We start from the raw sequence: 72,089 nt of genomic DNA, 5'->3' as shown, positions 1-72,089 counted from the left end.
GTATAAACCGTACATGTCACCACAAATTTGTTAGCGAAGTATATACATACATGTCACCAGATACAAACCTGAGATTCATTTTCTTGCAGGCATTTACACTAAAACAATGGAATGCAATAAACTCAATGAAAAACTGCACACAAAGACTGACAAACAACCAATGTGCGGAAGACAAACTGTGCAAATATAATAATAAATAAATAATTGAAGACTGAGAACATGCGTTGCAGAGTCTTTGAAACCGAGTGTTCTCTGTTGTAAGGGAAGCACACCCATGGTCTCCATACTTTCCACACAACTGAACTCCTTTGTGTCTTATATTATCAGAGCACATCTCCCTCTTTATCGAGTACAATAACTGTAAACATCTTTTTAATAGAAGGTGCTTAAATCCATCCCCATTCCATTCCTAACTTGAATGACTAGTATGACTGTGTTGACTTTTCTTCCATTTCCCAGTTTACAAAGCCAGATTTCACACATTTTCTGAGCTGCTTTTAATAGCTTGCTACGCATCTTTTAAAGATTTGTACATATGTACAATCCCTTCTGAAAGGCTGTGTTTACATTATGTCTTCTAAACTCATCCACCTTTCCTTGTACTTAAATAGACACACCTCAGAACATTATTCCCACCATGTCTTTGTACATAGGCTTAACAACATCTTTTCCCACAACCACTCCACATCTGCTCTGATGCCTTAGCTTCCATCCCCCTGTAACACCAGTTAAATCTCCCAGTTCGGCACCAGCAAACTTTCTTGTAAGGATATTAGTCCCCTGGAGTTCAGGTACAAATGATCCCCCAGTCCTCGGGGTCGCGTTGCCGATGGCCGTTGGCAACAGTAGAGGATGGTGCTCGGAGCAGCTGTGCCGGAGGGGATGGTCGGAGGCTCAGAGGATCGACGGACTCGGAGTCCGCTGCGGTCGGAGCGCTTTCACTCTGTGCTCTGTCTGTGAGGCTGAGTCGGGCGGCGCCGTGGAAGTCCATAGCGGGGGTATTCCCTTCTGCTGCCTGCGTGGGATGGCGAGTCTGTCGGGACCCTGAGGACTTGTGGAAACTGTGTGGTGGTTTTTTTTTGAACCTATAGTCTTTTAACATCTTTGGACTATTTTTACCGTGCCCTTGGTCTGTTTTTTTTTATCAATTATGCTATTGTTTGCACTGTTGTAATTATATGTTGTAACTATGTGATTTTGTGCAGGTCTTGTAGCTTTAGTTTTTGGTCTTGTTTTGTCTGGTGGATTTGGAGCTCCTTTCCGGGGAACGCGCTAAGACGGTAGCGCGATATTAATACGCAGCAGCCTCTCTGGACTCTGGATTGGGGATTGCCAAACGTTATGTGGATTTTCTGGTGTAGTCTGTTTTGTCGTGTGCTTTTGTGATATCATTCTGGAGGAACGTTGTCTCATTTTTTAACTGCATTGCATTTGTGGTTTCTAAATGACAATAAACTGAATCTGAATCTGAATCTGTGCAAGTTCCTTGGAAGAGAGCCCAATGCTGAAGACCTCCCTCCTGCACCATCTTAACCACTTGTTAAACTGTATTATCTTCCTATTTCTGGCCGGTTTGCAGAGTTGCCAGAGCTGATGTCCTATATCCAAGCCCAGAGCATTTAAATACAACAAGAAAAGCAAAGTGGCTGCATCTACTGAACAATATCCTCTCAACATAATCATGGTAGGAGGACTCACCAGTTCAGGCAGCATCACTGAGGAGAGAAAGTGGGTCAAGTACCTACCCTTCATCAGAACTAGAAAAGTAAGAAGTGTTTTGAAGTTCAGGGTGAGGAATGTGGGGAGAAAAGTGGGAAGGTCTGAACTAATCTTCACACTCCTCTCTTACTCCAGTGATGCCCAACATAAGCTCGAAGAACAGCACCTTATAGTCGAAGGTGAATACTGAGTTTAACCATTTAACCTTTGATCACAGATGTGGTTGCATCTTTGTCTCAGCGTGTTACATTTCAATGTGTCTCTCTACCATTCTCTTTTATCTGCCAACCTTTAAAGCAATTGTTACTCTGCCAAATTTGGCCTGCACCCATCACAGATGTTCACACCACTCTCTCCACCTTCCCACATCCTGTGAATTAAAATACATCAGTCTTCACCATTTTCCCATTCTAATGATGAAGATCCCTAGACCCAGAACATTGACTCAAAAGATTTCTTTAACCATGAATGCTGTCTGAATTGCTCAATATTTCCACCTTCTATTTCTCCCCAGATCCTGACCCCAGAGTCATCATTGTCCTTTTAATATTGCATTCTGCTTTTTTTCAAATTAAGTCCGCTCTAAATCTACTGCACTACCTTCATTAATATTTGGTTAAAACTAGTGTATGATGGGATACCTGACAATTCTGGAACCAGCTAGATTTAAGACTGCTGATGAAGGTCAGGAATAACCTTGAATGATCAGTGCAGTGCCAGGAATTCAAATACACGAGATATTAAGTCCTAGGAACCAAAGAGAATGTGTCCGGAGTGAATCCTGAGGCCTTGCAAAGTTGTTTGTCTTAGAACATAGAATAGTACAGTAAAGTACAGGCCCTTTAGCCCACAATGTTGTGCTGACCCTTAAACCCTGCCTCCCATATAACCCCCCACCTTAAATTCCTCCATATACCTGTCTAGTAGTCTCTTAAATTTCACTAGTGTATCTGCCTCCACCACTGACTCAGGCAGTGCATTTCACGCACCAACCACTCTCTCAGTGAAAAACCTTCCTCTAATATCCCCCTTGAACTTCCCACCCCTTACCTTAAAGCCATGTCCTCTTGTATTGAGCAGTGGTGCCCTGGGGAAGAGGCACTGGCTGTCCACTCTGTCTATTCCTCTTAATATCTTGTACACCTCTATCATGTGTTGGCACGTGGCCAAGTGATTAAGGCGTTCGTCTAGTTATCTGAAGTTAGTTAGCTAGTTCGAGCCTTGGCTGAGGCTGCGTGTGTGTCTTGAGCAAGGCACTTAGCCACACATTGCTCTGCAATGACACCGGTGCCAAGCTGTATGGGTCCTAATGCCCTTCCCTTGGGCAACATTGGTGGCGTGGAGAGGGGAGACTTGCAGCTTGGGCAACTGATGGTCTTCCATTAAAAAAGAACCTTGTGCCCTGGAAACTTTTCAAGGTGCAAATGCATGGTCTATTGAGACTAATGGAGGCCTACATACTACCTCTATCACGTTCTCCTCTCATCCTCCTTCTCCATAACTCCCTTATTCTCTGATCATAATGCATACTGTATAAATATATTTAACCTAAAAATCAGAGCTCTGGTGGTGGTGGAGACTGCTGCAAACTCTCCATAATATCATGTTAATGAACTTGAAGTCACTCCGGTGTTCTTAGTGTTTCCATGACAGAATCTGGCGACGAGGATGGGATCTCCATTGAACGAGATCCTAAGAAAGGCTAACTCAGAGGGCCAAGCTAAATAGGGGACTACCCTAGCTGAAAGGGGGGTGGGGTAGAGTCCGGATTACTAGGGGACTACCCTAGCTGAAAGGGGGGTGGGGTAGAGTCCGGATTACAAGGGGACTGCCCTAGCTGAAAAGGGGGTGGGGTAGAGTCCGGATTACTAGGGGACTGCCCTAGCTGAAAGGGGGGTGGGGTAGAGTCTGGATTACTAGGGGACTGCCCTAGCTGAAAGGGGGGTGGGGTAGAGTCTGGATTACTAGGGGACTGCCCTACCTGAAAGGGGGGTGGGGTAGAGTCCGGATTACTAGGGGACTACCCTAGTTGAAAGGGGGGTGGGGTAGAGTCTGGATTACTAGGGGACTGTCCTACCTGAAAGGGGGGTGGGGTAGAGTCCGGATTAATAAGGGACTGCCCTACCTGAAAGGGGGGTGGGGTAGAGTCCGGATTAATAAGGGACTGCCCTACCTGAAAGGGGGGTGGGGTAGAGTCCGGATTAATAAGGGACTGCCCTAGCTGAAAGGGGGGTGGGGTAGAGTCCGGATTAATAAGGGACTGCCCTATCTGAAAGGGGGGTGGGGTAGAGTCCGGATTACTAGGGGACTGCCCTAGCTGAAAGGGGGGTGGGGTAGAGTCTGGATTACTAGGGGACTGCCCTACCTGAAAGGGGGGTGGGGTAGAGTCCGGATTAATAAGGGACTGCCCTAGCTGAAAGGGGGGTGGGGTAGAGTCCGGATTAATAAGGGACTGCCCTATCTGAAAGGGGGGTGGGGTAGAGTCCGGATTAATAAGGGACTGCCCTATCTGAAAGGGGGGTGGGGTAGAGTCCGGATTACTAGGGGACTGCCCTAGCTGAAAGGGGGGTGGGGTAGAGTCCGGATTAATAAGGGACTGCCCTACCTGAAAGGGGGGTGGGGTAGAGTCTGGATTACTAGGGGACTGCCCTAGCTGAAAGGGGGGTGGGGTAGAGTCCGGATTACTAGGGGACTGCCCTAGCTAAAAGAGAGTAGTTGCCAAAGACCTTCCTGGGAGAAGGGAAGACAGTCAGCCGGTGACTCAGAGTAAGCCAAGGCGCCTGCACAGCTGAGGCTGGAAGAAGACCTTAGAAGAAAACAAGCTAGGGCTACTAAAAGAAAAATACAGAGAGAAAAAGGTAGGAGGAGATTTCGAGGTTCATAGATGGAGATTCAGTAAGCGTTCATTGTGTACATAGTGTGTATAAAGAAACTTTGTGCTGTCTTAACTGAAATTAAAATCCTAAACAGGAAAAAATGACAAGTGACGGTAGTCGATCGGCTGGCGTTGATCCTGCCAATAAACCGAAGAGGTCCGGAGGTAAGATGAAGGCTTTGAACTCTCAACTGCAGTTAGGAGAAAAGAATTCCAAAAAAGATGAAAAAGTAAAACGGCACCGCCAGCAAATGGGAGACCCCTAGTCCTGCCTGGATCCCCGGCAGATATGGTCATCAGAGAAACTGGAGATGATCGTTATGCGGTAACATTTAGTAGTGATTTGTATGGGTGGTCACATGGAGATTGGCCGTATGGAGGAAGTTTTAATTTGAGACTAATCCAAAACTGGGAGGACGCCACCCGAAACGGGGACGACGACCCAAATTGGGATGTAGATTACATATTAAGATGTTTTAAAATGGAAGAAGGTGCCAAAAAGACACCAACCTCGAAAGAAAAAGGAGAGTAAGCAGCCTGCAACAGAAAAGGCTGAGGCTGAAAAGAAACCTGCCATGGGAATTTATCCCCGGATCCCCATACCGGTCAGTGCCCCATTGGCACCCAATAATGAAATAGACAATTTAATGATGACGGCTGCCTTGGTATGACCAGCACTCCCTCCATACAACCCCCCTATTTCAGAAGTTCAAGTACCTGATAACCCCAGGGGAGCAGACATCACTGTAACGAGAGAAGGGGCTCAGGGAAGAGGACTTGAAGCTGAGAGAGCTGAAGGAAGTGTTAGCAGTACTAATGATAACTAAAAAAATGTCTGAGAAGGCAGAGACAAAAAAGACTGGAAAAGATGAACTGTTAGAGGCATTGCAGGTTCCGCTTATGATAGGCGTTAAACCATGGACACCCGCAGAGGCAAGAGCTATGGTAGTGGAGGCCGGGATCTGTTAAAGAAACCCAATCCGTTCCATAATTGGCTTGTGCAAGTGTGTAGTATCTATCCGCTCTTGCCCGGGGATGTGCAAATGCTATTAAAATGTGCACATGGGACCACATAGACCCCCTGCAGGAGGGATTTGCCATACCACCCAGCGAAATCGGAGATTGGAGAAAATAATGAGGATCTAGCAGATAATGGAAATGAGTCTCTGGACCATTGGCTGAAAAACAGGGGAAAGGAAGCTATGAGAGGTGTGTGGAAACAACGAAATACGGGAAGTAACCCGCTGCCTGCAGACTCCGTCCCAAACTTTATAGCTCGTTACAGTAGTAAGTGGGAAGAGAATGGTGGAATAGCCCCGGCTGAGAATGGGCCGCTAGCTGTTCAGACTTTACTGAACTGTACGTTGAATTGAACTGTGTTTATTACTTACATCCTTCATATACATTAGTATAAATCTTAATGTCACGTCTCCGTCTAAACGTGCAATGAGCAATCATAGTAATTTGTAATAAATACTATGTACAACAAGACATAATATAACATAGAAGTACAATTGTATCATCGTGAATTAATCAAACTGTCCCGGAGCCTATTGGTCCTGGCTTTAATCCTACAGAACAGAAACATTAATGAATGGGCTAGAAAAGAAAAGTTTAGAACCCATATTATACTGTCGGCAGCTGGATAGCAATCCCTATTCTTGGCAAGCAGAGACTGTATGACACCTTGATAGGACAAGCCAACCTCTACATACAAAATCTGTAATGTTTGATTAATGGCAGCTGAGAAAAGAAGCAGCTCCATTGCACGGCCTATCACATTCTGCAGAATGACCCGCTCTATGATCAAGCTGTACACCCTTATTTGAATGATAAAAAAAATGCTGAAGGCAACACCGTATGTGTATTTTGATCCTGATGGATTGCGGTTCCTGATAAGACAGTGGAAGATCAGGAAGAAAAATACCAACTGGAGGACTCCTCAATGTCCCATTTGACAGTGGCCGTAAAACCACCAGCAAAACATAAAGATAGCGGGACGATGTAAAACGATTGATGAAAGACACTGAGGCTGTTTGTACTATAACTCTGCCTGTATTGGGACAAGAAGTGTGAATAGAATTGTTTAATGAAAAGGAGGGGAGGATTATATTAAAGTCAGATTTCTAAGAAACAACCTTTGAAAAGCAACAGCTACTGGCAGAAGACCTTCTACTTCTCCCTGGAGCCTTAGCACGGGTACCAGTGAACCTACGGGCCCAACATAAAAATCAGGTGGGTAACAGCTCTGGAGCATAGTTACTCCAAAAAAAAGAATGTGCCACCGCCCTGTATTAAACAGTGCCATATAGCTACTGAAGCTGAAGGTATTGCTCCAGTAATTGACTCATCATTGCAGCAAGGGATGCTGGTGAAGACACAAAGACTATGTAATATCCCTATATTACTTATCCCAAAAGCGGGCAGAAGAAATGAGTGGCGTTTTGTGCAGGACCTAAGAGCCATTAACATGATAGTCATCCCTATTGCCCCGCTGGTACCTGACACCAACATTATATCTACGGGAGCTAGTACCTTTACTGTAGTCAGCATTTTTCTCCATACCTTTGCACAAGGATAGCCAGTATTTACTTGCCTTTACTTATAAGAATCAGCAATATAAGTGGACATGTCTGCCCCAGGGGTATACTGACAGCCCTGCAGTTTATGCCGCAGCAGTTAAAAATGATTTGGCCGAATGTCAGCTGTCCAAATATTCCACTTTAATTCAGTATGCAGACGACATCCTGATTGCTTCTGTTACTGGGCCACATTGTCTAACGATTCTTTAGCACTCCTTGAACATTTGGCGAGAAGAGAAAATAGAGTTTTGCCAGGATACTGTCCAGTACCTTGGATTCCAGCTCAGTAAAGTTTGGCGAAGTTTGGGAAGGGATCGAATAAAAGCAATAAAACAGGTCGCAGTCCCCAAAATGAAAAAGGACATCCTTTCTTTCCTGGGTATGGTGGGGTATTGCCAACAATGGATTCCCAAATATCAGGAGAGGGATGCAGTGTAGGTTTCCCCCCCGCAATCTGAAGGTAGAGCGTTCCTATGTAACTGTTTGTAAACCGAAATGCCGTAAAGCGAAGAAGCAATTACCATTAATTTATATGGGGAAAAATTTTGAGCGTTCCCAGACCCAAAATAAACCTACCAAATCAAAGCAAATAACACATAAAACCTAAAGTAACACTAACATATAGTTAAAAGCAGGAATGATATGATAAATTTACACCCTATATAAAGTAGAAATATTGTAGGTGCGGTGTAGTTTCACTTATCAGCCTCGGGAAGGCAGCGAGCCAAAATCGACTTGGAAAAAACGGTCATTGTATTCTTTCTTGGGCTAAACACACCCATAAAAGCGAAAATCTTTGAACGTTCGAAAAGTGGGGGCCACCTGTATTACGTTCTGCTACATTGCAAACTGAGCCCCCCCCATCCAATTGTAGAATGGACACCTGAAAGGGCGAAAGCTTTCCATGATCTAAAGCAGGTTTTAGTCATGGCAGCTATGCTAGGATTACCTAACTATAGCAAGCCCTTTCAACTATATGTGAATGGATTGCGAGGGTTTGCTACGGGCATCCTATGCAAGAGTACGGAGGAGGAAAGAGACCAGTAGCTTATTATTCTGCGGCATTACCAGCCATTGTTAAGGGAATGCCCGCCATAGCCGCCACCACTGTAATGGTGGAAAAGTCTATTCCTGTTGTATTGGATCATCCGTGTAATGTGATAGTACCCCATGCCGTAATGCTACTGTTGAATTCCGCTGCTATTCAGCATTTTACCAATGCCATAAGGACAGGCTATGAGATGATTCTTCTCTCTCGATCCAACTATTCGTACGAGAGATCTCCGGTTATTAATCCAGCTACTTTATTCCATTACCATCTGCACAGCAGGATGAGAATGACCATGACTGTCTGCTCACAGTGGAAGCCACTACCATTCCCCGGCCAGATCTGAGAAATGAACCTATTGATAACCCTGATTTTCCTAGAGGGTTCTTCGCACCACCCAGAGGAACAAGTCAAGTCAAGTCAAGTCACTTTTTATTGTCATTTGGACCATAACTGCAGGTAAAGTACATAGTAAAAACAAGACAACATTTTTCAGGACCATGGTGTTACATGACACAGTACAAAAACTAGACTGAACTACGTAAAAAAAAAACAACGGAGAAAACTACACTAGACTACAGACCTACCCAGGACTGCATAAAGTGCACAAAACAGTGCAGGCATTACAATAAATAATAAACAGGACAATAGGGCAAGACGTCAGTCCAGGCTTCGGGTATTGAGGAGTCTGATAGCTTGGGGTAAGAAACTGTTACATAGTCTGGTCGTGAGAGACTGAATGCTTCAGTGCCTTTTCTCAGATGGCAGGAGAGAGAAGAGTTTGTATGAGGGGTGTGTGGGGTCCTTCATAATGCTGTTTGCTTTGCAGATGCAGCGTGTAGAGTAAATGTCCGTGATGGTGGGAAGAGAGATCCTGATGATCTTCTCAGCTGACCTCACAATCCGCTGCAGGGTCTTGTGATCCGAGATGGTGCAATTTCCGAACCAGGCAGTGATGCAGCTGGTCCGGATGCTCTCAATACAAACCCTGTAGAATGTGATGAGGATGGGGAGTGGGAGATGAACTTTCCCCAGACTTCGCAGCAAGTAGAGACGCTGCTGGGCTTTCTTTGCTATGTTGAGGGACCAGGTGAGATTCTCCGTCAGGTGAACACCAAGAAATTCGATCTTTTGCTGGTAGGGTATGTTATAGTAACTCCCCACGAGGTAATAGAAGCTTATTCCTTGCCAATAGGAACACCAGCACAGGCAGCAGAACTTTATGCAGTGACCCGTGCTTGCATTTTGGCGGAAGTAAATACTGTCAATATTTATACTGGCTCACGTTATGTGTTTGGGGTAGCACATGACCTTGGACAATTGTGCAAAAAAATAGATTTACCTGCTCATCGTGAAAAGTGATTAAACATGCCTCCCTAGTGCTTAACCTTTTAGAAGCCATACAGCTGCCACAGGAGTTAGCAATAATTAACTGCAAGGCACACACCTCAGCCAAGGATGAGGTCTCCAAGGGAAATCAGTTTGCAGACAAAGTGGCAAGACAGGTGGCTCTTCAGCAACAGCCTGTGCTACAAGCCCCTCAGGCTGAATCGGAAGGGAAGGAGCTCCCTGTGTCAATTGATGTCCAGCATTTGCAGGAAGCCCAAAATCTTGCCTCACAGCAAGAGAAATATACCTGGAGCAAATCTGGATGCTACCAGGATACCAGGTTACGGCATCACCCAAACAACATAGTAGTGTGCCCGTAGTTTAATTTTGCCCCTGGCTCGCCTGGCACATGGCTAGGCTCACATGGGCAAAGGAGGGATGCAGCGATTCAACGATGGTATGCCCCAGGGATTACATCACTATCGAGAAGGTAGCATGAACTTGCTTAGCTTGCCAGCAAAACAACAGAGGAAAAAGGGGGTTTAGGTATATATTAGTAATAGCAGACATGTTTTCCAGAAGGGTGGAGGCCTATCCAACTAGGAGGGATGATACAATAACTGTGGTGAACGTATTGATGAAAGAAATTATACCTAAGTTTGGAATTCCCAGAAGGATAAATAGCGACCGGGGAATCCATTTTACAAAGTTAGTGCAGGGACTGAAGGAAGCCTTGGGGTTCCAGTGGAAATTCCATATCCCCTATCAGCCCCAGTCCTCAGGTATGGTGGAAAGAGTAAATGGAGAAATAAAAGCAGCGTTGACAAAAGTTTGTCAGCGAAACGGCCTCAGATTGCCAGAAGCATTACCCTTAGTAATGTACACTTGCAAAACCAGAATAGAAATCCAGGACTTACCCCTCATGAAATTTTGATGGGGCGACCTATGACGACAGGAACTAAACCTCTCACGACCCCAGGAAAGGTAGCACTAATATGGAATGATGAGAAGACTCTGAAATATGCACAGCATTGTGTCAGGAGGCAGGAAATTGTATGAGAGGGTCCAGCAAGTGCAGGTACCTTTAACCGAAGGTAACATGCATCCATATAAGCCGGAGATAGAATAAATGTGAGATCAATGAATAAAGATTCTTTCTCTCCCAGGTGGAAAGGCCCCTACCTAGTGCTACTGATGACCTGTACAACTGTTAAGGTGAAGGAGAAACCTGATTGAACACACACCACCAGGTACAAGTTGCACTACGATGGAGGAGAAATAAACGCTGAAAAAGTGACATCTTCCCCGAGAAAGGAATGACGCTGAGAACTAAGAACCAAGTGTTATTAAAAGACTGAAGAGAAAAATATAATCTAACCTGTAGCTCATGTTACATGTATTTAGTGACTGTAATTATTAACAAAATATATACTCCATAAAGGACTGACATGAGAGAAGTAGTGTTAATAACCATATTGGGGGTACGATTGACTCAGTGTAACAGCGTCGGAGGATAAATACGGAGAAGTGGAGAAAAAGTTTTGAGCCTGTGAAGGAACGACACGGTCACCCACACTTACACAATACATGGTGGCAATTAGCTAATTATATGGCCTACCGCACAAATTTAAACAACTGTTATGTTTGCATGGCAGTTCCCCATTCAGCGCACAGTCCGGTAAATCTTAAACCCTTGTCAGTGGGAAAAGAGCCCTTGTTATGTATATCGGTAGGATTACAGGTACTATTTCAGGCAGCGAGTCTGCTTGAAATTGTCTCAACTCTGTAAAGTAGCTGGACTTGAATAATCTTAAGTTATGGGGAAATGCTGCCATTGATTTTACAGCATGTGCTCCCCCTATTGTTTCCAAGCTCAGGCCTTAGATAACACCACCGCTAGGAGAAATCTATGTTAAAACCCGCGTCGCTCCGGCTGCAGTCTGTTTGTGTTCAGGACCAGGGTCTAAGAAAAACTGGTTAGGATTTTCCTTGTGTGATTCGTCCTTCATGCCCCTAATGCAGTGGTCCAACCAACCCAACAATGTGACCAGCAGAGAGTATTGGACAGGTAAAAATTGGCCAACGTTACTGTTCACTGCTTCTATAATGCATGGACGGCAATGGGAATATACGGGATGCTGGATTTGTGGGTCTAGGGCATATCCGTTGCTCCCTAGGCAATAGGCTGGGTGTTGCTATTTGGGAAAGTTGTCTACCCCTGTTACAGATATAGTCTCACCACTCCATGTTTCTCCTGCAGACCACCTACACTCATGAACTAGACAAGATCTTCAGATTTCTGCGGGGAATAAATTTTTAACTGGATTACTCCCCTGTTAGGGTAAAGTAAATAATGCCCATATACTAGATAATATAAATGTAGAACTAGAACAGTTGACCAATGAGACAATGGAGGGATTCACCATTAACAAGGAAATGCAAAATCTTCCTCTGGTGACCTTACAGAACAGAATGGCCCTAGACTATGTATTAGCCATGGAAGGAGGGGTCTGTGCACTAATAGAGAAAGAATGTTGCACCTACGTACCCGATGCTTCAGAAAATATGACCCATGTGTTAGAACATATGGCCCAGCTGCGAGATGAAATACATAGACTTAAGTATCAAGTCCCTCCAGAAGGCTGGGATTTATTTAGATTGGTTAAATCAGTGTTATTCAGTAGCTAGATATACATGGAGTGGTAGTAAATTGGATTAGACATTGGCTCAATGGAAGAAGCCAGAGAGTGGTAGTGGAGGATTGCTTCTCTGAGTGGAGGCCTGTGACTAGTGGTGTGCCACAGGGATCAGTGCTGGGTCCATTGTTATTTGTCATCTATATCAATGATCTGGATGATAATGTGGTAAACTGGATCAGCAAATTTGCTGATGATACAAAGATTGGAGGTGTAGTGGACAGTGAGGAAGGTTTTCAAAGCTTGCAGAGGGATTTGGACCAGTTGGAGGAATGGGCTGAAAAATAGCAGATGGAGTTTAATGCAGACAAGTGTGAGGTATTGCATTTCGGAAGGTCAAACCAAGGTAGAACATACAAGGTAAATGGTAGGGCACTGAGGAGTGCAGTAGAACAGAGAGATCTGAGAGTACAGATACATAATTCCCTAAAAGTGGCATCACAAGTAGATAGGGTCGTAAAGAGAGCTTTTGGTACATTGGCCTTTATAAATCAAAGTATTGAGTATAAGAGTTGGAATGTAATGGTGAGGTTGTATAAGACACTGGTGAGACCGAATTTGGATTATTGTGTGGAGTTTTGGTCACCTTATTACAGGAAGGATATTAATAAGGTTGAAAGAGTGCAGAGAAGGTTTACAAGAATGTTGCCGGGACTTGAGAAACTGAGTTACAGAGAAAGGTTGAAAAGTTTAGGACTTTATTCCCTGGAGCGTATGAGAATGAGGGGCGATTTGATAGAGGTATATAAAATTATGATGGGTATAGATAGAGTGAATGCAAGCAGGCTTTTTCCACTGAGGCCAAGGGAGAAAAAAAACAGAGGTCATGGGTTAAGGGTGAAGGGGGAAAAGTTTAAAGGGAATATTAGGGGGGGCTTCTTCACGCAGGGAGTAGTGGGAGGTCAGAATGAGCTGCCAGATGAAGTGGTGAATGCAGACTCACTTTTGACATTTAAGAAAAACGTGGACAGGATGATGATCTGGATGTGTGGTATATGCTGCCTTTTACTAACTCCTCGTTGTTTGAAGAAGAGATTCCTGGCTCTTCTCCCACTGAGTCAGCCTGAGTTTAAATAAATGTTTCTTTGTTAATAAAAAAAAACAGTCTCAATTCTATATTCATTGTTGCCGGATCATAACACAGTATTCTTTGAACTCCAACTTCATTCGGGGCCTGTAAAACTGGTCTCTGAGCAATCCATGGGTCTTGTCCACCCCCAAATGTCCAGAATCACCATGAAGTGACTTCAACGCAATCCTCTGCTAGTTCTCGGGCAAATCCAGCTGGCAATGCCAAGGTTGGTCTGGGGGTCTGGGGGTGACGTGACCCGGTATAAGATCTGGTTCTTCAACTCCAGCCGAGGCCATTTTCTCAGTAATGGAGGCACAGAAGTGCATTTCATCTTCTCCACCTGAGCCATGTCTCTCTTTCCAACTGCGGACCAAATAGTGCCAATGCCCGGATTATCTTGCTGAGCAGCTGCCACTTCCCCAGGACTCAATTTGGGCAACTGCTTGGTCTTCAGAGCAGTCAGGTTACAGTAAACTTGGGGTATGGCATCATCAGAAGCCCCCAAATGATCCACTGCTCGATCCTGCCTCTCCTTTTCCTCTGCCTTCACAGTGATGGCAAACTGACACATGGCCTTCAACCCAGGGGCAGGAACAGTTTCCCACTCCTTGTCCCTGTCCAGTCCCTCATTCACCCGTCGGGACAAAGCAACCACATCAATGTTCCGGCTCCCTGGCCGGTACTTCAGGCTGAAATCATAGGCAGACAATGCCGCCAACCACCCGCGGCATCCAGTTTCACCGAGGACAGGATATAAGTAAGTGGGTTGTTGTCTGTCCTCACCTCAAACTTGGCCCCATAAAGATAGCCACTCAGCTTATCCACCACCGCCCATTTCAATGCCAGGAATTCCAACTTGTGCGTGGGATAGTTTCTCTCGGAGGGTGACAGACTCTGGCTTAGAAATGCCATGGGCATTTATGTACTGATCCTGATACAGGACACCCCCTAAACCCTCCTGGCTGGCATCTGTGTGCAGTACATTGGGCAATCGGGGGTCTGCAAAAGCCAGCACCGGCGCCTGGGTCAGCAGTTCCTTCAGCAACTGAAAGGCCTCCTCACATTTTACATCCCACCTCTGTCCAAAAGGCTCCAATGGGTTAAGATATTCTCCACTCTTCTGTCCTTTTCTCCCGCTCCCTTTCTTCCTCAAGGGAGGGTAACCACACAGAAGCTGATTCAATGGGTATTTGGTGTAACCCTTCATGAATCTCCGATAATAACCACAGAACCCGAGGGACGAGTGCAAAGCACTCACAGTCTGGGGCCTTGGCCAAGTGGTAACCGCCTCAATCTTAGCCAGGTCTGTAGCTACTCCATTCCATGAGATTATGTGTCTGACATAGCTGACAGTCATTTTGAAGAACTGGCACTTGTCCAGGGAAAGTGTTAACCCTTCAGCTTTCAGGTGGCTGAGCATTTTCAGTAGCCTCGCTTATTGTTCTTCCAAGGTGGATCCAAATACTCTGAGGTCATCCAAATACGCCAACACCTCAAGCAAGTTCATATCTCCCATCATCTTCTCCATGACCCACTGAAAGGTTGCAGGGGCTCCCGATATGCCCTGAGGCATCCTTTCGAACTGGAAGAATCCCAGGGGATATATAAAGGCCGTCTTCTCTTTGTCGGCCTCACTCATCGGAATCTGGTAATATCCACTCCTCAAATCCAGCGCACTGAACCACTTTGCACCACTCAGACAAGTCTTTGACCCTTGGTACCATTGACTGGTCAGGGACGGTGCACCTGTTCAGAGTCCTATGGTCCACACACATGCATACCTTCCCATTCTTCTTCTGGGCCACTACTATTGGGGGCGCATAGGGGCTTCAGGACTCAGTGATGATCCCAGCTTCCATCAACTTAAACAAGTGCTGCCGCTCGTCTTCCACGTCTGCAGGGGCCAGTCGCCGTGAGCTCTCTCTAAACGGGGTGTCCTCAGTCACCCAGATAGTGTGACAAGTGCTCTTGGAACAACCCACATCAAACTTGCGTGCATTAATTACCAGCAACCCCACGGAGGCACACCAGCGCTCCACCCCAGCAGCATCCATACCAGCACAGATTTAAACAGGGCGATTACACAGCATCCAATGGAATCAATCCCGGACGAGCCCCCACAATTGTAACCCTCAGGCTCGGCCAGTGTATGTCTAGGGGAAAACAGCCTTTGGCCCAGCCAAACTGAGAAATCACATTTGTGTGGAGGCTGTGTAATGTACCACCCTGTTAAAAACCCACAACACAAAATATCACACGGTACACCATATGCAATTAAATGATTGAACTATATGAATCTTAATTTGAATATAGGGTTAGTAATGAAAATAAAAAAGGGCCCTATTCAATGAAAAGTCAAAAGTGCACATTGGAGCTCACTCAGTTGTCATTCCTCCATTATCGATCTCCTCTGAGCATTGCCGACCTTCAGACCCTCAAATCCCTGTCCACTCCGTCTGGTGGTCTACCAGCTCTCTCCACACATGTCTTCCCTCTTCATCTCTCCTCGACCAAAGACTGCAAAAAATCTTCTTCCAGATTCACAAGACAGAGCAACAATCTCTGGTTGGCTAACATGCATACTACAGTCCTGTTATCTCCAGCCATAATCCAAACATTTGCTGCTACAGAGAAACCGTTACCTCAGCAGTGAACATTACAGAAAAGCCATTACATTAACCTTAGTAGTGAAACATTACAAAGAAGCCATTACATTAGCAGTGAATCCTTACAGCATGTTACACTAATTTCCAGACCATCTTTATTACTTCTGATCACCACCTTGCATTGTACAGTTATAGTCACTACCTCTGTAATGCTTTCCCACTGACACTCCAAGCATTTGCTGGGCAACAATCATCGAGGTTAGGTCCTGTACTGCCCTTTTTCTGGCAGAGGTGTCAACAAACTTGCTTAAAAAACTTTCCTGAAAAATAATATCATCTCTCAGCCTTTTACACGACGGCAATCTCAGCTAATATTCTCAGATTGCCTTAGCGTATAATGACCAGAGTATTAGAAGGGCACACGAATGATAGAAAAAAAGAGGGCCATGTGTGAGGGAAGGATTAGATTAATCTTAGAGTAGGTTAAAAGGTTGGTACAACATTGTGGGCTGAAGGGCCTGTACTGTGCTGTAATGTTCTATGTAATATTAGGGAAGTTGAAATTCCTTTCTACTGTATCTCTATTACTCCTTGCTATGTTTTGTAACTGCAAAATTGCAATCTAATTGCAAGAAAAAGACGTGACTCCAGGAGAACAGGTAATAGTTTGTTTTTACTTTAAGCGAGGCATGTGTAGCGTGATGACCTATGGCATTCACGATCAAGGTTCAAAGTATATTTATTATCAAAGTATGTGTACATTATACAACCTTGAGATTCATCTCCTTACAGGCAGCCACAAAGCAAAAAAACACAAAAGAACCCATTAAAAAAAGATCATCAAGTACCCAATGTACAGAGAGAGAGAGAGAAAATAAATCATGCAGACAATAAAAGTAAGCAAATACATTCCTTACATTCCATCGAGTCAAAGCCTGGAACAGCCAGAGCAGGACTCGGCCTCAGTTCAGCACAGAGCCCATAAATGTTTTGAAGCAGTGAGCACAACAGGCCTGACTCCCGCCTGTTGTTCCAACGTCTGCCTGTTCACTGCATCTGGCCCGACACTTAAATTGTTCAGACATCAGGTCGTTCCTCAGGCCTGTTGCATTGATACACTCTGGGCCCGGACCCTGCCACCGTGTTATGGCCTGTAACTGACCTTTCCAAATCTGTCTGGCACTTAGATTGATCAAACCTCACTCTCGGTTCAGGTGGACGGGCCTTGAATCAGCCACTCCTCTGCCCCATTCACCCGACTTTACCTCAAATATGCTTCAAACTCGCCTTGACCAGTTCGACCCTCGACTCAGCTTTGCCTTCTCTAGCATCTCCATTGTCTGCTGTGATAGGTTATCATAAATTTTACAAGTAAAAATGTTATTAATAAAGTACTTACTTGTATTCTTTGTTTTACTTGCTGCCAGTAAGCACACTGGACTTCACCAGCGCCATCTTAAACCATACACGCAACCATAGAAACAGGAAAGGGACAATAAATCTACCGGGTGCTTTATTTTTTGACCCCCCCAATAGAAACAGAGATATCGAGGAGTAGATAGGGAGGAAGATTCTGGAATGGTGCAATAATAATAGGGTTGTTGTAATGGGAGATTTTAACTTTCCTCATATTGATTGGCATCTCCTTCGCACAAGAGGTTTAGATGGGGTGGAGTTTGTTAGGTGTGTTCAGGAAGGTTTCCTGACACAATAGGTAGATAAGCCAACTAGAGGAGAGGCTGTACTTAATTTGGTATTGGTAAATGAACCTGGTCAGGTGTCAGATCTCTTGGTGGGAGAGTATTTTGGAGGTAGTGACCACAACTCTATCTCCTTCACCATAGCGCTGGAGAGGGATAGGAGCAGACAATTTGGGAAAACATTTAATTGGGGTAGGGGGAAATATTAGGCAGGAATTTGGGAGCATAAATTAGGAGCAGATGTTCTCAGGGAAATGCACAACAGAAATGTGGCAAATGTTCAGGGAACATTTCCATGGAGTTCTGCATAGGTCTGTTCCATTGAAGCAGGTAGGGTAAAAGAACCATGGTGTACAAAAGATTAGAAAATCTAATTAAGAAAAGCTTCTGAAAGGTTCAAGAAACTAGGTACAGCTAGAGCTCTAGAAAATTACAAGGATGCTAGAAAGGAGCTTAAGGATGGAATTAGGAGAGCCAGAAGGGGCCATGGGAAGGCCTTGGTGAGCAGGACTGAGGAAAAACCCAAGACATTCCACAAGTATGTAAAGAGCAAGAAGATAAGACGTGAGAGAATAGAATCAATCAGGTGTAATAGTGGAAACACAAGCATGCAGTCAGAGGAGGTAGCGGAGGTACTTAATGAATACTTAGCTTCAGTATTCACCACAAAAAGGACCTTGGCAATTGTGGGGATGACTTACAGTGGACTGAAACACTTGAGCATATAGACATTAAGACAGAAGATGAGGACATATAGACATTAGACAGAGCATATAGACATTAAGACAGAGGATTAAGACAGGCATGCTTTTGAAAAGCATTAAGTTAGGTAAGTTGCTGAGACCAGACAAGATATACCCCAGGTTACTGTGGGAAGTGAAGGAGGAGATTGCTGAGCCTCTTGCAATGATCTTTGCATCATCAATGGGGGTGGGAGAGGTTCCGAAGGATCAGAAGATTGCAAATGTTGTGACCTTGTTCAAGAAAGGGAGTAGAGATAACCCAAGAAATTATAGACTAGTAAGTCTGATTTTAGTGGCAGGCAAGATGTTGGAGAAGATCCCGAGAGGCAGGATTTATGAGCATTTGGAGAGACATAATCTGATTAGCAATAGTCAGCATGGCTTTGTCAAGGGCAGGTCGTGCCTTACGAGTCTGATTCAGTTTTTTGAGGATGTGACTAAGCATATTGATGAAGGTAGAGCAGTGGATGTTGTGTATATGGATTTCAGTAAAGCATTTGATAACGTTCCCCATGCAAGGCTCCTTCAGAAAGTAAGGAGACATGGGATCCAAAGAGAACTACTTTGTGAATCCAGAACTGGCTTACCCACAGAAGGCAAAGGGTGGTTGTAGACGAGTCATATTCTGCAGGGATCTGTTCTGGGAACCCTCCTCTTTGTGATTTTAATAAATGATCTGGATGAAGAAGTAGATGGGTGGGTGAGTAAGTTTGCTGATGACACAAATGTTAGGGGTATTGTGGATATCCTGGAGGGTTGTCAGAGGTTACAGTGGGACATCGATAGGATGCAGAACTGGGTTGAGAAGTGGCAGATGGAGTTCAACCTAGATAAGTGTGAAGTGGTTCATTTTGGAAGGTCCAATTTGAAGACAGAATATAATATTAATGGTAAGACTAATTGCAGTGTGGAAGATCTGCGAGATCTTGGAGTCCATGTCCATAAGACACTCAAAGCAGCTACAGGTTGACAGTGTTATTAAGAAGGCGTATGGTGTGTCGGCATTCATCAACCATTGGACTGAGTTCAAGAGCCATGAGGTAATGCTACAGCTATATAAGACCTTGGTCAGACCCCACTTGGAGTACTGTGTTCATTTCTGGTCACCTCTCTACAGGAAGGATGTGGATACTAAAGAGAGAGTGCAGAGGAGATTTACAAGGGTGTTACCTGGGTTGGAGGGCATGCCTTATGAGAATAGGTTGAGTGTACTTGGCCTTTTCTCCTCGGAGCGATGGGAGGATGAGAGGTGACCTGATAGAGGTGTATAACATGATGAGAGGCATTGATCATGTTTTCTTTTCCCAGAGGCTTTTTTCCCAGGGCTGAAATGACTAACACAAAGGAGCATAGTTCTAAGGTGCTTGGAAATGGGTACAGAGGAGATGTCAGGGGTAGGTTTTTCACACAGAGTGGTGGGTGCATGGACTGGGTGGTGGAAGTGGGGTCTTTTAAGAGCTTCTTAGATAGGTGCATGGAGCTTAGAAAAATAAGGGGGTATGTGCTAGGGAAACTCTAGGGAGTTTCTAGAGTAGGTTACATGGTCAGCTCAACATTGTGTGCCAAATATTACTGAAACATTCCTTCCTGCTTAGCTATAAACTCTCTCTCTCTAAATATATATATATATATATAAAGCTCTTCGCCTACCTTTGGCCACGAACTTATCAATCACCCTGATGAGTTATTAACTTTAAACTTTCTGCATAATCACTCAGAGAGTTGAACTGCATGTGCATGTAACGAGAGCTGTATAACTCATCTCCTTATACCCTAGGCCATGAACTTATCAATCACCCCTGCTGTGGACACTTTCTGGAGGTCCAAGATCCGTATGCTCCACAACTGCTGGACGAAGTGTGTAAATGTAGGAGGGGACTATGTCGAAAAATAAATGTGCTAGGCTTTATAAAATTGACACCTTCTACCTTAGGCCACGAACTTATCAATCACCCCTTGTATTTCATTTTCTTTACACTTGTGTTGTGGAAATGACATTAAACAAACTGGAAACTTCTAATTCTTTGTCTATTAGAATGGCTGTTAAATCTTTGGCTAACAATTCTGACACCAATGCTTTATGCAATGCAGTGAGGGGAGGGGTGGGTAATTTGAGATGTTGTGGGTTCGCTTTCCCATTTAAATCCTTGCTCCCATATTCTCTCATCGTATTACCTTACCAAATACACCTTCTCCATTTTGAGCAGGCACAGGCAGAAGATTTCCATGGGGATATTATGGACGACCAGGAATCTTTAAGAATATTTAGTTCTCTCTGGAAATCTCAGACAATCAGGCTACGTCTGTGGGGAGAGAACTGGGGTCAATGCTTCTGGTCAGAAACCTTTTGCCAGGGTAGTTCTGTCAGAATAAGATGAAGGGTCTCTAATCTGAAACATTAATTCTGTTTCTCTTCCCACAGAAGAGGCCTCACCTGAGTATTCCCAACATTTTCTGCTTTGTTGCTTTAGCTTTCCAGCAGTTTTTGAGTTTCATGTTTTCTCAGTCTTCTTGGAAATCTCTTCCTGTAAAGGAATTCAGAGTAGAATATTCTAGGGATTCTGGTGTCAGAGATGAAGACAGTGTGGCTAGTTTACTGGAGCTTGCTAAATGTGACTAAACCCTTTAAACTTGGGAAGTAGGCCTGGGAGAAGAATCCAATACTGGTTTGCTAATCCTGCTTTCAGGATTCTGTGGAGCATTGGCATTATCTGTCATGTGCTTTACTTTGAGGTGCCCACTGTTGATTGTGCTTTGCAGCACATAGGCTGTGCGGTTGCTTGGTTTGAGCTCTTGATCTCCAGACTACCTTTCCCTCAGCTCCAGCTCTGTAGTTGCAAGAGAAGTTTGACATAGATGTTAATCTTCACTGAGGTGGCTCTCAAGACATTGAAGTCTTAATGGGGAATCATTTTTGTTGTGAGATGGTGTTGTACAGTTGGAACTAGCTGGTAGAGGATCTTTGTCTTGCGGATGTGTAGTTTGAAGCCCATCTTTTTATACCATTCAGGAACGGATTCAGCAAAAATTTGGCTTTGGTCTCCAAATGTGAGCATTTACAAACACCATCAGAGTACTGTAAATCGGAGACTGAGGCTGCATTGATCTTGAAGAAAAGATGATGAAGGTTGAACAGGTTGTCCACGAGACTAATTCAATTTAGCTGTCAGCTTGTTGGAAGGATTGTGCACTGTTGTATTGAGGAAAGCTGAGAAAAGTGTTGGGGTAACGGCACTGAGATTGGGTCTATGGGAGGCCCAGTGGTTAGGATCATGGCTTGCTTGTCACTGAGAAGCAGAAATAGAATGGGAATGGATTTTGAAGACATTCAGAAATGGGAAGGATCTTTAGATGAAACATTCGTCAAGGGAAGGTGCAGAGACTGTACATCACCTGATGGTCAGTTGTGTTCTACCACTGCAATAAAAAATGCACTTGACAACTTCAGGGTATCGCAAAGCATCTTACGCTCAGTGAAGTCACTTTGGAAGTGTAGTCTTTGGAGGTGTTGCATCAGCAGTTTACACACATTCATTAATAAGATAGGTGAACAGATAGTCTGCTTTTAGTGATGCTGTTTGAGAGATAAATATTTACCAAGGTGCTGGGGAGAACCTGCTTTTGGAGTCATAGAGACACACAGGACGAAATAGGTCCCTTGGCCCAGCAAGTCCAAACAGACCACCAACCACCTATCGGCACTAATCTTAAACTAATCCCTTTCTATGTATCCTGGATTTCCAACAATTTTCCACACAGTGAGTTTGACCAATCACCTCTGCCTTAGGAGTGGCTTGCAGGGAACAGTTCACCTGCCAACCTGCATGTAGAAGGAAACTGAAACACCCAGAGACACAGAGAATTTACACAAATCCCCCAGGCAGCATCCAAGATCATGACTGAACCCAGATTTCTGGAGCAGTGAGGCAGTAGTTATCCGAGCTGCCCACTCTGCCCCGGTGTTTTCCTTCTTACTGGCGCTATAGGATCTTGTACTATTTACTGAGACTTGAAGAAAGAAAGAACCAGAAGCACGAGGAGGCTATGTGTCAGCTCTGCTACTCAACATGATCTTTGCTAATCTTTTGCCTCAATGCCAATTTCCTGAAAGGAATCCATATCCATAAATCTACGGACGACTTTCCTGAATGCATTTGCAACTCAACCTTCACCGCCTTCTTGTGTAGAGAATTATAAAGATTCACTACCCCTGGGTGAAGAGACTTGTTTTCAACTCAGTCTCAATAGCTGATGTTTTATTTTGAGACTGTTACTCCAGGATCCAGACAGCCCAACCAAAGGATGCACCATCCCTGCATTTCGTCTGTCAAGTGTTGTAAGAATTTAGTATGCTTCAGTAAGAGAAGATGTTTAATGTCCCATTCTAGAGAAAGCAGCTGACAGGACTGCTCCCTCAGTGGTACACATTATGGAAATACCTAATCAGCCGATCATGTGGGAGGAACTCAATGCATAAAAGAATGCACACATGGTCAAGAGGTTCAGACCTCTTCATTGGGGAGATAATATGATCTAAGTGAGTTTGTCTGTGGTGCCAGGCGAGGTGATTTGGCTATCTCAGAAGCAGCAGCTCTCCTGAGATTTTCACACATAACAGTCTCTAGGGTTTACAGAAAATGCAGTGAAAAATAAAAAAAATCCAGTGACCAGTAGTTCTATAGGTGAAAATGCCTTGTTATGACAGAGGTCAGAGGAGAATGGCCAGACGGGTTCAAGATGACAGGAAGGTGACAGTAACTCATATAAACATGTGTTACAACAGTGGTGTGGGGAAGAGTATCTCTGAATGCACAACATATCCATATGTGCAATTTGTTGTTTATTGCATGTGCGGGGGTTGATGTTCTGGTTGCTGTTTACACAATTTGTTTTTTGTGTGGGGGGGTGTTGATGTTCTGGTTGCTGTTTACACAATATGTTTTTTGTGTGTGGGGGGGTTGATGTTCTGGTTGCTGTTTACACAATTTGTTTTTTGTGTGGGGGGGTGTTGATGTTCTTGTTACTGTTTACACAATTTGTTTTTTGTGTGGGGGGGGTTGATGTTCTGTTTGCTGTTTACACAATTTGTTTTTGTGTGTGGGGGGGGTTGATGTTCTGGTTGCTGTTTGTGTGATTTGTTTTTTGTGTGTGGGGGTTGATGGTCTGGTTGCTGTTTACAGAATTTGTTTTTGTGTGTGTTGGGGTTGATGTTCTGGTTGCTGTTTACACAAATTGTTTTTTGTGTGTGTTGGGGTTGATGTTCTGGTTGCTGTTTACACAATTTATTTTTTGTGTGTGGGGGGGTTGATGTTCTGGTTGCTGTTTGCACAATTTGTTTTTTGTGTGTTGGGGGGTTGATGTTCTGGTTGCTGTTTACACAATTTATTTTTTGTGTGTGGGGGGGTTGATGTTCTGTTTCCTGTTTGCACAATTTGTTTTTTGTGTGTTGGGGGGTTGATGTTCTGTTTCCTGTTTGCACAATTTGTTTTTTGTGTGTGTGGGGGGGTTGATGTTCTGGTTACTGTTTACACAATTTGTTTTTTGTGTGTGGGGGGTTGATGGTCTGGTTGCTGTTTACAGAATTTGTTTTTGTGTGTTGGGGGGTTGATGTTCTGGTTGCTGTTTACACAATTTGTTTTTTGTGTGTGGGAGGGGTTGATGTTCTGGTTGCTGTTCACACAATTTATTTTTTGTGTGTGGGGGGTTGATGTTCTGGTTGCTGTTTACAAAATTTGTTTTTTGTGTGTGTGGGGGGTTGATGTTCTGGTTGCTGTTTGTGTGACTTGTTTTTTGTGTGTTGGGGGGGTTGATGTTCTGTTTCCTGTTTGCACAATTTGTTTTTTGTGTGTTGGGGGGTTGATGTTCTGTTTCCTGTTTGCACAATTTGTTTTTTGTGTGTGGGGGGTTGATGTTCTGGTTGCTGTTTGTGTGATCTGTTTTTTGTGTGTTGGGGGGTTGATGTTCTGGTTGCTGTTTACACAATTTGTTTTTGTGTGTTGGGGGTTGATGTTCTGGTTGTTGTTTACACAATTTATTTTTGTGTGTGTGGGGGGGGTGATGTTCTGTTTCCTGTTTGCACAATTTGTTTTTTGTGTGTGGGGGGTTGATGTTCTGGTTGCTGTTTGTGTGATCTGTTTTTTGTGTGTGGGGGGTTGATGTTCTGGTTGCTGTTTGTGTGATCTGTTTTTTGTGTGTTGGGGGGTTGATGTTCTGGTTGCTGTTTACACAATTTGTTTTTGTGTGTTGGGGGTTGATGTTCTGGTTGTTGTTTACACAATTTGTTTTTTGTGTGTGGGGGGGTTGATGTTCTGGTTGCTGTTTACACAATATGTTTTTTGTGTGTGGGGGGGTTGATGTTCTGGTTGCTGTTTACACAATTTGTTTTTTGTGTGGGGGGGTGTTGATGTTCTTGTTACTGTTTACACAATTTGTTTTTTGTGTGGGGGGGTTGATGTTCTGTTTGCTGTTTACACAATTTGTTTTTGTGTGTGGGGGGGGTTGATGTTCTGGTTGCTGTTTGTGTGATTTGTTTTTTGTGTGTGGGGGTTGATGGTCTGGTTGCTGTTTACAGAATTTGTTTTTGTGTGTGTTGGGGTTGATGTTCTGGTTGCTGTTTACACAAATTGTTTTTTGTGTGTGTTGGGGTTGATGTTCTGGTTGCTGTTTACACAATTTATTTTTTGTGTGTGGGGGGGTTGATGTTCTGGTTGCTGTTTGCACAATTTGTTTTTTGTGTGTTGGGGGGTTGATGTTCTGGTTGCTGTTTACACAATTTATTTTTTGTGTGTGGGGGGGTTGATGTTCTGTTTCCTGTTTGCACAATTTGTTTTTTGTGTGTTGGGGGGTTGATGTTCTGTTTCCTGTTTGCACAATTTGTTTTTTGTGTGTGTGGGGGGGTTGATGTTCTGGTTACTGTTTACACAATTTGTTTTTTGTGTGTGGGGGGTTGATGGTCTGGTTGCTGTTTACAGAATTTGTTTTTGTGTGTTGGGGGGTTGATGTTCTGGTTGCTGTTTACACAATTTGTTTTTTGTGTGTGGGAGGGGTTGATGTTCTGGTTGCTGTTCACACAATTTATTTTTTGTGTGTGGGGGGTTGATGTTCTGGTTGCTGTTTACAAAATTTGTTTTTTGTGTGTGTGGGGGGTTGATGTTCTGGTTGCTGTTTGTGTGACTTGTTTTTTGTGTGTTGGGGGGGGGTTGATGTTCTGTTTCCTGTTTGCACAATTTGTTTTTTGTGTGTTGGGGGGTTGATGTTCTGGTTGCTTTTTACACAATTTGTTTTTTGTGTGTGGGGGGTTGATGTTCTGGTTGCTGTTTACACAATTTGTTTTTTGTGTGTGGGGGGTTGATGTTCTGGTTGCTGTTTACACAATTTGTTTTTGCGTGTTGGGGGGTTGATGTTCTGGTTGCTGTTTACACAATTTGTTTTTGTGTGTTGGGGGTTGATGTTCTGGTTGTTGTTTACACAATTTGTTTTTTGTGTGTGGGGGGTTGATGTTCTGGTTGCTGTTTGTGTGATTTGTTTTTTGTATGTGGGGGGTTAATGTTCTGGTTGCTGTTTACACAATTTGTTTTTTGTGTGGGGGGTTGATGTTCTGGTTGCTGTTTGTGTGATTTGTTTTTTTGTGTGGGGGGTTGATGTTCTGGTTGCTGTTTACACAATTTGTTTTTGTGTGTTGGGGTGTTGATGTTCTGGTTGCTGTTTGTGAGATTTGTTTTTTGTGTGTTGGTGGGTTGATGTTCTGGTTGCTGTTTACACAATTTGTTTTTGTGTGTTGGGGGGTTGATGTTCTGGTTGCTGTTTGCGTGATTTGTTTTTTGTGTGTGGGGGGGTTGCTGTTCTGGTTGCTGTTTGTGTGATTTGTTATTTGTGTCTTGGGGGGTTGATGTTCTGGTTGCTGTTTACACAATTTGTTTTTGTGTGTTGGGGGGTTGATGTTCTGGTTGCTGTTTGTGTGATTTGTTTTTTGTGTGTTGGGGGTTGATGTTCTGGTTGCTGTTTACACAATTTGTTTTTGTGTTGGGAGTTGATGTTCTGGTTGCTGTTTACACAATTTGTTTTTTGTGTGTGCGGGGGTTGATGTTCTGGTTGCTGTTTACACAATTTATTTTTGTGTGTGGGGGGTTGATGTTCTGGTTGCTGTTCTCACAATTTGTTTTTTGTGTTGGAGGGTTGATGTTCTGGTTCCTGTTTGTGTGATTTGTTTTTTGTGTGTTGGGGGTTGATGTTCTGCTTGCTGTTTACACAATTTGTTTTTTGTGTGTGGGGGTTGATGTTCTGGTTGCTGTTTACACAATTTGTTTTTTGTGTGTGGGGGGGTTGATGTTCTGGTTGCTGTTTACACAATTTGTTTTTGTGTGTGGGAGGGGTTGATGTTCTGGTTGCTGTTCACACAATTTGTTTTTTGTGTGTGGGGGGGTTGTTGATCTGGTTGCTGTTTACACAATTTGTTTTTTGTGTGTGGGGGGGTTGTTGATCTGGTTGCTGTTTACACAATTTGTTTTTTGTGTGTGTGGGGGGTTGATGTTCTTGTTGCTGTTTACACAATTTGTTTTCTTGTGTGTGGGGGGGTTGTTGATCTGGTTGCTGTTTACACAATTTGTTTTTTGTGTGTGGGGGGGTTGTTGATCTGGTTGCTGTTTACACAATTTGTTTTTTGTGTGTGTGGGGGGTTGATGTTCTTGTTGCTGTTTACACAATTTGTTTTCTTGTGTGTGGGGGGGTTGATGTTCTGGTTGCTGTTTACACAATTTGTCTTTTGTGTTGGGGGTTGATGTTCTGGTTGCTGTTTACGCAATTTGTTTTTTGTGTGTTGGGGGGTTGATGTTCTGGTTGCTGTTTACACAATTTGTTTTTTGTGAGTGGGGGGTTGATGTTCTGGTTGCTGTTTACACAATTTGTTTTCTTGTGTGTGGGGGGGTTGATGTTCTGGTTGCTGTTCACACAATTTGTTTTTGTGTGTGGGGGGGTTGATGTTCTGGTTGCTGTTTACACAATTTGTTTTTGTGTGTGGGTTTTGATGTTCTGGTTTGCTGTTTACACAATTTGTTTTTTGTGTGGGGGGTGTTGATATTCTGGTTGCTGTTTGTGTGATTTGTTTTTTGTGTGGGGGGTTGATGTTCTGGTTGCTTTTTACACAATTTTTTTTGTGTGGGGGGGTTGATGTTCTGGTTGCTGTTCACACAATTTGTTTTTTGTGTGGGGGGGTTGATGTTCTGGTTGCTGTTTACACAATTTGTTTTTTGTGTGTGCGGGGGTTGATGTTCTGGTTGCTGTTTACACAATTTGTTTTTGTGTGTGGGGGGTTGATGTTCTGGTTGCTGTTCTCACAATTTGTTTTTTGTGTTGGAGGGTTGATGTTCTGGTTCCTGTTTGTGTGATTTGTTTTTTGTGTGTTGGGGGTTGATGTTCTGCTTGCTGTTTACACAATTTGTTTTTTGTGTGTGGGGGTTGATGTTCTGGTTGCTGTTTACACAATTTGTTTTTTGTGTGTGGGGGGTTGATGTTCTGGTTGCTGTTTACACAATTTGTTTTTTGTGTGTGGGGGGGTTGATGATCTGGTTGCTGTTTACACAATTTGTTTTTTGTGTGTGTGGGGGGTTGATGTTCTTGTTGCTGTTTACACAATTTGTTTTCTTGTGTGTGGGGGGGTTGATGTTCTGGTTGCTGTTTACACAATTTGTCTTTTGTGTTGGGAGTTGATGTTCTGGTTGCTGTTTACGCAATTTGTTTTTTGTGTGTTGGGGGGTTGATGTTCTGGTTGCTGTTTACACAATTTGTTTTTTGTGAGTGGGGGGTTGATGTTCTGGTTGCTGTTTACACAATTTGTTTTCTTGTGTGTGGGGGGGTTGATGTTCTGGTTGCTGTTCACACAATTTGTTTTTGTGTGTGGGGGGGTTGATGTTCTGGTTGCTGTTTACACAATTTGTTTTTGTGTGTGGGGTTTGATGTTCTGGTTTGCTGTTTACACAATTTGTTTTTTGTGTGGGGGGTGTTGATATTCTGGTTGCTGTTTGTGTGATTTGTTTTTTGTGTGGGGGGTTGATGTTCTGGTTGCTTTTTACACAATTTTTTTGTGTGGGGGGGTTGATGTTCTGGTTGCTGTTCACACAATTTGTTTTTTGTGTGGGTGGGTTGATGTTCTGGTTGCTGTTTACACAATTTGTTTTTTGTGTGGGGGGTGTTGATATTCTGGTTGCTGTTTGTGTGATTTGTTTTTTGTGTGTGGGGGGTTAATGTTCTGGTTGCTGTTTACACAATTTGTTTTTGTGTGTTGGGGGGTTGATGTTCTGGTTGCTGTTTGTGTGATTTGTTTTTTGTGTGTGGGGTGTTGATGTTCTGGTTGCTGTTTGTGTGATTTGTTTTTTGTGTGTGGGGGGTTAATGTTCTGGTTGCTGTTTACACAATTTGTTTTTGTGTGTTGGGGGGTTGATGTTCTGGTTGCTGTTTGTGTGATTTGTTTTTTGTGTGTGGGGTGTTGATATTCTGGTTGCTGTTTGTGTGATTTGTTTTTTGTGTGTGGGGTGTTGATGTTCTGGTTGCTGTTTGTGTGATTTGTTTTTTGTGTGTTGGTGGGTTGATGTTCTGGTTGCCGTTTACACAATTTGTTTTTGTGTGTTGGGGGGTTGATGTTCTGGTTGCTGTTCACACAATTTGTTTTTGTGTGTGGGGGGGTTGATGTTCTGGTTGCTGTTTATAGAATTTGTTTTTGTGTGTGGGGGGTTGATGTTCTGGTTTGCTGTTTACACAATTTGTTTTTTGTGTGGGGAGTGTTGATATTCTGGTTGCTGTTTGTGTGATTTGTTTTTTGTGTGGGGGGTTGATGTTCTGGTTGCTTTTTACACAATTTGTTTTTTGTGTGGGGGGGTTGATGTTCTGGTTGCTGTTCACACAATTTGTTTTTTGTGTGGGGGGGTTGATGTTCTGGTTGCTGTTTACACAATTTATTTTTTTGTGTGTGGGGGGGGTTGATGTTCTGGTTGCTGTTTACACAATTTGTTTTTGTGTGTGGGGGTGTTGATGTTCTTGTTACCGTTTACACAATTTGTTTTTTGTGTGTGGGGGGTTGTTGATATTCTGGTTGCTGTTTGTGTGATTTGTTTTTTGTGTGGGGAGTTGATGTTCTGGTTGCTTTTTACACAATTTGTTTTTTGTGTGGGGGGGTTGATGTTCTGGTTGCTGTTCACACAATTTGTTTTTTGTGTGGGGGGTTGATGTTCTGGTTGCTGTTTACACAATTTATTTTTTGTGTGTCGGGGGGTTGATGTTCTGGTTGCTGTTTACACAATTTGTTTTTTGTGTGTGGGGGGGGTTGATGATCTGGTTGCTGTTTGTGTGATTTGTTTTTTGTGTGTGTGGGGGTTGATGTTCTGTTTGCTGTTTACACAATTTGTTTTTTGTGTGTGGGGGGTTGATGCTCTGGTTGCTGTTTACACAATTTGTTTTATTGCTTGTGGGGGGTTGATGTTCTGGTTGCTGATTGTGTGATCTGTATTATTGCGTGTGGGGGGTTGATGTTCTGTTTGCTGATTGTGTGATCTGTATTATTGCGTGTGGGGGGGTTGATGTTCTTGTTGCCGTTTGCACAATTTGTTTTTTGCGTGTGGGGGGGTTGATGTTCTTGTTGCCGTTTGCACAATTTATTTTTTGTTTGTGGGGGGTTGATGTTCTGTTTGCTGATTGTGTGATCTGTATTATTGCGTGTGGGGGGGTTGATGTTCTTGTTGCCGTTTGCACAATTTGTTTTTTGCGTGTGGGGGGGTTGATGTTCTGTTTGCTGATTGTGTGATCTGTATTATTGCGTGTGGGGGGGTTGATGTTCTTGTTGCCGTTTGCACAATTTGTTTTTTGCGTGTGGGGGGGTTGATGTTCTTGTTGCCGTTTGCACAATTTGTTTTTTGTTTGTGGGGGGTTGATGTTCTTGTTGCCGTTTGCACAATTTGTTTTTTCTGTGCGTGGGGGGGGGTGATAGTTTTTTTTTGAACGGATTCCATGATTTGCTTTGTTTTGTGGCTGCGTGTGGGAAGACAAATCTCAGGGTTGTATACCACATACATACTTTGATAATAAATGCACTTTGTACTTTCTCAGTCCCGTAAATACTCCACTGCGAATAAACACTCTCAGATTGCTGAACAAGGGAAAACACTTTATTTTTGATGACCAGGAATGCAGAGTTTACAGACATTAATGAATCAGTGTTGCACAAAGCCAAATTCAAGTTGCACAACTGAAGTGTGTAGCATGCCTGGGCAAATGCAATTGCTGGGACTTGCCAAGCAAGTATTGAGTCCCGACAGGAGTCAATTCCTCGCTTCTTTGGTTGCTTCAGTAATTCTCTTTAAGATATTCTTCAGCCTGTCAACGATAGCTGAAAGCAAGAGGAGAAATTGTGTGTGACAAGATGAGAAACAATCAGGAGTTACTCTGCGCACTCCCTGGGAGCAGACAGAGCTTTATCAACGATCTGTTCACACAACAGAATGACCATCGGCTGCTCACTGAGCCGCAACAGCCCCCTTGGCTTTGCAGCGTGCATTCACCAAAATGGGTCTGATGAGCTTTGGATCACTTCATCTGGAGCTCATGTTGTATGCAATGTAACATGTACGTACCGTTGGAATATTTCATCAAGACCCTGAGTGTCCCATTGTTGGCTGCATATCTAGAGCAGTGGTTCCCAATCATTTTTATGTCATGAGCACCTACCATTAAGTGAAGTTGGGAACCCCTGTTCTAGAGATTTCATTACCTGCCCTATTTTCAATTGGATTGCATTGTGTTCCAATCCTGTTTAGAATGTGAACACATTCCTTTCATCAAATTGATGATTCTCAACAGTGACTTAAACAGCCTTTTGCCCCTCTCTGCAATATTTTTATGATTGGTGAATAAAAGTGTTCAAAGGAACAATGGATCACATCCTTCTCCCAGGCAGCTGTCAACTGATTAAGATTTAATTATTGGTGGTTCTAGTGTAACCACGGAGAGCTGGCAAACTGGGGGTCTCTGACTCATGGTGCTCCTTGCACTGGCCTGCTGTCAGTAGTGCATCAGATGTAGAAGGAAGACATTCAGAGCTGTACCTCTCTGCTTGTGTCCTCTGTCACGGCTCATTGTGGGGCTTGGGGCACCATGCAACAGGGAATTAGAAACCAGTTAGCCTGACATCAGTGGTGTGGAAGATGCTGGAGTCAATTATAAAAGATGAAATTACGACACATTTGGATAGCAGTAGCAGGATCAGTCCAAGTCAGCATGGATTTACAAAGGGGAAATCATGCTTGACTAATCTTTGGGAATTTTTTGAGGATGTAACTATGAAAATGGACAAGGAAGAGCCAGTGGATGTAGTGTACCTGGACTTTCAGAAAACCTTTGATAAGGTCCCACATAGGAGATTAGTGGGCAAAATTAGAGCACGTGGTATTGGAGGTAGGGTACTGACATGGATAGAAAATTGGTTGGCAGACAGGAAACAAAGAGTAGGGATTAACGGGTCCCTTTCAGAATGACAGGCAGTGACTAGTGGGGTATCGCAAGGCTCGGTGCTGGGACCGCAGCTATTTACAATATTCATTAATGATTTAGATGAAGGGATTAAAAGCAACATTAGCAAATTTGCAGATGGCACAAAGCTGGGTGGCAGTGTGAAATGTGAGGAGGATGTTATGAGAATGCAGAGCGACTTGGACAGGGTGGGTGAGTGGGCAGATGCATGGCAGATGCAGTTTAATGTGATAAATGTGAGGTTATTCACTTTAGTGGCAAGAACAGGAAGGCAGATTACTATCTGAATAGTGTCAAGTTAGGAAAAGGGGGAGTACAACGAAATCTAGGCATTCTTGTTCATCAGTCACTGAAAGTAAGCATGCAGGTACAGCAGGCAGTGAAGAAAGCTAATGGCATGTTGGGCTTCATAACAAGGGGAATTGAGTATAGGAGCAAAGAGGTCCTTCTGCAGTTGTACAGGGCCCTGGTGAGACCACTTGTGGAGTATTGTGTTCAGTCTCCAAATCTGAGGAAGGACATTCTTGCTATTGAGAGAGCGCAGTGTAGGCTCACAAGGTTAATGCCCGGGATGGCGGGACTGTCATATGTTGAAAGATTGGAGTGACTGGGCTTGTATACACTGGAGTTTAGAAGGATGAGAGGGGATTTGATTGAAACATATAAGATTATTAAGGGATTGGACACGCTAGAGGCAGGAAAATGTTCCTGATGTTGGGGGAGTCCAGAACCAGAGGCCACAGTTTAAGAATAAGGGGTAGGTCATTTAAAACAGAGATGCGGAAAAACTTTTTCACCCAGAGAGTGGTGGATATGTGGAATGCTCTGCTCCAGAAGGCAGTGGAGGCCAACTCTCTGGATGTTTTCAGGATAGAGTTAGATAGAGCTCTTAAAGATAGCGGAGTCAAGGGATATGGGGAGAAGGCAGGAACAGGGTACTGATTGTGGATGATCAGCCATGATCACATTGAATGGCGGTGCTGGCTCGAAGGGCTGAATGGCCTACTCCTGCACCTCTTGTCTATTGTTAATTTCTGTATGTGTTTTTCGCCCAGGCAAACTGAGATCTCTCTGTAGCTTCCGTGATGCTGCTATTTAGGATCCTCCAGTGCAACACCATTGCCTACCTCCAGCTTTTGGACGCTCAAAGGGGTCAAAGGCACGGCATTCGTCTATCAGCTCACAAAGGTCTTTGGGACAGTCACTTGGCAGAGGCTCACGGACTCGTTCCTCACAGATTTTTTTATGGATTTCTTCATTGCTGCAACCTGCTCAAGAAAGGAGAAGTTTAAGGCAACTTTTCTGGCTCATGATTCTAAATGCTGTATGACCAGTCTCCTTGCTTCCACCATAAATGTCACTAGTGATAAATGCCACCCAGACTCTGATCAACCTCACACTACAGAGTCAAATTCCAACAGCTTCCTCCACAAATCCTGTGAGAACATCAGAGCAAATGACAAGGCCCAGCTTTCTAATGGAACTAAGACAGGCACACTGCCTTGTATAGGCAAGGGAAGAGAAATGGGAGATGCACAGATGAAGTAGAGCTGAGCTGAATCCTAAGGGTATTGGGAGATGTAAATTGACTAGTCAATTTGGGCAGAGAAGTGGCAAATGTGGTTCAACGCCAGGAAATATAAGATTATGTGCTTGGAGAGGTATAACAAAGTATGGGAATATACAAGATATACTGTAAGGCAATATTCAGAAACAAAAGGATATTGAATTGTATGTCCACAGATCCCTAAATAAAACAGTAGGATGGAGAAAAGGAAGAAGAATAATTTTCTTTATTAGCCAAGGTACAGAATATGCAGAATATGCAGGGAGAATATGCTAAACGATATGGCCACAGCTTGGATATTGTTACCAGTGCTGATCAAACACTACAGAAAAGATGTGATTGTCTGGAGAAGATGAGCACAGGAAACGTATAAGGATATTGGACATTTCTAGCTGTGAGGAGAGATTTAATAAACAGGGGCTGTTTTCTTTCAGAGGAAGAGACCGAGTAGAGAATTGAGTTTTGTACATTCAAAAGCATGACGGGATTACAGCAACAGGAAAAATTTATTTCCTTTAATTGATCGAAGGAACAGAGGGGTGGTATAGAAGTAATTTTTCATAACGAGATATGGAATTCACTGGTAGAAGGGTGCTGGAGGAGAAACCCTCTTCACATTTAAACAGAAGAGCTGTGACTTCGAGGGTTACAGAACAAGTGCTGGAATTGTGTTTACTCTGGGAAACTTTTCCTCAGCTGGCACAGATACAATGGGAAGAATGGTCTTCAGTGTAATAAATTTTCAAGGATTATGTTAGCAGGAGCTGGAAGGTACAAATAACCAAACCCATGGTGTAATGGAACTGATCGAGAGATTGGATTTTAAGAGCTGCAAACAGGAGTTTAAATGATGCTAGTGGATACATATACAAATCATCAAGCTTAAACATCAAACTGAAATCATCAATCAAGGCAGTTCATAAATATATTCTTCTTTGTAAGTCTACACTTTGGGAAACAAACCTATACGCTTTTAGTTGAATGTTATCTCGGAGGCAATGAGTGAAATCGGGCTGTTTTAATGTCAGATTTTATTCTGCAGGTTTTTCATCCACGGGCAAGGGGCAGGCAGCAGGAGTCTAGGGGGCAGGCGGCAGGGGGCTGGGGCTCGAGGGCAGGGGCCTAGGGGTATGGGCGGGCTGGGGGGCAGAGGGCTGGGGCTAGTGGGCAAGGGGCTAGGGGAATTGTTTGCAAGGCAGCAAGTCCAAGGATGTGGCAGAATGGGATGAGTGCAGGGAATAGGGTCCATTTAGTGGTAGTGGTAATGATGGGGGGTGAGATTGAGTGTGGGAGGAGAAAGTGATGAGCCTGCTGAGACAGCTGGTTAGGCTGAAACTAAGATAGGTGAAATACATAAAATTTTACTTGTTACCTTTGAACGGTGCTTTACGGCTGGCAATCTCCCAAAGAACAATCCCAAAACTGAAAGGAAAAAGGAATAAATACCAAATACTCAGTAACCTTGAGCAGTAAGTGTTCTGTGAATAACTATAACATTAATACGATGCACATTTTCTCCTTTGTACCAATACATCACCCAAATAGACATAAATATTTGTCCTATGAAATTCCATAAGCATGAACATGCATTCATTAACATATAGAACTTTTACCAGACATCGGAAGCTTGGCGAGGAGGGGACTTCAATCAGATCCACTATTCAAGGATAAAAGGCGGGAGCCAGCCACGGTAGAGTTATAGAGTAACCAATTGGGGTTGGGGATTGATTAGTAACAGCAAATTAAAGGATGGCATGGGCAAGCAGCCATTGTTGAGGCAGCCATTGTCTGAGTGGACATAGTCAGGGTGGTGATCTTAAGACTTCGAGGCTTCACTCACAGAAAGCCAAGGAAAGAAAAGCTCAAGTTATTTTCCTTCTCTTCTTCGTATCTGCTCGGCTAGGACTTAGAGATGGCAGGCAGGATAGTGAAATGCTCCAGTTGTGGGAGGTGGGAAGGCAGGGAAACCTCCAATATCCTTGACAACAGGAAAAAGAAGGAGCCATTTGACATAACCTGTCTGGAAACTGATCACTGCATTTATGAATCAGAATTAGAATCAGGTTTCATGTCATCGGCATATACGTTCATTAACGTTAGGGCAGCAGTACAATGAAATACATGATGAATAAATATTGAAAACAAAAAAACTGAGTTGCATTCAGTATATATACGTCTATAAAAAAGTTGTTTTAAAATAAGTAGTGCAAAATAACAGAAATTAAAAAAAAGTAGTGAGGTAGTTGTTCCCGGGTTCAATGTCCATTTAGGAATTGGATGGCAGAGGGGAAGAAGCTGTTCCTGAATCGCTGAGTGTGTGCCTTCAGGCTCCTGTAGCTCCTACCTGATGGTAATAGTGAGAAGGCGGAATGTCCTGGGTGGTTGGGGTCCTTGGTGATGATTTACGCAGATATTGATCAGTTCCTCAATGTGTACATGTACAGTAAAATTCCAATAACAGGAATCCCATGGTTTGGACATTTTGATGTTTGGCATCAGGCTCTCAAGTGCTGATTCTAATACTGCTCTTAACATACCAGGATCCTAGTTCCTGTTCTCCCTTTAAACTTACCAGCGGCCTGGTCCTGTCATGCCCTTAAACTCAAATTCTGAGGACACACACAAAATGCTGGTGGAACACAGCAGGGCAGGCAGCATCTATAAGGAGAAGCATTGTCGACGTTTTGGGCCGAGACTCTTCGTCAGGTCAAATTCTGAGGCCCGTCTCCCACACTCTCCTGAAACTCCCTGGCTGCTTTTCTCTGCTCTTTCTTGAAACTCAGTAGATTCCTTTCCTACACTCTATCTAAACTTAAAGGGTAGTCTGCATAAGTTATTATTCTACTGCAAAACATCACAAAATGTGCATTAAAATCAATGAATTGAAACAACATCCAACAATTTGGAAATCTTTCAGTTTAGCATTATCAAAGGCTTGACTATGACAGATTAATGGACTTACACTGCATGGAGACATATTTGTTAGGAAAGAATTCAAGACAGGTCCTGGGGCCAACCTAATGAAGGTGCAGACCTTGGATTGTAAATCAGTGAATAGCGAGGACTGGATATAAGACTGTGATTGAGAGTATAGCAATTACTGTCAATGAGATTCCAGCTTAACGCAGAATAGCTTTACACTCCTGAGTTTCCATTCTGAACTAATTCAATAACAGCCAGATAGTTTATTATATGTTGATCCCTGATAATCTGTTTTAAAGTACACGATTCATATAGCAGGATGAATCTTTGTTAACTTCTGATATGACCTTTAAAAACTCTAAATACAGTATTTCGCTCTCTGTTACACACCAATCTAATACTGTTGCAATATGATTTCAATTAAAGGTCAATCTCCCTTGGTCCATAGCATTAAAAAAAAGTTGGGAATACTCACAGACTTGGCTCAGATACTGTCTGTATCTAGTGAGATTTGTCCATTACCTTCTCCTGCTTAAACTCTTACCTGTACACCTCACAGGGCTTGTCATACTTGTAGTTGATGTCACTCATTTGCTGTGGTGAGATGTATGGTAACAACTGGGATTTCTCGCTGGAGGTGTCAATTTGTCGGATGGAGGTCTCTGTCTTGGCCAAGTCCATGCCCCCCAGCTGAACAAATGAAGAGACAAAGAATACCACAATATTTATTTGTGCTCCTGAATGATCCAAATATGAAGACTGGAGTTAATTTTAATGGTGGATGCTCATGATTATATCAGTTAACCTTCACTCGGAGGCCATGGTCAACCAGGAATCTGGTGCTGTCAATAGAACAGTGAAGTTTGAACTTCTCAGTTGATTGGTGCAACCTGCAATGAAGCACAGCACAGCTGTTGACAATAGCTAAAAAAACAGCATATCACAAAGAAGATGGAGAGTCTTTATGTTCTTTTACTTCACAAGGTATGTAGATTAGCTGAGAAAGCCGAGGTCTGAAAGTGACAAGGCAATTTTTCTATTAATCCTGACAAAAACACGTAATCAAACAATGTCACATCCACTTATAGCCACTGAAAACAGCAGCCATTCTCTTCTGATGAGAAAATCTGCAGGAAATCCAAGCAACATCCACAAAATGCTAGAGGAACTTGCCTTGAAACTGGAGGAACAGTAGAGGACCTGTCGGTCCATGGCTCCTCTACTGCCACGATGAGGCCACGCTCAGGTTGGAAGAGCAACCCCTTATATACCATCTGGGTAGCCTCCAAACTGATGACATGAACATCGATTTCTCAAACTTCCGGTAATTGGCCCACCCCTGAACATCTCCATTCCCATTTCCCTCTCTCACCTCATCTCCTTAGCTGCCTATCACCTCCCTCTGGTGCTCCTCCCCCTTCCCTTTCTTCCACCCTCTCCTATCAGATTCCCCCTTCTCTAGCTCTTTACTTCTTCCTCCCTCTTGCCACTTTCTTGCTGTAACTTCTCATCTTTTTTTCCAGCTCTGATGAATCATTCTCTTCTGCCTACAATATAATCAGAATTTCCTTGTTTATTCCACGTTCCTTGTGAAATAAAAAAACATAAAGGCTTCCATCTTATTCATGATTGACTGCGGGCACATTCCTGCTGACTTTAAAACTTCCAAAAAGGAATGCACCTCTATGGGATTCAAAAAGGGTAAAAAAAAAGATAAAGACAGAAGATTAGCTTTATTTGTCATGTGTACATTGAAACATCAAAATATACATTGAAATGCATCGTTTGCATCAAATCAAATCAGTGAGGATTGTATTGGGCAAGATTCTGGGGCCAACATAGCATGCCCACAACTCACTGATCCTACCTGTGCATATTTGGAACGTGGGAGGAAATGGGAACACTGGAAGGAACCCACGCGATCACGGGGATAAAATAGAAACTCCTTACAGACAGCAGCGCCAATGAAACCCTCATCTTACAGCTGCCGTGCTGTAAAGTGTTGTGCTAACTATTACACATGTGGGTTGCCGATACATAAAAATCATGATATGGACTATTTTCTAGGAATGTAACATGGGGGGGGGGGGGGGGGGTTACACTGTACAGGCAAGTTGTACAACACTGAGTGCAGGTGAGCAGCTACAAAGTGGATGATTTGAATGCAAGGCCAAGCTCCAGGAGGAGGCAAGAGCTGTTTCTCAGCCAGGTCTCAGAACAAAGGAAGTTCTATTCCACATTTTCCAACGCTCCTGTAAACTCCTTTGTTCACTATCAGTGAGTGTTGTTTAAACTCCATCTTAAGTAACACCCTTTCCTGTGCTGATTATGATTTTAAATGTTTTTCTAGCAGCAATGATTTAGGAATTAATAGGATTATGTAAGACGTTCAATCCCTTGACCCTTTTCATCATTCCTATTGATTTACCTCAGTTTGTTGACCTGGGTTCTCTCTACTTCCCTTCATGAAATTATACAATAAAAGAAACTCTTGGACTTGGTCTTAAAATTGCATTGACCTGTATTCACAGCTTTGTGGGTTCAATATTCAAGATTTCAACTAATCTTTGGGTGAGAATGAGTTTTGTTGAGTCTTTGTTTTGTTCTGTTTTGTTCATCTTTTTGTACAGGAGAAGGGTTATGGGGTCGATGAGCCTGATCTGTTTTTGTGGGGATTTTAGGGTTCATGTGCCTGATCTGTTTTGTTCTTTTTTTTTGTGTGGGAGGAGGGATTTGGGTGTTGATGATCGTGCTGCCTTTCTTTTCTTTTTTGGTTTTGTGGCTACCCGTTTAATTGAAGAATTTCAGAGTTGTATACTTTGCTAGTAAATGAACCTTTGAGAACATGCTTTCCAATGTAATTACTAGAAGGTCCAGGTCTAATTCTTATTTTAGATTCCAAAAGCAGAATAAGTAGTTTTCTTAATAAAATTTCCATCCCATTTGAAACATATTGATGGCATCATAACCTACCTTCAAACCATCATAACCTTTCTCCTGCACAAAAAAATGAACAAAACAGAACATCTTCAAACATCTTTCCTTTTAGTTGGTGCTCTTCTGAGAAGCTCCTGAAATATTTTAATAATTTTAGTAGATCCATGGCTATAAGTACAGGAGTACAGGAGAGTTTGTAGATGCTAGAAATCCAGAGTAACACCAAAAATGCCAGAGGAATTCAGCAAATCAGGCAGCATTTATTAGGAGGAATGATATCTTACACTTTCAGATTCCTTCTTCTTCAGCCTCTTCCATCTGTCACCTCCCAGCTTCTCACTTCATCCCCCTCCCCACCAACCTTCCCCCTCACCTGCCTTCACCTATCACCTCCCAGCTTCTCACCTCATCCCCCCTCCCCACCCACCTTCCCCCTCACCTGCCTTCACTTATCACCTCCCAGCTTCTCACCTCATCCCCCCTCCCCACCCACCTTCCCTCTCACCTAGCTTCACCTATCACCTGCTCCTTCCCCTCTCCCATCTTCTTATTCTGGCTTCTTTCCCCTTTCCAGTCCTGATTCCAGTCCTGAAATGTTGACTGCTTATTCCTCCCCATAGATGCTGCCTGACCTGCTGAGTTCCTCCAGCACTTTTTTTTTTGTGTCCATGGTTATGAGTTCCTTATGTAGGCTCGGTGCCATCACTTTGGAGTGGGTAATATTTACATTCTGTGTTTGGCAAACCCAGGGATGAACAACTCTACTAAACTGCAGCATAATCTCTCCATTCTCCCAGTCATAAGAAAGGCTACCTGTACAAGCCACTGGCAGCATCCAGTGCCATGTGAACACGACTCTGCCAGCTGAGATGCCATTTGCCTTCCAGAACGCTGCGCAAGCACCCCAGCTCGCAGTACTCCATCACAATCAGGAACTCGGGGCTGTCACCTGATGGGAAATATGGCAATCAGTCTGAGACTTGCTGACTGGACAGAAACTAAACAGCACACATAACCTGCCTGCCATTTAATTGATGAAATGGAGGAAGAGGAGGACAATATGTAATGTCAAATGTGTGCTGTTATTATGAATCCTGTTGTGCTTGTCCCACCTATAAGTATTTCTTACTCAGTAAAATCTAATTTTTTTTAAAAGCCTAGTTTATTTTGATCCAACTTGGGGTGAGTGTGCTGCCCTGGCCTGAGCCTTGCAAAAACTCACAAGGTTGCTCTGTTAAGTCTCGTGTAGACGCTGCTTTAGAGTGTTGATTAGGAACCAAAATCTGAAGACTTTGCCCAGAGCAGCCTTAATTTTACCCTTAGTTCCTCAAATGGAATATATTAGAACCTGCGTCATCCATGTTTGATGTATCTGCTGCTGATCTTCTCTATTTTTATCCTCTCCATTTCATCTACCTGCTGGGATTACAGAGCTAAGTATTGCTTAGCTCCCGAGTGTGGCATTCTGTGATCTACTTTTTCATTCCAAATTGGCCCCTCTTTTTAATGCTCTTTAGAATTTCAATGTCTATAAAAGACAAACTGTGCAAATACAATAATAATTATAAACAAATAATACTGGGAACATGAATTCTGCAGTCTTTGAAAGTGAGTTCATAGGTCATGGAACGAGTTCAGAGTTGAGGTGAGTGAAGTTATCCACTCTGTTGCAGGAAGGAGCCTGATAACTGTCCCTGAACCTGGCAATGTCAGACCTAAGGCTCCTGTATTTCCTTTCACAGGATGATTTGCTGGTGAAATGATATCTCACAGGCTATTCATCCTTGCACTTGTTTCTGTAAGAAAAAAGAATGCTCAATGAAAATCTTTAATGGATACTTGTGACACTTTCCTGGGATCTAGTATGCAGCTAATTAGGTTACCTTTTGAGCAACACTCATTATTTCCCCTTTCTGGTACGTACTAGAGTTTTAGGGTGCAACCTACAACAGTCATGGTTGAACAAGGTGCTACTTTAATACTTTTCTTACACTCAGAGGGACTCTCTGCTGTCAGCAGGAAACCTGAGGGATGGGTCTTGCCAACATGAACCACCCATGGCCGCTCACACAATTGCACTCTCCAAGTAAGGTGGCGGAGGCCAGATACAATAGGAGCAAGAGGTCCTGTCAAGATGAGATTCTGCTGCCGTCTGTTCAGGGGTGCACGGTAGTACAAACTGAACAGATGGAGTGACTTCATCATCATCTGCTACATACTGCACGGTCCTACAATACCAACAAGAGCAGCTAGAGGAGCGGAGCAGGGAGAGCCATGAGAAGCAGCAGAGGCAAGAGGTGTAGGGCAGAGGTGGCGTTTATCAGGGATATTCCTCAGCATCCACAGGTTCATTTCTCAGCAGAGCAGAAGAGGGAGACATGACAAAACGACACAAAAGGAACACTATCGAGAAGCTTCTTATGAAGATTTCTACAAATATAGTCCCAGTAATAATCTCCTTTACAACTCAATGGCCAGTAACAACAGTACAGCAATAACTCAGCAGGGGGAGTCCAGCTGAGACTTAACAGCACCCAAAACCTGCCTGCCATTTAATTAGGGTGGAGGAAGAGGACGATATGCAATGTCACATGACTAGCTATATTGAAACTGGTGTGGAGGACAAGATTCCAAAAGCTACTATAGAAATACAGTAATTACAAATGACTACAGTTCATCTTGATCACTCTTCATCATATAACCATATAACAATTACAGCATGGAAACAGGCCATCTCGGCCCTTCTAATCTGTGCTGAATGCCTACTCTCACCTAGTCCCACTGGCCCGCACTCAGCCCATAACCCTCCATTCCTTTCCTGTCCATATACCTATCCAATTTTACTTTAAATGACAATACCAAACCTGCCTCTACCACTTCTACTGGAAGCTCGTTTCACACGGCTACCACTCTCTGAGTAAAGAAATTCCCCCTCGTGTTACCCCTAAACTTTTGCCTCCTAATTCTCAACTCATATCCTCGTTTGAATCTCCCCTACTCTCAACGGAAAAAGCTTATCCACGTCAACTCTATCTATCCCCCTCATAATTTTAAATACCTCTATCAAGTCCCCCCTCAACCTGCTACGCTCCAAAGAATAAAGACCTAACTTGTTCAACCTTTCCCTGTAACTTAGGTGCTGAAACCCAGGTAACATTCTAGTAAATCTTCTCTGTACTCTCTCTATTTTGTTGACATCTTTCCTATAATTCGCTGACCAGAACTGTACACAATACTCCAAATTTGGCCTTACCAATGCCTTGTACAATTTTAACATTACATCCCAACTCCTATACTCAATGCTCTGATTTATAAAGGCCAACATACCAAAAGCTTCCTTCACATGAGATTCCACCTTCAGGGAACTATGCACCATTATTCCTAGATCACTCTGTTCTACTGCATTCTTCAATGCCCTACCATTTACCATCTATGTCCTATTTGGATTATTCCTACCAAAATGTAGCACCTCACACTTATCAGCATTAAACTCCATCTGCCATCTTTCAGCCCACTCTTCTAACTGGCCTAAATCTCTCTGCAAGCTTTGAAAACCTACTTCATTATCCACAACGTCACCTATCTTTGTATCATCTGCATACTTACTAATCCAATTTACCACCCCATCATCCAGATCATTAATGTATATGACAAACAACATTGGACCCAGTACAGATCCCTGAGGCACACCACTAGTCACCAGCCTCCAACCTGACAAACAGTTATCCACCACTACTCTCTGGCATCTCCCATCCAGCCACTGTTGAATCCATTTTACTACTTCAATATTAATACCTAACGATTGAACCTGCCATGCGGAACCTTGTCAAAGGCCTTACTGAAGTGCATATAGACAACATCCACTGCTTTACCCTCGTCAACTTTCCTCGTAACCTCTTCAAAAAATTCAATATGATTTGTCAAACATGACCTTCCACGTACAAATCCATGCTGACTGTTCCTAATCAGACCCTGTCTATCCAGATAATTATATGTACTATCTCTAAGAATACTTTCCATTAATTTACCCACCACTGACGTCAAACTGACAGGCCTATAATTGCTAGATTTACTCTTAGATCCCTTTTTAAACAATGGAACCGCATCAGCAATATGCCAATACTCCGGCACCATCCCCGTTTCTAATGACATTTGAAATATTTCTGTCAGAGCCCCTGCTATTTCTACACTAACTTCCCTCAAGGTCCTAGGGAATATCCTGTCAGGACCCGGAGATTTATCCACTTTTATATTCCTTTAAAGCGCCAGTACTTCCTCCTCTTTAATTGTCATAGTTTCCATAACTTCCCTACTTGTTTCCCTTACCTTACACAATTGAATATTCTTCTCCTTCATGAATACCGAAGAAAAGAAATTGTTCAAAATCTCCCCAATCTCTTTCGGTTCCACACATAGCTGTCCACTCTGATTCTCTAAGGGACCAATTTTATCCCTCACTATCCTTTTGCTATTAATATAACTGTAGAAACCCTTCAGATTTATTTTCACCTTACTTGCCAAAGCAACCTTGTATCTTCTTTTAGCTTTTCTAATTTTTTTGTTAAGATTCTTCTTACATTCTTTATATTCCTTGAGCACCTCATTTACTCCATGCTGCCTATATTTATTGTAGATCTCTCTCTGTTTCCTAACCAAGTTTCCAATATCCCTTGAAAACCATGGCTCTCTCAAACTTTTAACCTATCCTTTCAACCTAACAGGAACATAAAGATTCTATACTCTCAAAATTTCACCTTTAAATGACCTCCATTTCTCTATTACATCCATCCCATAAAACAAATTGTCCCAATTCACTCCATCTAAATCCTTTCGCATCTCCTCAAAGTTAGCCTTTCTCCAATCAAAAATCTCAACCCTGGGTCCAGTCCTATCCTTCTCTCCATAATTATATTGAAACTAATGGCATTGTGATCACTGGACCCAAAGTGCTCCCCAACACATACCTCCGTCAGCTGACCTATCTCATTCCCTAACAGAAGATCCAACACTGCCCCTTCTCTAGTTGGTTCCTCTATGTATTGCTGCAAAAAATTATCCTGTACACATTTTACAAACTCCAAACCATCCATCCCTTTTACAGTATGGGCTTCCCAGTCTATGTGTGGAAAATTAAAATCTCCCACAATCACAACCCTGTGCTTACTACAAATATCTGCTATCTCCTTGCAAATTTGCTCCTCCAATTCTCGCTCCCTGTTAGGTGGTCTATAATACACCCCTATAAGTGTTACTACACCTTTCCCATTCCTCAATTCCACCCAAATAGTCTCCCTAGACGAGCCCTCTAATCTATCCTGCCAAAGCACTGCTGTAATATTTTCTCTGACAAGCAACGCAACACCTCTCCCTCTTGTCCCTCTGATTCTATCACACCTGAAGCAACGAAATCCAGAAATATTTAGTTGCCAATCACACTCCTCCTGCAACTATGTTTCACTAATAGCTACATCATATTTCCAGGTATCAATTCATGCTCTAAGATCATCCACCTTTCTTACAATGCTCCTAGCATTAAAATAAATGCATTTAAGAAATTCTCCACCTCTTCCTCTCTGTTTATCTCTAACAGTACAAAGAACTTTACTGTCTTCTTTTTCTTCCTTCTCCCATACATCTGTTCCTACACTCTGGTTTCCCTCCCCCCTCGTATCTAGTTTAAATCCACTGGAGCCTCTCTAGCAAACCTACCTGCAAGAATATTTGTCCCCGTCCAGTTCAGATGTAAACCATCCCACCGGAACAGGTCCCACCTTCCCTGGAAAACTGCCCAATTATCTATAAATCTGAAGCTCTCCCTCCTGCACCATGTCTTCAGCCACATGTTGATCTGCACTATCTTACTATTTCTAAACCCAACTGCACGTGGCACTGGTAGCAATCCTGAGATTGCTATCCTGGAGGTCCTGCCCTTTAACTTGGCACCTAACTCCCTAAACTCACCTTTCAGGACCTCCTCACTGTTCCTACCCACGTCATTGGTCCCTAAATGGACCACGACATCCGGCTGCTCACCCTCCCTCTTGAGAATACTGAGAAATCTATCCGAGATATCGCGGACCCTGGCACCAGGGAGGCAACAGACCATCCGGGATTCTCAATCTCTTCCACAGAACCTCCTATCTGTCCCTCTAACTATCGAATCCCCTATCACTACAGCTCTCCTCTTTTCCCTCCTTCCCTTCTGAGCTGAGGGTCCAGTCTCGGTGCCAGAGACGCAACCACTGCAACTTGTCCCTGGTAGGTCGTCCCCACCAACAGTATCCAAAACGGTATACTTATTGTTGATGGGAACGGCCACAGGGGTGCTCTGCTCTTCCTGTCTATTCCCCTTCCCTCTCCTGACAGTCACCCAGCTACCTGTCTCCTGACTCCTAGGGGTGTCTATCTCCCTGAAACTCCTGTCTATTTCTGCCTCTGCCTCTCGAATGATCCGAAGTTCATCCAGTTCCAGCTCCAGTTCCCTAACACGGTTTGTCAGGACTGCAGCTGGATGCACCTTTTACAGGTGTAGTCATCAGGGACAATTGTGCTCGCCCTGATTTCCCACATACTGCAAACGGAGCACTAGACTGCCCTAACTGCTGTCTCCATTACCTACTTCTAAGCTAATTAGATTAATTTAAAGGAGTTTACCCGGTCTTACCTCACTTGGAGGTAATACATAATCATAATACAACAGTGGGGTTATAAGAGTTGCCGACTAACTGCGCTAATGAATCTCTGTCCCTTTAATCTCTCCTCCTGGTGCACTGATACTGACACATGAGTGAGTTTAATCTCCTATCTAGCCCACGGTTCTGGATGTTAACGCTGCAAGGATTAAGGTAGCAGCATATTAGAATGCCTGAATATCCGTATCAGCCAATGGGGTAATTCTAAACTTCATTTTCACAGTCAAATGAGATAGGTGGGCTGGAAAGCAAGTAATAAATGAAAGAGATTTCAGTTGGAAACAACACCCAAAAAAAAATCAAAACAGCTTTCATTTAAATTTTCCAAATTGCAACAATTATAAGATTATATTTCAAAACTACTTAGTTGGCAGTAAAGTGCTTTGGGAGGTTCTGAATTGCGAAAGGTGCTTTGTAAAGGCAAATCCTTCTTTACTGAGAACTCATTACAAATCCATGCCTGGGACTAGCTTACCCCTTTGATCAATACAGATTCCATAAATTCGCACCATATTTGGGGATTCAAAGTGCTTCATGGTCTCAGCCTCTTTGTGAAAAATATTGCGTATTTTCCTGTAGGAGAAGGAAGAAAGCACCAAGCCATCAATCCTTGCATTCCTGAGTGTGAAACATTAAATTTAACTCAATTCTGTTTTGTTATCCATACTCACTCCACATTGGATGATCCAACATTAACGAAACGTTTAATGGCTACTGGAAATTTGTGCAACATTCCTTTGTAATATCTGGAATTACTAGTGATCAGAAAAGGCGTGCTCTCTATTTCAATGTTATCTGGGTTTAATTCCAGAATTCCCTGCACGGGGTGAACAGAAGTTTTTGTTTGGTCTACAAGAGGAGAGAGAGAGAGACATCAGCATCAGACCTGGATAACCAGTGGAAAACATGTTCTTCATATTTTTGCTAATTTAGTCAATATTCCCAGGACAAATAGGTTAGATGCAGAGTGCTGCTCCCTCAACTCAATAGTCTATCAATATATCCAAAAGCTGGAAAGATGAGAGCACAAGTCCAGGCAAATGCAACTATTCTGATGCACTACTTTGACACAACTTGTCAACCTTCACCATCAAAATCCAGGAGTTCTTTACACCACAACATTAAAGGTTCAAAGGTTCATTTTGTGATTCAAGTATGTGTGCAGAATATAATGCTGAGATCTGTCTTCTCCAGATAGCCCAAAAATAGAGAAACCATAGAAGTAGTTGAAAGGCATCAATTACCCCCCCCCCGCAAGAAAAGAAAAAACTCAGATACCCCCAAACCCCCTCCAAACCCTCCCTCGTACAAAAACTGACAGATCACCCACAGGGAGAAACAACAGCAAGAACATCAAACTCCAAACCCCCAGCCCACCAATCGGCAACAAGAAGGAATGGGGGAGAACATGAAAAGAACATAGAACTGAACGAGGCCAATATGAACCACAGTCCAACCAATAACTCTCAAAATTTCCATAACATCTCAAAGAGCATCAGGACCCAGCAGCCTCTCTGAGGGCAGCAACTTGAACCAGTGGCTCCTCCGAGGACAGAAACTTGAACCAGCATCCCCTTGGAGGGAAACGACATGAACCAGTGGCCTCTCTGAGAACCATTTGCACTTCTCCACATTTGCCTTGATGTTTCAACTTTCCTTGACATTTTAAACAGCGAAAAAAGCAGTCAATTATGGCTCCTTGGTCTCATCTTTGAGTTCCTCTTTGTGGTAGCTCGTGCTTGCATTTCTCTCTTGGAGTTTTCTTGGGGACAGCTGAGTGCTGGCTCACTAGATCGAACTGCAAGTCACAGGCTCCAGCAGTTTCAAAAACAAAATGAGTAGAAGATGTAGAAAAACTGAAATTATTAACTATCTGGAAGATGTCACCCAAGGACTTTAGAAATGCATTAAACAGAAACACAATTAATGTTCTTACTTGGTATCATTTTGTTTTATCTAGGTTGACTTGAAAGGGTAAAACCGCTAATTTTAAGCTGCATGTATCCTCTGTAATTCTAAAACAGAGGACATAAAGAGAGAAGAAGGAAATTAGGAGGGCAAAAAGGAGCAATGAAATGACCTTAGCAAGTAGGGTTAAAGAGAAAAATATATTAGAGAGATTAGCTAAGGAGAGAGTAGGTCCCTTTAAAACCAAAGTAGTAATCTTTGTATGGAGCCAGAGGGTATGAACAAAGATGTAATGAGAATTTCTTATCGGGATAGACCAAGGAGAAGTACGTGGAGGATGGAGGCTTGTGAGGGGTGGAATGATACTCTGGAACACATATGCATCAGGAAGGAGGAAGTGTTATAAACATCACAACATTTGGGTGTATAAATCCCCATAACTTTTGGAATTAGATCAAAATGTTAAGAGAAGCAAAAGAGAAGATTGCTGGGGCTCTGCTGGAGATTTTTACATCTTCAGTAGACGTAGGCGAGGTACCAGAAGGCTGGAGGTTAGTTAATGTTGTTACTTTATTTAGAGAGGCATTAGGATAAGGAACTGCAGGACAATAGACCTTACATCAGCAGCAGGGAGAATGTCAGAGAAGATTTTGATTACTTTCACTTGGAAAGACATGGAAAGGTTAGAAGGATTCAGCTTAGTTTTGTATAGGAGCAGTTACGTCTCAAAAATCTGGTTATGTTTTTTGAGAAGGTGACTAAGAAAATTGATTAAGGTGGCACAGTAGATGCTGTTTGCATTGAATTCATTAAGACTTTTGACAAGGTCTCACATGTTAAGCTGGTCCAGAAGGTTAAAATGTAAGGGACTCCAGATGTGTTGGCTAACTGGATCCAAAACTGTCTTGTTGATACAAGACAGAGGGTACTGGTTGATGGGTGTTGAAGCATCTAACAAGTGATTTCCCGATTGGACCTTTGTTGTTTGTAATATGGCCTGGATGAGACTATAATTGATCCAACTGGTAAGTTTGCAAGTGGCACAAAAATTGGTGCGGTTGTAGATAACAAAGAAGGTTGGATATGGATACAGCAAGACACAGATCTGCTGGAAATTTTGGGCACGATGGTGGCCGATGGAATTTAGTCCAGATAAGTATGAGGTAATGCACTTTGAGATGTCAATTTTTGGTAGGACATGTAGACTAAATGGCAGGGACTTTAGGAAAATTTATGTATAGAGGGGCCTTAGGGTGCAAGTCTAACAACAGTGTCTTTGATAGTGTATAAAGATCAGTCCATTCTGACGATCTGCTGCATACTTGCGTTGATTGAATGAAAGACTTGTTGTATTTGTAACTCCAGAGTCTGGGTAGTGACTAATGCACAGCAGAGAACCTTCACCAAAAAAGATTGTCGTAGTTAAGAAAACAACTTGTATGCTCAAGGACAACTGGCTATAGATAAATTACGTGACTGGCTGTGGGCTCAGATGTTACCGTGTGACATATTACCTGCCTTGTGAGACTGAGAACCTAAATAAAAGAATGTGCTGAACGCATTGTTGTTTTCCCATTGTATACTCACAGGCCTCCATTATATGTTGGATATCTTTCAGATTCATTTTAACTTCTCCCAGGTCAGCTTGCAAAGTCTCCACAGCCTTCTGCATTCTCTCCTCCACTGAAAGCAATACTGTAATGCCAGGTTAGGAGCTGTTAGCAGAGTTAGGCTCTCTTACCACAAATAGTCAGAACACACAAAACTGGCATAGAAGTTATTACAGAATAGGAGGAATATTTAGAGTAATGCATCTTCCTGAGTCTTGGAAACAAATGACATTTTTTGTTTTGTTGTGCATGTTAAATATTTGAATAATTTTATGTCAATTAACCTGCAAGATTTTTAGAAATATTTGAATATTTCTCAACAGGGAGATTCTAGAAAGTTACTTAGAAATAAGGCTTTGACTTATGTTCACTGGAAAGCAAGAGGCTGTAATTAATGTGAATCTAAAGCCAGATGAAAAGCAATCTAAATGCTAGATGGTAAACTGTAGCTGCCGAAACGCAGTTCATTCACCATTTCCTTAAGGTCGCTCAGAAAATACTTCAAAGGTGGCCCACAAACAGAAAAGCTGGAAGAACTCAGCCAGTCACACAGAATCTGTGGAATGAGAAATCGTTTACTGTTTCAGGTCAATGACTGATGCAGGAAAAGTCCTTCCAGTAGGAGATTCAAACGAGAGGACATGATTTGAGAGTTAGGGGGCAAAAGTTTAAGGGAAACACGAGGGGGTATTTCTTTACTCAGAGAGTGATAGCTGTGTGGAATGAGCTTCCTGTAGAAGTAGTAGAGGCCAGATCAGTTGTGTCATTTAAGGTAAAATTGGATAGGTATATGGATAGGAAAGGAGTGGAGGGTTATGGGCTGAGTGCGGGTAGGTGGGACTAGGTGAGATTAAGAGTTCGGCACGGACTAGGAGGGCCGGAATGGCCTGTTTCCGTGCTGTGATTGTTATATGGTTATATATATAATTTAGAATCTGAAACCGTACACAAGGAACTCCCCAAGAGTGGACATGCAGAATTAGCAGAAAATTGTGAGAAGAGGAAGTAAGTAAATGGGAATTTAGATAACTTCAATGAAACCTATACACTATATTTTTGATAGGATAGAAACATAGAAAACCTACCCACATTGCTGTGCCAAACATATACTTACTTTAGAAATTACGTTCTAAGCTCCATGTACATATCCAGGAGTCTCTTAAAAGACCCTATCATATCCACCTCCACCTCCGTCACCAGCATCCCATTCCACACACTCACCACCTTCTGCACAAAAAACCTGCCCCTGACATCTCCTCTGTACCCATTTCCAGGCACCTTCGAACTATGCCCTCTCGTGCTAGCCATTTCAGCCCTGGGAAAAAGCCTCTGACTATCAAAGCCTCTCATCATCTTATACACCTCTATCAGGTCACCTCTTATCCTCTGTTGCTCAAAGGAGAAAAGGCCAAGTTCGCTTGACCTATTCTCGTAAGGCATGCTCCACAATTGAGGCAACATCCTTGTAAGTCTCCTCTGCACCCTTTCTATAGTTTCCCCATCCTTCCTGTAGTGAGGTGACCAGAATTGAGCACAGTACTCCAAGTGGGGTCTGACCAGGGTCCTATAGAGCTGCAACATTACCTCTCAGCTCTTAAACTCAACCCCACAGTTGATGAGTTGAACTCCATCTGCCACTTCTCAGCCCAGTTATGCATCCTATCAATGTCCTGCTGTAACCTCTGACAGCCCTCCACACTATCCACAACACCCTCAACCTTTGTGTCATCAACAAATTTACTAATCCATCCCTCCACTTCCTCATCCAGGTCATTTATAAAAATCACAAAGAGTAGGAGTCCCAGAACAAAGCCCTGAGGTACACCACTAGTCAACGACCTCCATGCAGAATATGATCCATCTGCAACCACTCTTTGCCTTCTGTGGGCAAGCTAATTCTGGATCCACAAAGCAAGGTCCCCGTGGATCCCATGCCTCCTTACTTTCTCAATAAGCCTTGCATGGGGTACCTTATCAAATGCCTTGCTGAAGTCCATATCCACTACATCTACTGTTCTACTTTCATCAATATGTTTAGTCACTTCCTCAAAAAATTCAATCAAGCTTGTAAGGCACAACCGACCTTTGACAAAGCCATGCTGACTATTCCTAATCATATTATGCCTCTCCAAATGTTCATAATTCCTGCCTCTCAGGATCTTCTCCATCAACGTATGAACCACTGAAGTAAGACTCTCTGGTCTATAATTTCCTGGGCTTTTTCTACTCTCTTTCTTGAATAAGGGAACAACATCCGTAACCCTCCAACCCTCCAAAACCTCTCCCATCCCATTGATGATACAAAGCTCATTGATAGAGGACCAGCAATCTCTTCCCTTGCCTCCCACAGTAGCCTGGGGTACATCTCATCCAGTCCCAGTGACTTATCTAACGATGCTATCCAAAAGCTCCAGCACATCCTCTTTCTTACTGTCTACATGTTCAAGCTTTTCAGTCCACTGTAAGTCATCCCTACAATCGTCAAGATCCTTTTCTGTAGTGAATACTGAGGCAAAGTATTCATTAAGTACCTCTGCTATCTCCTCCGGTTCCATGCACACTTTTTCACTGTCACATTTGATTGGTCCTATTCTCTCACGTCTTACCCTCTTGCTCTTCACATACTTGTAGAATGCCTTGGGGGTTTCCTTAATCCTGCTCACCAAGGCTTTCTCATGGCCCTTTCTGGATCTTTTAATTTCATTCTTAAAGCTCCTTCCTGCTAGCCTTATAATTTTCTAGATCTCTATCATTACCTAGTTTTTTGAAACTTTCATAAGCTTTTCTTTGTGGAATCTCCGTGGATCTCTGTGAAGTGGCAGCAAGACAGACTCACTCATGTACTCTAATCTCTAAGCATTAAAGACATATGTAGAATGTGCCTTTCTGATTGCTTCTTGTTCCCATAGAATATAGAACATAAATCACAGAACTGTACCAGCACACGAACAGGCCACTTGGCCCTCAGTGTTGTGCCAAACCAGCTCAAAAGCAAGTCAAAAACACCCAAACACTGATCCCTCCGACCTACACCATGTCCATATCCCTCCATCTTCCTCATATCCATGTGCCTATCCAAACGTCTCTTAAAGCCTCCAGAGTATTTGCTTCTACCACCGTACCAGGTGACACGTTCCAAGCATCCATGAGTCCAAGTTTTAAAAAACAATTACCCCTCACATCCCCTTTGAACCTTCCCCCCTCTCATCTTCAGTGCATGCCCCCTAGATATTCCAACCCTGGGAAACAGATACTCTTTGTCCACTCTATCTATACTTCTCATGATCTTGTAAACCTCTATCAGATCTCCCCTCAGCCTCCGATGCTCCAGAGAAAACAACCCAAGTTTATCCAGCCTCTTATGATAGCACATGCCCTCTAAACCAGGCAGCATCCTGGTAAACCTCTTCTGCTCCCTCTCCAAAGCCTCAACATCCTTTCTATAGTGGAGTGACCAGAACCATACACAATACTCCAGATGTGGCCTAACCAGAGCTTTATAAAGCTGCAACATAACCTTTTGACTTTTGAACAATGCCGCGACTAATAAAAGCAAGCATTCAATAAGCCTTCTTGTCCACCTTATCGACCTGTGTAGCCACTTACAAGTAGCTATAAACTTGGACCCCAAGATCTCTCTGCTCAGCCACACTGTTAAGGATCCTGCCCATACATTCACATTTTTGATTTTATGCAAAAGCATATCCAGTTTCTTCTGTCAACTCACATTTACTAATGCTCACTGTTTGAAAAATATCTCCTTTTCCATGTTTTCTGCACAAGTGGATAAGCTCAGATTTTCTCAGATTATTCACAGATATTTCTATCCTCTTCACGGCTCGGTTTTGCCAACCAGTTTTGACGCTATTAACAGTATAATGGTTTCTTTATAACCATTACATGAGTTTAGCTTAAGGAGATTGTATGCAGTGATTCTGTCTATGCCTATAGTTCTGTGCCTTCCACAGCGGAATGGAACAAGTTAAAATGCAAACAAACTTGAGTCTGTTGAAATTCTCATGCACACTAGCATGAGGTAAGCCAACGTTAGTTTGTTTGTTGACTCAATGTCTAAAACCTATGTTGCATATCTATATGTTTGAAACTGTGCCACTTCTGAAGATGCCCATAGATCTGACCAGGCCTCTGACCAGAACGGGTCCCAGCATTGGGGATGGGTGTGGGTGGCAGTATGGGTTGAGTAGGTGGTACATGGGGAGTCAGTATTTGGAGGTGGGGAGATTATTGGGATCTTAGTTGGGAGTGTTCAATGAGAGGCCAGGAGAGAGCAATTGGTACTTTTCTGTAGAAATGTTAGTATGGTTGGGAGGGGGCATGGCAGGACATAAAACATTGAATAGTACAGCACAGTGCAGACCCTTCAGCCCACAATGTCATGTTGACCTTCTCAACTACTCCTAGATCAGTGTAATACTTACCTCCCACATGACGCTCCATTTTTCTTTCATCCATGTGCATATCTAAAACCCTCTTAAATGTCCCTTAAGTATAGCTGCCTTTAACATTAGCAGTGGCAGAGCATTCCAGGCACCTGTCACTCACTCTGTGCAAAAAAAACCCCACTAAACTTTCCTCCAATCACCTTAAAATTATTCCTCAACCATTAGTCATCTTAACCCCAAGAAAAACGCTCTGGCTGTCCACTCTATCAATGCCTCTTTTTTTTTACATCTCAGTCGTCATCTCTTGTCCTCCTTTGCTGCAAAGAGAGAAGCCCTGGCTTGCCTCTCCTCATAATCCATGCTCTCTAATCCAGGCAACATCTGGTAAATTTTCTTTGGATGCTCTCTAAAGCTTCCATCTCATTCCTACAATGTGGTGACCAGAACTCAGCACAATAAAGTGTGGTCTAACCAGGGTTTTACAGAGCTGCAACATCACCTCATGGCTCTTGAACTCAATCCCTTGACTAATGAAGGCCAGCACACCATACACCTTCTTAACCAGCTATCACTCAAGTGGTAGTGCTGAGCAAACTTTTGGGCCTAAAGATAGACAAGTCCCCTGGTCCTGAAGGAATGCATCCCAGGGTACTGAAAGAAATGGCAGAAGTTATAGTAGAGGCTTTGGTGATAATTTACCAAAATTCTCTGGACTTTGGGCAGTTCCCAGTAGATTGGAAGAAGATGAATGTCATACCACTATTCAAAAAAGGATGTAGGCAAAAGGCAGGTAACTATAGGCCAGTTAGATAGATAGATAGATAGATAGATACTTTATTCATCCCCATGGGGAAATTCAACTTTTTTTCCAATGTCCCATACACTTGTTGTAGCAAAACTAATTACATACAATACTTAACTCAGTAAAAAATATGATATGCATCTAAATCACTATCTCAAAAAGCATTAATAATAGCTTTTAAAAAGTTCTTAAGTCCTGGCGGTAGAATTGTAAAGCCTAATGGCATTGGGGAGTATTGACCTCTTCATCCTGTCTGAGGAGCATTGCATCGATAGTAACCTGTCGCTGAAACTGCTTCTCTGTCTCTGGATGGTGCTATGTAGAGGATGTTCAGAGTTATCCATAATTGACCATCTGATCTGTACTTGGGAAAATGCTTGAAGCTATCATTAAAGAAGTAATAGCAAGGAATCTGGAAAGAAATGATCTATCAGGCAGACGCAGCATGGATTCAGTAAAGGCAGGTCCACTTTGACAAACACTGGAGTTCTTTGAGAATATCATGAGTGCAGTTGTAAAGGGGAACAGATGAACATTATTTACTTGGATTTCCAGAAGATGTCCGATAAGATGCCGCATAAAAGACTTATCCATAAGATAAGGATGTATAGAGTTGGTGGTGATGTATTAGAATGGATAGAGGATTGGTTAACTAATAGAAAGCAGAGAGTTGAATACATGGGTGTTACTCTGGTTGGCAATCGGTGGTAAGTGGTGTACCACGAGGATCAGTGTTGAGCCCTCAACTGTTCATGAAATACATTAATGATCTGAAAGAGTGTATCTAAGTTTGCTGATCATACTAAATTGAGTGGAAAAGTAAATTGTGAAGAAGATACGGAGAGTCTGCAGAAAAATATCAAAAGATATCTGGCAGATGGAACACAATGCTGGTAAATGCAAGGTCATCCACTGTGGAAGGAAAAATAAAAGAGCAAGTTATTATTTAAATGGTAAAAAATTGCAGCGTGCTGGTGTGTAGAGGGACTTGGGAGTGCTTATGCACGAATCACAAAAGGTTGGTTTGCAGGTGCAGCAGGCTATCAAGACGACAAATGGAATGTTGGCCTTCATTGCTAGAGGGATTGAATTTAAGAGCAAGAAGGTCATGCTGCAACTGTACAGGGTACTGGTGAGGCTGCACCTGGAGTACTGCGTGCAGTTCTGGTCTGATTATTTGAGGAAGTGCACGCTTTGGAGGCGGTGCACGGGAGGTTCACCAGATTGATTCCAGAGATGAAGGGGTTACAATATGAGGAGAGATTGAGTAACCTGGGACTGTACTCATTGGAATTCAGTAGAATGAGAGGAGATCTTATAGAAACATATAAATTTATGAAAAGGATAGATAAGATAGAGGCAGGAAAGTTGAGATAGGTGAGATTAAGAACCAGGGGCCATAACCTCAAGGTTCGGGGGAATAGATTTAGGATGGAGATTATAAGAAACTGCTTTACCCAGAGAGTGATGAATCTGTGGAATGCTCTGCCTAGTGAAGTAGTGGAGGCTACCTCAGTAAATATATTTAAGACAAGGTTGGATAGATTTTTGAACAGTAGGGGAATTGAGGGTTATGGGGAAATAGGCAGGCAGGTGGAGATGAGTCCATGGTCAGATCAGCCAGCATCTTATTCAAAGGTGGAACAGGCTCGACAGGCCAGATGGCCGACTCCTGCTCCTATTTCTTACGTTATGTTCTTACTTTATGGGCTACATGAAGGAAAGACATTTACCTCATTAAAGGGTCTAGAACCGGGAGGAGCATTTTGAAAATATGTGAAAAGTTGTTTAGGGCTAAGGGGGAATTTCTTCACTCAGAGTGTGATGATCAGATGGAATTCTCTAGTCCACTGAGTCATGGCGTTTATTCGAAACATAGATTGATTTGTGTGTGGGATATGGAAGTAGAGCTCAGAAAGCTCACTGAAGTAGAAAATCTGCCAAGGTCCCAGAGAATCAGAATCTGAACCAGGGTTATTATCACCACCTCATACATGAACGTTGTTGCTTTGTAGCAGCCGTACAGTGTAAAGTCATAAAATGACTACAAAATAAATAAATAGTGCCAAAAGAAAAGAATAATGAGGTAGTGACAATAGACAATAGGTGCAGAAGTAGACCATTCGGCCTTTCGAACCTGCTCAGGGACTACTCCGAAATCTGATGGCAGAGGGGAAGAAGCTTTCTATAGCTTTGAGTGTGGGTCTTGAGGCTCCTGAACCTCCTCCCTGATGGTAGTAATGCGAAGAGTGCACGTCCTAGATGGTGAGGGTCCTAAGTGATGGATGCAGATTTATTGAGGCACTGCTTCTGAAAGATGTCCTTGATGAAAGCGAGGGCTGTGCCATGATGGAACTGGCTGAGTCTTCAACACTGTGCAGCCTCCTGCGATCCTGTGCATTGAAGGTTCCATACCAGACTGTGAGGCAACTAGTCAGAATACTTCTCTCTGCACGTCTATGCTCAAAGTGTCATATAACTTGTCCACGCTTCTGATTCTTGTTTTCCTGGAAGTGAGCAGCTATGGGGTAGAGAGTGGAAGTGAACAGTAGTGCACTGGGGGAGTAATAGTGCACTGGAAGTGGAATATTGCACTAGGAGAGGAATGGTACACTAAAGAGGAATAGTGCACTGGGAGAGGAATTGCACACTAAAGAGCAATATTGCACTGGAAGAGGAATGGTGCACTGAATAGTAATAGTGCACTGAAGAGGAATAGTGCACTTAAGAGGAATAGTGCACTGGGAGAGGAATGGTGCACTGGAAGGGAAATAGTGTACTGGAAGGGAAATAGTGTACTGGAAGTGGAATATTGCAATGAAGAGGAATAGTGCACTGGGGGAGCAAAAGGGGAAGGAAAAAACAACTGGGGAAATTAGGAACAGAGTGGTCACTCAATGAATAGGAATCTAATAAACGGTCATAACAAATAGGAATAGAATAAACAGTGGGAGAAATTAGATCAGCTCTATTTGCCATATACTGTACATTTATATGTATTAGGAATTTGCTGTAGTATATTAGTTAGCACCCAATATGCCACAAAAACAATATTCAATAATTTAAAATAATTATGTACAAAAAAGCTAATTAAGTTTGAAGATAAAGGATGGATATAGAATAAAATGCTCATCAATAACGAATTACCAAGATATTTTTACAGTGTAAACAACATTACAAAAAGTGGTAGAAAGTGTCTGCAGTGCAATGAATGGGGTAATAGATAGAGAGGAGCAATCGGTAAGGACTGGGCAGAGTAAATTTGTTCAAGTAACCACTTGGAAGAAGAATGGAAATAAAGTCAACAGTAATGAATGAACACACAGCAAAAAGATTGAGCTGCCATAATTAATAGCAATAGAATGGACACCCAGGGCATGCAGATAAATCATTAAGACTTGGACTGGCAGATAGCAAGACCTACTGTATGTAATGTTATCATGGCGAACCTCATAATCACAAATTTAAAAATAAACTGAATGAACTAACTGAAGATGACCACTTAATTACCTTCCTCTAATTTCTGCTCTAGCAAGTTTAGAAATTTCTGATCTTCCTCAATATCTTGCTTGTCTTCCTTCTTCCTCTGGTTTTCCTTAAAGATAGTCTGAAGCCATTTTGTTTGTTCACTATGTAAGGCAAGGTCCAAGGCCACTGCAGCATCATTCAGTCTTTCATTGAGATGATTAAACTCTTCCTTGATCTCAAAGGCCTTGAAGACTTTGGAAAACCGATGTTTGTTGGTGAAAGACTTGATACAATCTCTTGCACTCTCCAGAATTTCCATCATCTCCTTCAGAAGCTTTGTTAAGCCATCATCCAGCACGTCATTTTGAATAGCCTTTACAACTTCTAAGAGACATTCAATCCGTTTCTTTAAACGGTAGCATCGCTTGTGATTCATCTTCACCTCATTGCAGAGAGAGTTAATAATCTTTGCCACTTCAAAGATCTTTTCAAAGTATTCCATCCTGATATCTGCAAAATACAGAAGATCATCAGCTGCACATTATTACTCAGAAACAACCAGGTGTGAATTTGCTAAAGATGATCTTTATTCCAAGATTAAGTGGTAGCTGCAATCAGGGAAAAGCACAGAAAGCAGATTTTTTTTGGAATAAACCATTTATATTGTTACATATCCTATATTTAAAACAACTAATCGCACATTGATATTGACAGATCTATTCGCAAATGGTATTTTAATTCCTACTTTTATTGTAATGGAAACTTCAACACAGAAAGAGGTAATTGTCCTTTATGACAAGTGGAAAAGATCTAAAAAGATTAACTAATACATTTCTCCCCTTCAAAAAGACCATGCCTGGGGTCTTTTTCAGGTGAATTTCAGGTGTATTGTGTTTCTTTCTTTCTTTTTCAATCTTTTTATTGTTATTATTATTATTAATAATAAGATTATAATATAATTATTAATAACATGATAAGATTAATACATAGATAGTGGGATTACAAACTTACAAATTTAAACTGAACATGAAAGGATACACAAGCAATAGTTACAATATAGTTAAGTCTTCCCAAATCATGAATGATATAAATATCATATAAACAAAGCAAAACTAGGTATATCATATTATATGTAAAAAATACAGAAAAGAGAAAAAGAAAAAAAAATTTAACCCTAAGAAAAACTAATCTAACAACCTAATAACTAATAAAGAGAAAAAAAAGAAGAAAAAAAAGAAAAAAAATGAATAATGGGCTGTTTATTGTAGCTATAAAAAAAATACAAAATCATCAGTGTCGCCAACTCTGATCCTCTCAACATATGTATAATCAAAACCGGAAAAACAAATAGGTTTGGAACAGGGTCAAATTACATCATATGAAAATATTGAATAAATGGTCTCCATGTCTTTTCAAATTTAATAGAAGGGTCAAATACAACACTTCTAATTTTCTCCAAATTTAGACATAACATAGTTTGAGAAAGCCAATGAAATACGATAGGGGGATTAATTTCTTTCCAATTCAACAAAATAGATCTTCTAGCCATTAATGTAAGAAATGCAATCATTCAACAAACAGAAGAAGATAAATGGATTGAGTCCATCATTGGTAAACCAAAAATTGCAGTAATAGGATGAGGTTGTAAATCAATGTTCAATACTGTGGAAATAATATCAAAAATGTCTTTCCAATATTTTTTCAAAAGCAGACATGACCAAAACATATGAGTTAAAGACGCTATCTCAGAATAACATCTGTCATATATAGGATTTATATAGGAATAAAAACGAGCCAATTTATCCTTGGACATATGAGCCCTGTGCACAACTTTAAACTGTATTAATGAATGTTTAGCACATATAGATGATTAATTGACTAATTGAAGAATTTTATCCCAATTCTCAATAGGGATAGTAAGGTTAAGTTCTCTTTCCCAATCATTTTTAATCTTATAGAAGGGCTCTGAATGTATTTTCATAATTATATTGTAGAGTTTTGATATTACACCTTTCTGAGAAGGATTTAGTTCTAATAAATTCTCCAAAATATCTGAAGACTCAAGATTTGGAAAGGTAGGAAGTACAGTGTTTAAGAAATTCCTAATCTGTAAATATCAAAAAAAATGAAATCTAGGCAAATTATATTTATTAGATAATTGTTCAAAAAACATAAAACAATTATCCAAAAATAAATCGGAAAATCGTAGTAGTCCTTTAGTCTTCCAAGCTGAATAAGCTTGGTCTATAATAGAAGGATGAAAAAAGAAATTGGATACAATAGGAATAGTTAAAACAAATTGATTCAACCCAAAAAATTTCAGAAATTGAAACCATATACGTAAAGTATGTTTGACTATCAGATTGTCAATTCGTTTCTGCAATTTAGAAAGAGCAAAGGGAAGAGAAGACCCTAAAATAGAACCCAATGAAAATCCTTGTACAGATTTAGTTTCCAGGTTTACCCATTGTGTTGTGTTTCTAATGAAGTCAAGAATAGATTCAATGTCCAGAAAATTGAACATTGCACAAGAACAGTGCAGGAAGTCCACACAGCTGGGTCCACCTATGAAAAAGAATGAATGAGACAGGACACCATTCCCACAGAACAAACCTCAATGCCTCAAGACACAATAAAAATGATACTATTCTTGTAGCAAGAAAATCCTATTCAGCCCAATGGGTCCTTGCCAATGTACATAATCCACACAATCACCCTCTTCCCCGCTCCCTCCAGATAACTCCATCCACATACCCTTTGATTTTTTTCCCTTATGTATATATTCAGCTTCCCTTTCAAATAAGTCTGATATTCACTTCAATTCTTCAAGTTCTTAGGCGCAACCATCACCATATCTTGTCCTGGTCTAATCACTTATGGCCAAAAAAGTACACCAGCAGCTCTATTTCTTCAGAAGTCTAAGGGAATTTGACCTTCACCAATTTTTACAGAAGCACAATGGATATCATCCTAAACACAGCTTGGTCAGGTAACTGTTCCGTCCAAGACCACAAGACATTGTCGAGGAGGGTGAACACTGCCCTGTCAATCATTGAAACAAGTCTCTCCTCCACCAAACATCTATGGAGAGAAATAAACAGTCAACGCTTCAGGCTAAGAAGAGTCTTGGCCTGTAACACTGACAGTTTATTTTCCTCCATAGACGCTGCCTGACATGCTGAGAACCTCCAGTATTGTGTGAGTTGAGCAAGATTTTCAGCATCTGCAGGATCTTTTGCATTCATCGCCTCCAGTGAATCTGTCACAACTTCCTGATGCCTCAGAAAAATCGAAGACCCTTCCCACCCTAGTCATTCTTCCTCCTCCTCCATCCTTCAAACAGAAAATACTAAAGCTTGCAAACATGTACCACCAGGTTCAAGGACACCTTCCATCCTGATGTTACTGGACTCTTGAGCAGATTTCTTGTAGGATAAAGATGAACTCCTGATCTTGCATTGTATCATGTCATGGCCCTTACTTTATTTGCCTACATGCTTTCTCTGTGAAAGGAATTCAACATTCTGCATTCTCCTTTTTTTCTTTTTGTACTACTTCCATATACATGTTTGGAATGATCTGTCTGCTTGGCATGCAGAACAAAGGTTTCCATTGTATCGCGCTACATAAACCAGTTGCCAATTTCCAAGTGGTGAGAAGTTTTCTAGTCACTTTCTGGATAAAGAAAATGAAGAGTATTTCTAAAAATGAGTTCTTAGAAAATCCCACAGTAGAAACATCAAAGAGTTAAAATCCAGTGCATTGGATCATATCTGTCTGCCTCAGTGACCATCAGCAAAGAGGCAACAACTGACTCTTCAGAATGAATTGGCCTTCCTTTCAGAGATTAGTGCACTGTGGAAAAGCAGGAAATTAATAAAGATAACCTTTCACTGTAGGATTTCTCCAAGTTCTTCTTATCTTTTGTCAAGCTCATCTTTCTTTTGCCTCTTGTTGATGGTGTACACTTAAAATCACAAACCCTCCAAAAATGTCAGCCCTTTTATGGTAATGCCAAAATTACATTAAGCCAATAAGACAATTAGATAATGTAGCAATTCTGAAGTGACTGGAGTGGCAAGCAATGCGATTGCCAACATCTCAAGACCTGAATCTAGGATTTGGGAGAAAGAAGCATCTCACAATGTTAGATTTGTTCAACGTATTTACATTGTCAGGATTTCATGTTACAACAGTGTTATAAATTGTAACAATAAACACAGAATGGAAGTTGGTAGCTCACTCTTAATAAACCAGCATCCCACTGAATGCTGACGCCGTCCAGACAAAGCCACTTTGCCGTCGTGCATGTCAGTTGTTTTGACAGCCTGATATCATTTACTTGCATTGTGAGTTGTAGTTTGTGCTTGTTTGATGTGAAAAATTCTATATTCTGATTTGTTTGATAAGTAGTCATTCAAAAAAATCACAATCTAAGGAGAATTTTTAATTCAAAAATTGTTAGAACAAGGTAAATACTAGTTTCTATAAAATTGTTTGCCTGATTGTGCCTAGTTTATTAAAATTATAACTTTTTCAACAATCTTGCTAGACTTTTCAAATAATAATTATTAATTTTTGCATTCTCAAATAATAATCATCATTATTTTTAGTATTGTAAAGATATCAAAAAAAACAGAAGAAGAGTTAAATACTTTGAAGAACAAATCTTGTACAAAATTTAAGGTACAGTGAAACTCAGATACTGAACTACCATCATTACATCAAAAACAAAAAAATAAAAATTGCTGATAATTTTACTTATTAAGATACCGGTGATGTTATATGCACTATTTGCGTGGAAGCAAAAGTTGGGGGTGAGTTCAGCAGTGGAAAATATGGGAAAATGGAAGTTAGATTATGTAAAACGACATCTTAACCAGAGAATTCATATTGTTGTAGTTATCAAATTATGCAACCAGAAAAAATGCAGAATTTTGTGCATCCTTCCTGTGGAGCATCAAGAAAGCCCACCTCTGTCCCAGGATACTGATGGACTTTTACTGCTGTACCATTGAGAGCGTACTCACCAACTGCATCTCAGTGTGGTATGGCAATTGTCCCATATCGGACTGCAAAGTACTCCAGTGTGTGGTGAAAACTGCCCAGTGAATTATTGACACCCAATTGCCCACCATTGAGAACATCTACCATAAACACCGCCTGGGCAGGGCAAAAAGCATTATCAAGGATACATCTCACTCTAACCATGGACTTTATACTTTCCTCCCATCCGGTAGGCACTACAGGAGCCTCTGCTCCCACACCAGCAGGCTCAGGAAGAGCTTCTTCCCTGAGGCTGTGACCCTGCTGAACCTCACATCACAGCGCTAAGCAGTATTGCACCCATATTGTACTGTCTCAGTACTTTTATATTTGTGTGCTGTAGCACTTACTTTTTATTCACAGTTAGTTTGTAAATAACACTATTCTTCACATTTCTGGTTAGATGCTAACTACATTTCATTGGGCTTGGTATCTGTACTTGGCACTATGACAATAAAGCTGAATCTAATCTAATCTAAAAGTCCAAAAGAGTGTGAAGCAAGTATGAAACTACTTCTATGAAATAAATCTAACTCTGATATGGTCAAAGTGGGATAAGATTATTTTAGCAATTAAAATTAATGGTTCTCTGCATTCTGTGCAAGAAATGCATATACACATGGCCAAATATGTAAACATACCAGAGAGATGGTACAGCAAGAACTGGGTGACGGAATTAGCTGAGTAATCAGCTTCATGTTTTTCTAGAAATAGGTAATAGCAGAATTGCAGAAATCTGCTTTCCATTCAGTAATTGCTGACCAAAGTGCAGACATTCCTGTACTGAAAATGTTAACTTTGTAATTTAGGTTTCAACCGGAAAATGAAACTTCCTATAAGACTGTGTTTGTGGGTATTTTGAAACAAACTGCAGGTAACAATATCACTATTGTTGAAGCAATTTTTTTCATATACAGTATCAGCAATAATCTTGATATGCAAAAGATGGTAACACACACAAAATGCAGGAGGAAATCAGCAGGTCAGGCAACATCAATGGAAATGAATAGACAGTTGATGTTTCGGGCCGAGACCCTTCTCAGCTGGAACCATCATCTGTTTATTCATTTCCATTGATGTTGCCTGACCTGCAGAGTTCCTCCAGCATTTTGTATGTGTTGCTTTGGATCTCCAGCATCTGCAGACTTCCTCAAAAGAAAGTGATCAGATGGGGCAAATATTATGCATGGGAAGAATAATGGTGTGGCAGCAATTCTTCGATGAGAAATAATGCATCTGCGCTACACTGCATTTTTCACTCAGAGAAGACCTGGGATTAGACAAAGGTATAAATTATGCAGAATATAGAAACACTGCAATGAGCAGTGTAAATACAGTGTGTATAATGTAAATGACACAACATCACCTTCTGTGACATCAGCTAATTCTTCTACTTTTCCTTTTTTAACCAACAACCTGTTGAACAGTGTATAAAACATTCAGCAGGCCGTCGGTTAAAAAGGAAAGGTGGAAGAATTAGCTTATGTTACAGAATGTGATGTTGTGTCATTTAGACCACTAAACAAAGTAAGATGGCTGTCAAGGTATTTCAGCATCACTGCTTTAATGAGGAATTACGAAGTTTTGATCCAGTATTGCGAAGAGCAAGTAAATGGATGTAACAGTGCAATCAGCAACTACTGCCTGGAGATTTTGACCAATCCACAAAGTAGAGTAGCATTAAATGCAACCAACAATGTCTGGCATCTCGTTGTAGATTCCTTCAGAAAAGCCGTTCGAATACAATTACGTACACTGCAGTGTGCAAAAGCAATATTTAACAAGTTATGTTCACAGTAACTTGGCAATACTATTTGTTGGAGTGACAATGTGGAAGATCTGCTTGCTTCTATGAGTTATGACATTGATACTCTGCCTATTCGTTGATTCATTCTGATAATGAGTTAGGAGAATGGCAAGCTTTTGACCAGCTTGTTCATGCAAATGCTACCAGTTTTGAATTTGGAAAAGAGAATGTTGTATGACTGACAAAAAAAAAATACTCAGCTACCATTATGAACTATGACAAAAGCACTGCCTCAAAAATATCGCTGCAATACTGTGATTTCAAATTTGTCATTTCAGAGAAAGTTCAGACTCGTTCAATTACTATGTTCATTAATATGGTGGACTACGTACTTAGAAACAACAAATTTGAAGAATTGTCTATTGTTTTTGGCATTGTTGGAACAATTCAAGCTTCTTGAGATGACTGTGAACGTAGATCCAGTCTTAGGGATTCAATCAAATGTAAATCCAGAAACAGATTAGAAGTGGAACTTTTGGATGAGGATTCAGACACACCTCTCATCTGGGTGTGAAATTAATCTGGATAGTGCTTATCGACAACGGATTTGTAATAAAAGCAGATGAGAAAAAGTTCATTAAACGTGAAGATTTTCTTTCTTGTACTGTATTATATACTCTACACTTAATAAATTTGTGGTTATTCAATTTTCATTTTAAATATTTAAAGTATGCATATTACAAAAAAAAAACATTTAACATGCTGTGCAGTTTTAAGGCCATGTGAAAATTTCCTGCTCTGATGTCAAAAACAAATCGATGGAACATTGACTGATGGTTCCAGAATTTAAATCCAGTGATGATAAATGGATAACAATATTATTCCATGTGAGTACTGTGTTTGACTTAGAAGGGAACTTGCTAGTGGTAATGTTCCAAATGCCTCCTGCTTTTGTCCTTTTTGGGGCTAGAGGTCATAATCAAGTGAAAGTGAAAGTCAAAGTAAATGTATTATCAAAGTGTGTACAGTATATGTCACTATATACTAACTTGAGCAGTTTGTGGCAGGCATTTACAGGAAAATAAAGAAATACAATGTAATTTATTAAAAACTATACATTAACAAAAACTGACAAACAACTAATGCGCGAAAGAAGGCAAATTAGGCCAATAAAATTAAATAATACTGACAACATGGGTTGTGGAAGTGTTGTCAGGGGAACCTAGTTTACTGTTCTTTGCAGATGGCACACCCTGTAACACAATATTTAGAATGATAGTTGGGATGCCAATCAAATGGACAACCTTGCCTTTCAAAGTTTGAGTTACTGACAAGAAATAGATGGAGAAGTGTTCCAGATCTCCTTTTCACCAATTCAGAGTTGCAAGGGTAGCATTCACTTTGGCACACTAAACTGAAGAACACAATATTTTTTAAATGGTAACACATGCCAAAATGTTCCTGCTCAAAGGATGGAGACATTGGTACGTACTGGATTGCTAGATCTCTGATTGTTAATGGAGGCAAAGAATTGTAGGGGTAGTAGACGAAAATAGGTGGAATGTCAACCATGAACTTCAGTGTGACACAAAGCCAGATCGTCTATTTCTGACACTAATTCTTTCGTGCTTGCATATAAAATGTAATGTTTGCTCAAGCTTTTGGTCACCTGTCTTAATATTAACTTATGCATCTTGTCATTGTTTCCATTATAATAGTGTTACACAAATAAAAACTGCTGTGTTGGCCACAACATTATTTTTAAAGCATGTTAATTCCTGCAGGAGAGTGTCCCTATCCTTGGCAGTTATGATAAATTACAGACAATGTTAGCCAATGTTCCTTAGCTAAATGAACATTAAAATCATTCTGTTTTATTTATTAACCAACAGGTTTCAACAGGTAAAGATAATGTCAGAGAAATATATACAAAATACATACTTAAATTATTTTTCTTTGCAAACATCCATGAAAACAGAGGAGTGGCCCAAAGAATGAATGACATTAAACGTTAGAACCCCAAAGCCACCGCCAGCTTCCCCTCCCACTGACAAGCAGCAGCAAGGCCTTACTGAAGTCCATATAGACAACGTCCACTGCTTTACCCTCGTCCACTTTCCTAGTAACTTCTTCAAAAAATTCAATAAGATTTGTCAAACATGACCAGCAAAAAGCACCAACACCCCCCACCAAGCATTCAACAAAGCATCAGTAAAGACACAGACTTGCAGTACCCCAAAGACTAGTTGTTCACCCGGTAATTCGACATACCACAGGCTCTCTCTCTCCCTAATAAAAGAGATGACCCTGTTTCAGGATTAGGAAACTTCTGTTTTGTCCCTTTCCTATATTGTTTTGACCAGTAATGATTCTGCTTGGCTCACATCTGAAAAATCGTCATTAGGGCTAAGTCTTTTTCTTCAGCCCTGCAGGGGCATAGACCACCAGAGTGCTCAGTCCTGAGCCAGTTTTTCAAGCTGTCCCTAGGTCTTCATTCCTCTTTTCATTCATTTATCATTCCTCTTTGGAGCTTCTCTAACTTTGTGGTTTTTACAGGATGGGATTGCTAGCCCCATGCCCAACCCTTCTCCTGTCAATATTAACTTGTCATTGTTTTCTTTATAATGGTGTTACACAAATAAAAACTGCTGTGTTGGCCACAACTTTATTTTTAAAGCATGTTAATTCCTGCAGGAGAGTGTCAGTTAATATAAATTACAGCCAATGTTAGCCAATGTTCCTTAGCTTGGGATGGTCCATGAATGAGTTATTTGGGCTAAGTGGAATAATGGTGTTACAGGTTGTGCTGACCCACAACCAGCATTCAATCCTGACTTCAAATTCTGTGGAATGCGCACATTTCTCCCTGTGACTACGTGGACTTCCCAAAACACTATATTCACACCCCACATCCCAAACACTACTCTAAATTATCCCTAGTGTAGGTGGGTGTCAGGAGGAATGGGGGTGATTAATGGACATAATTTTAAATAGAATATAGAAGTAAAAGGAACTGGAATTGAAGGGAATGCTTTGAGAGGCAGGAAAGACATAATGGACTGAATGACCTCCAGTTCTGCAATACATGAATGTACAAAGGGTCTGGCAGTGCATGAGGAAGTTGTGTCCATTTGCAAAAGGGCCTTTTAACACTGAAAGAGTATTGCTATTTCCAAAACAAGAGAACTTGGGAAAATGAATCTGCCCACCTACCTATCAAAGAGGCCCATCAGAGTTACAGAATAAGATACTCACACTCAGAAACCAAACTAAACTATCAGTGATCCAAACCATTAAGTTTGATCAGACATTGCACAGTGAGAAAGTGACAACAGCCGGCAAGTCAACACACTGATCTCAGAACGGGAGATCTTGTTGATGACCTGAAATGTAGACTGTATTTCCTCCACAGCTGCTGTCTGAACCATGCCATCCTCCAGATTTTGCTTTGCAATGCAAGCGCTTAGTCATCATAAAATATGCAGCCTCTCAACTGGTTTTCCCCAACGACAAATTGGGGAATTCTGTCGTTAATTACTTCTCTGGATTCCGCACCGGTGAACTTTACTGATTCCACCCGTCCCCTCACAACAGGAATTAAAATTGTTCAAAATTTGCTCAAAAATTCCCTTTCATTTGCTCCTTATTCTGAGGACTATTTTTCCGCAGCCCAGCGACCTTCTTGGATATTCAGAGAAAACTAAAACAATCGTTATATTATTTTGCATGTATGTATAATTTAATCCCTCCCGCACTTCTTAAAAATATCTGACTATCTTTATTTCAAGAGAGTTTGGGTCTATCTGATAGAGCTGGGTATGAATTGTAACTTCGATGCAAATCATTTTCACTCCAGTGAAATCAAACAGAAACAAAAGCTACCAGGCACTGGAAATCTAAAACAGAAACAGAAAATGACGATAGTCATTGTAGTCAGCAACTACAAACAACGAAACTTCTCAGATCAGAGATTTTTCGACAGCAGTGGGCTTTCACCTCTGTTTCTCTTTCCACACATGCTTCCTGACACATTTCCAATGCTTTTTTTTGTTTCTGCTCAGTTCCTGAACTGTTGTTCAGGGACTTCAGTCTTTCTGGTCGAGAATCTCGGCGTACTCAAGCAGACACAAATCGGCTGTAGAAACGACTATCTTCGAGCCGGGAAAGGCATTTATACCACCTAGGACTGTGTTGTACAAAAAGAGGTCCCGGTAAAGCGCTGGTTACCTGTTGGAAAGCTGGCTCGGCTCCTGTCTGGGACAAAGTTTGAAGAGAGTCCGATTTCTCTGATTGACTCTGCGCCTACAGCGTGGGTCACTGAACTAACTTCTCTTTCAACTTGGCAAACGGTTGCATCACAGCCCCCTTCCGGTTCTGCCCTTTCTTCACTGACTCTAACAACTCCAAACTGGCTCTTCACACTCTAATCTTATACTTGATTCTAAAAGATCGGGAAATTCGACCCGTTTCAGCCGGCGTTTGTTAGTTTTGTTAGTGTGTGAGAGTTCCTAGTGAAAATGGCCTCAAGAAAGTAAGGAACAGCAAGCATTGCATCTTGAATGCAGGAAAAAAATGTAAGAATTAGGTATTGCGCCCCAAAATTATTCTTCAAATATACAAAGCAAAATGCCTACCTAATCTAATTCGACTTTGTCTGCAGTTGGTTCAAATCCTTTTATATCTTTCCGATCCTGAGTAACACACACAAGATGCTGGAGGAGCTCAGCAGGTTAGGCAGCATCTCTGGAAACGAACAAACACAAACAGTCCCCCTTCGCGACCAGGAAGGAAGGGGGTATCTGTGCAATGCACACGAACACTTCTACCAACGCACCTACATACTGAGACTTTCTCGCCCGCACACACGAATCAGAAGTACAGTGTAAACTTAGAAATCGAAAGCAATGAATTCCGACAACACACGATTTTCGAAATTACATGGTCTCAATGCTCCGTGCAGATTGTGGCCCTCGCCCCCTGACTATTGGCACCTGATTTCTTTGACAAATTTAAGTGAAACATGCTGCTTATGCTGTAACTTAAGGATTTTGTGTCCTTCTACTTTGGGGTCCGGTTATTTTACTGAAGATTAGAGAATATTCCAGTGGAAGGCAATGTTGTATCAGGTTTATGTTTCTGGCTAATGTATCTGTCGGATAACAAGAGACGTGGACTCCTTACACAGCGAGCACTAACAAGCAGATGCAGAAAGCAGCAAAGGTACGCTCGTTTTTATAGCAAGAGGTTTCTATTTTAGGAGTAAAGATGTCTTGGTACAATCACGAAGGGCACTGGTGAGACCACATCCGGAGTGCAGCCTGGTCTTTTTATCCTAAAATGCCGCAGAAGTTCAAGTGCAAAATAAGTTCATTATCATAGTAGGTATAAGTCACCAACTACTGCCCTGAGATTTGTTTTCTTGTAGGCACTGAACAGAAAGAACAAAGAAAGACAATAGAATCAATGAAAAACTACACACAAAGACTGCTGAGCAACCAATGTGCAAAATAACTGCAAATACAAAATAATAATAAATGTAGAAAAGGCCAAAAGAAACCATGAAAATCCATACATTACAGGACCCTGAAGCAATCTAATTCCTTACACAGGCACAATCAAGTGGCAAACATCATTCACCAAAATAATGCTTTAAAATAAAAACTCATAAAAGGAATCACACCTTAATATAAATACAAGCCTGATCCAGTTTTAGAGGCAGAGCGACACAGATTACATGATGATCGATCTGTTGTTACAGATAGGGCAATCCATAATAACCATTGGCATACAATATTACAGGATAAACAAGCAAGAAAAAATTACTTAATAGAGCCATTGCAAACACACAATATACAGAAATTAATAAGTGAAGAACACCAGAAATATGCTGAATTAAAAGAGGAAATTGAAAGAGAATGAAACATGAATAGGGTGCACATTGTCCTGATAGTAATATCTACAACTAGTATCATCCCAAAGTCACGACACAATAGCATTAAACAATTAGGCCTACACAGCAATATTTCTGTAAATGTATGGAAAGCCACAGTACTAAACAACACTAGTCTGAAAGAGAGTGACAATTGAGAACCGAGTGAGCTTGGCTATGCCCATACCACAGGTCTTAGCAGCTTGACCTGAGAAAAAAATATAGTAAATACTGTGCCTATAAAAAATATTCAACCCCCTTGGAAGTGTTCATGTTTTATTGTTTTACAACACAGAATCACAGTGGAATTAATTTGGCTTTTTTGACACTGATCAACAGAAACAGACAATTTCATGTCAAAGTGAAAACAGATCTCTACAAAGTGATCTAAATTAATTACAAATATAAAACACAAAATAATTGATTTTAATATGAAGTACCAAAATCATCACTGGTGCAGCCAATTGGTTTTGGAAGTCACATAATTAGTTAAATGGAGATCTGTATACAGTCAAGGTGTTTCAATTGATTGTAGTAAAAATACCCCTGTATATGGAGGGTTCAATTGCTGGTGAGTCAGTATCCTGGCAAAAACTACACCATGAAGACAAAAGAATACTCCAAGCAACTCCCCAGAAAGGTTCTTGAAAACACAGGTCAGGAGATGGATACAAGAACATTTCTAACTCACTGAATATCCCTTGGAGTACAGTTAAATCAATCATCAAGAAATGGAAAGATTATGGCACAGCTGTATATCTGCCTAGACCTCTAAAACTGAGTGACTGTGCAAGAAGGGGACTAGTGAGGGAGGCCACCAAGAGGCCTATAACTACTCTGGAGGAATTACAAGCTTCAGTGGCTGAGATGGGAGCTTCACTGGTCACAGCTTTATGGGAGAGTGGCAAAGAGAAAGTCACTGCTGAAAAAAACCTCAAAAGAAATCTCAGCTAGAGTTTACCAGAAAGCATGTGGGAGACTCTGAAGTCAGCTGGAAGATGGTTTTATGGTCTGATGAGACCAAAATTGAGCTTTTTAGCCATCAGACTAGATGCCATCTTTGGCATAAGCCAAACACCACACATCATCAAAAACACACCATCCCCACCGTGAAGCATGGTGGTAACTGCATCATGCTGTGGGGATGCTTCACTGCAGCAGGCCCTGAAAGGGTTG

General features: G+C 41.9%; 1 protein-coding gene across 2 annotated transcripts; it reads right to left on the bottom strand.

Annotated features, from left to right (window-relative positions):
* Nucleotides 1–30,500: 30,500 nt before the first annotated feature.
* LOC140740525 (mixed lineage kinase domain-like protein) lies at nucleotides 30,501–69,327 on the bottom strand. Of its 2 annotated transcripts, XM_073069746.1 has the most exons (11): nucleotides 69,212–69,327; nucleotides 58,234–58,701; nucleotides 49,496–49,603; nucleotides 46,672–46,849; nucleotides 46,476–46,573; nucleotides 40,122–40,257; nucleotides 37,177–37,261; nucleotides 36,916–37,061; nucleotides 34,822–34,871; nucleotides 33,010–33,150; nucleotides 30,501–30,743 (listed from the first exon to the last, which is right to left on the bottom strand). In XM_073069746.1, exons 2-11 carry the CDS (start codon nucleotides 58,691–58,693, stop codon nucleotides 30,676–30,678), a joined length of 1,470 nt encoding a protein of 489 aa, XP_072925847.1. In that variant the 5' UTR covers nucleotides 58,694–58,701; nucleotides 69,212–69,327; the 3' UTR covers nucleotides 30,501–30,675. The 2 variants fall into 2 exon arrangements, with proteins under 2 accessions (XP_072925847.1, XP_072925849.1); XM_073069748.1 differs by lacking the exon at nucleotides 49,496–49,603.
* Between the last annotated feature and the right edge of the window lie 2,762 nt (nucleotides 69,328–72,089).

This window comes from Hemitrygon akajei, chromosome 17 (assembly GCF_048418815.1).
Source record: "Hemitrygon akajei chromosome 17, sHemAka1.3, whole genome shotgun sequence".
NCBI classification, from domain to species: domain Eukaryota; kingdom Metazoa; phylum Chordata; class Chondrichthyes; order Myliobatiformes; family Dasyatidae; genus Hemitrygon; species Hemitrygon akajei.
The sequence above is the reverse complement of the archived record's forward strand: the minus strand, read 5'-3'. Positions and strand labels throughout refer to the sequence as shown.

Coding starts and splice junctions, on each gene's coding strand:
- LOC140740525 (XM_073069746.1), bottom strand. CDS start 58,693: ATGGAATACTTTGAAAAGATCTTTGAAGTGGCAAAGATTATTAACTCT. Junction 37,262..40,121: donor GCTGCCAGTGGCTTGTACAG/GTAGCCTTTCTT, acceptor GCTTCATTGCAG/GTTGCACCAATCAACTGAGA. Junction 30,744..33,009: donor TGAGCGTCCAAAAGCTGGAG/GTAGGCAATGGT, acceptor TCTTGCTTTCAG/CTATCGTTGACAGGCTGAAG.